This window comes from Adiantum capillus-veneris, chromosome 5, assembly GCF_014529385.1.
Source record: "Adiantum capillus-veneris isolate H3 chromosome 5, ASM1452938v2, whole genome shotgun sequence".
Lineage (NCBI taxonomy): Eukaryota > Viridiplantae > Streptophyta > Polypodiopsida > Polypodiales > Pteridaceae > Adiantum > Adiantum capillus-veneris.
The window spans coordinates 55,428,143-55,500,231 of NC_140935.1; positions in this window are offsets into that span (position 1 = coordinate 55,428,143).

Sequence of the window (72,089 nt, forward strand, 5' to 3'; positions counted from 1 at the left end):
ACCTTGGCTAAGGTATAAAAGCCAATTTTTGAAAGTTTTTTTTAAGTTTTGGATAATAGAAACACATCATGAGCCAATGGTGCTCACTTCTCTCCTTCTCGTGCTTCCTGCTCCCTTCTCGATTGTCATATTGCAATCGCGTCTGTTGCATTGCAACCGCAGGTAAGAGCTCTACGCATTGATGTAAGCATTTCACGGTATTTCATACCTTTTGGCATCGCCGACCCGTGGCCTAATTTCATCATAAGTAGTAATTTAGACTTCAAAAGTCAAAACTAAGTATAGGCGAGGTATTGGGGCATCATTGCTAAGCATTTAGATGCATTCTGGGTCGAAAACGACTAGGTAAAAAACTCATTGCTATTAATAATCGTGATTTTTGCACTTGAACTAAGGTGAGATTTTATACCATAAGCATGTGTGCTTAGGTCTCATAAACATGTCCTAGAAGTTTCATGACATTTGGATGTTGTTTGATGCTATAACGAATGCAATTTGTTTGTCGATGAGCGATTAGCTTTTGGTGATTTCAATCATTTGAGTGTAGCTTGAGTTAGATGCGAGTTGTTTGTTGTTTTGACAAACTCTTGTAGCCTCTATGTACTAGTCGTGTCGGCTTCATCCCATGGATTGACAACTATATTCGTGGTTCTCGCTATGTCTGCAATAAGATAGGAGTGAGGTTAGACACCCGTCCCGCATTTGGCGCCACAGCCGGGGATCGAATAGACCTAAACTAGGGAAAAACACGAGCATCTTGTGAAGCTATCATTTAACTTCCTCTAGGATCTCTTAGAATCAAAACTTTCTTTTTAGAGCTGCATAGCTTAAGGTTTCCGTCTTTTGCTGTGTAGAGATAGCTTGAAAGTAAGTCGTACTTACTAAGTACCTTTAGGATTGTAGGATTGTAGAACTAGATTAGGATTTTGAGAATGATTGAGGGACGAGACAAGTCTTAAGATCAAGGCTCAGAAAACCATAAAAAACAAGAAAATGAGTGTTTGAGGACACTTTCCACAACCCCATTGCAGTAGAACCTAGGAGTAGGGTAAGTAGAATCAAAGGTGGAATTCAGAATATTGCTCTATCCAAAAGAATCAATTGTGAGTTGTTACGTGAAGTTGCAGAATTTCAGGTCTACGGCTAGAAATAGCACCAAAAGACTGTCAACCACTCAATCCGACTAGAGAGTATGCTTTAAAAGTTGTAAGAACCAGTGGGTAAGCTCAAGGACACATTGAGGTAAAAATTCCAAGAGTTTGCAAAAACTTAAATTATTTACTTTTTCATGACATTTTAGGCCAAATTAAGTTTTGACTTTACTCAGAGGCTTAAAATAGCTCATGAAAAGATTGTCCAAGAAAAAATGTTCATTTTAGGCTTAAATTTAAAAAATCGCGATTATTTACTTTCAGCTCAAAACTGACCAAGGTTGAGACCTGAGACTCTATGAATGTGTACTGAAAGGACGGTGGTAATGCGTGTGCTACCACCCAAACGTGCTATCTTATAGCTTCCCTCTAGCGTACACACTATCCCGTCGTGCGGGTGGCCTTGCCCATAGGACCCATGAACGTAGGAAAATGTTTCTTAAGTGTGGAGACATTCTCCCATTGTAGAACCTTCTTCAGGTCTATCTAGCCATTTTACTGACACCTGTTGTTTGACATGATGTCTGGTGCAAAGCTCATGAGAATCCAAAATCTTTTCGGGCTCATGAAGAATGCTTGGCGGGGCGATAAGGTCAACCAACACACCTGTGTCAATGAAATTATCATTCTGTCCTAGCTGTTTTTGTAAACGGCTAACATGAAAAACAGGATGAACTTGTGAGTGCTCTGGAAGAGCTAACTTATAGGCCACTTGACCTATATGTTTGAGAATGGTAAACGGTCCACAAGAGCATGGTGAAAGTTTAGCAACTTTTCCCATCTTCAGACTTTCTGAATTCTCTGGAACTTTGAGAAAAACCTTGTCTCCTTCTTCGAAAGTAGCAAGACGATGATGCTCATCTGCATACTTCTTATATCGATCTTGAGCTTGCTCAACATTTTGTCGAGCAACTCGAAGCATGTCAAAATGGTCTTGGAGAATATCCTTCGCTTGTTGTATCTTCTCCTTAGCCAACCCCACCGCAATAGGTGATCTAGATTGAAATCCATACAAAAGCATAAATGGACTAAACCCTGTAGTCACATGATTTGAACTATTATAAGAAAATTCCAATATAGGTAAGTAGTCTTACCAATTGGTTTGCTTCTTTCTAACGTACGCTTGTAGCATATCCTCTAGTACTTGATTAAATCTTTCTGTTTGACCATCCATTTCAGGATGATCAGCCGTACTTAGATTAAGTTTAGTTTCCAACTTTTGGAACACAGCTCTCCAGAAGTGATTATCGAACTTTCGATCTTTGTCACTAATGATACTAGCTGGAAGACAGTAGAGTTTATATATATGCTCTACAAATAGCCATGCTAGTTTCAGTGTCTTAACTGTAGTCTTAGTGAGAATGAATCGACCCATCTTTGTAAGACGGTCTACAATTACCCAAATTGCATCATGTCCACGATTTGTAGTAGGTAGTCCTACTACAAAATCCATAGAGATACTCTCCCACTTACTTTGGGGAAGCTCTAAAGGATGTAAAATGTCACCTACCTTGAGGCGCTTTGCCTTATTGGCAGTTTAGTACGTACTCTTGAACATCATGATGTAATCCTGGCCAATAAAATTGCCATTGAACTAAGGCATATGTCTTACGAATACCTAAATGACCAACACTTGGACTATCATGACCTCAAATAAGATTTGGCGCCTAGTGTTTGAGTCCTTTGGCACACATACTCTACGTTTGTGGAGTAAGTAGCCATCATCAATGGAAAAATTCTTCCATCGCTTAAGCTCTTCCTGAGTAGGGGGTGGAGCTCTGTGTGTTGGAGTTTCTATCTAAACGTGCAGAGACATGTTGATCTGGCTGTTCAGAGACATGTGAGTGTGAGGGATACCTTTTTAAAACTACATTCCACACTTTAGCATATGATTGATTGTGTGCACACTTGCCACGTAATGACTCCAAAAATCCACTCTTTAGTTCCGTGGAAGCAAGTGAATTAATATGAGGCATCAGACTCATTGCATCCACTACTACATTATATCACCCCTTGCGATATTGTAGCTTACAATCATAATCTTGAAGGATTTCTTCCCATCTAGCTTTACGGCCCTTCAAGTTTGTTTGAGTAGTAAACCATTTGATACTTTCATGGTCAAAAACTACTTCAAACGTGGCACCATATAAATAGTGTCGCCACTTTTGTAAAGCGTGAATTATGGCATATAGATCTTGCTCATAAACATAATATTTTTGTTGAGCTCTATCTAACTTCTTACTTTCAAAGGCTATAGGTCTTCCCTCCTAGAGAAGTACTGCACCAATGGCTTTATCACTAACATTAGTATCTACCACAAACGGCTTAAGTGGGTCGATATTGCTAGGATGGGAGTAGTGGCTATAGCTACCTTGAGCTGTTCGAAACTGCATTTTTGGGCTTCTTCCCAAGAAAAGGTCTCACCTTTTTCTTTAAGTTGATTCGTCATAGGAACAATGATTCTAGCATAGTCACGGATATACTGTCAATAAAATCCAACCATGTCTAAAAATATTTGAAGCTCCTCAACCGTGTTGGGATGTGGCTATCGAAGAATTGCAGCGACCTTGTCAGTGTCCATCTTGATGCCAGAATAAGAGATCACATGACCAAAGTAATTTATCTCTGTTTTAAAGAAATCGCAATTGCTTTGCTTAGCATCTAGCACGTGAGCTTGTCGCTGTTCAAACACTAATCGTAAGTATTCTATGTGTTCATCTTCAGTCTTACTGTAAATGAGAATGTCATCAAGGAAAACCACAACAAATTTTCCAAGATAGGGACGTAAGAAACTATCTATGAGTGTCGTAAATGTAGCTAGAGCATTGGTTAGACCAAAAGGCATAACCAAAAATTCAAAATGCCCGAACTGTGTTCTAAAGATAGTTTTGGAGATATCTTGCATTAGGATACATACCTGGTGGTAACCTGAACGGAGATCTATCTTTGTATAGTATCTTGCCCCGTGGAGTTGATGAAACAACTCATCCACTCGAGGCAAAGGATACTTGTTCTTGATGGTTATTGCATTTAATCCACGATAATCTGTACACATGCGCATAGTACCATCTTTCTTTTTTACCAATAGAATTGGTGATGCCCAAGGCAAAGTGCTAGGTCTAATGAAACCACGAGCAAGGTAGTCAGCCAAATGACTCTCAACCTCCTTGGATTCATTAGCACTCATACGATAAGGTGATTTACTCACTGGTTTAGTGCTTGGCAAGACATCTATGCCATGCTGCACATCACGTGTAGGGGGTAAACCCGGTGGTAAATCACTTGAGAACACATCACTATACTCCGTGAGTAAGTGAGTCAGCTTTTGCCGTGCAAAAGGAGAAAGTAAACTAGAGTTATGCAGGGATGGAGAATCTTGTAATTCCTGTAATGTTTGTTTTACAACAGTTGCATGTTGCTCAATAGAATTAAAATTGAGAGCACTTTTCTCGTTAGATTTGTTAACACTTTGTTTATCATTAGAATGCATTGCACTTTGCATACCATTACTAGACTTCATTGCACTTTGCTCTTGAGAATTTACAAGACTTGGAGACAAGCAGTAACACAAAAATACTTCATCTATTAAATCTGCTTTCTACAAAATAGAAATCTCGGTTGTACATATAAGAGATGCAAATGGTATATTTTTCTCACCAAGAAAAAGCACATGTTTACCATTGGCCATAAAGGATAAGGAGTTGTGTTCATAACTAGTGTGAAATGTGTTTCCTAAACCATGCAACCACTCCCATCCTAAAAATATATTAGCACGGTTCATGCTCATGAATTGGAAGTCAAGGGTCAGCGTATGATCTTGAACAATAAGCTCAACCCCATGAACTACCGTGTCCCATACTTCTTTATCATTCCCAAATATCTGCTCCACCACATACTTGTGAGAGCAGGGAGTGTGTGTAAGCTTCAATTCCTTAACTAGCTTATAGTTCAAGAAGTTATGAGTTACACCATCATCCACTAAAATACGAACACATTGTCCGTTAACAGTGCCATGCATGCAAACCAAATCATGGGGGCCAAAGGTGGACTCCCACATTGAAGGAGGTACACAACACTTGTGCTTTTCTTCCATATGAAGAACCTCTATAACAAAATATTTAGGAGATGAATCTAATGTGAGGTATTGCACCGTGTGCATGGCCTTTTCTTTGCCTTGCAAAAGAGGACAGTCTTTCTTGTTATGTTGGTCCAAAAGACATCTAAAACACAAATTTTGTTTCTTTGCACGCTCAAAATCAGCAGTGCTGAGAGACCCACGTGGAGTATCTCATGATTGCTTAGGCTTATTAGCCTCTTGTGGATGTGGAGAGGTGGATTGTCTCTTATTCCTCTTGGAACGTGTGGGAGATCTACCTCGCCATTGGCTCTTAGCCACATTGCTCTTAGAAAAAGTATTCTTAGAGTAGAGAACATTTCCTTTCCTCTCTTGGTCATCATCATATCTTTGGGCATGACTGATGGCTTCTTCCAAAGTTTTTCGATGTTGGGTCTTGACATGAAGACGATTTTTTTGTCAAGACCCCTATTAAAACCCTGTACCTTTTGGAATTCATCTAGACCTTCTAGTTTTAATATGATTTCCCGTTACTTCGAAAGGTACTGTGTGAGAGAGAGGCCAGATATGCGGCATGGATCCCATGCTAACCAATTCTTATCTTCTTCATTGGAGTCCAAAAAATCTTTAGAGAAAGAAGCTTGAAATGCAGCCCAAGACGGAGGACGAGCATCAATTGGAAATGTCATCCACCACTTATGGGCCTTGCCTTTAAGAGACAAACTTGTTTCCATAGCCGTCTTTATATCCGGGGTGTGTCTCAATTTATGAATATCACTCTATCTGTGTAAGAACTTATTAATCGCATCCTTGTTGCGATCATGCTCTTCCCCGTGAAACTCAGGAATGGTGATATTCTTAAGTAATGCATTGCTACCTTCTGCATCTTCTGCAGTACTTGTCTCTTGGACTCCTTGAGTCCTGCGAGATTGGGTCCCTTGAACCATGCCACTTGTGGCTCCTTGAGTTGTCTGTGAATTCATAAATTTAACAAGTAACTCGGTAAGATTGGTAACATTTACATTGAGTACAGAGAGATTGATTTCAAGTACGCTCTGGCGATGCTCCAAAGTCTTGAAAGAATCCATATCTATAAGCCCATGATCTCCTAGATCATCATCATCATGCATATTAGTGTCAGTAGCACCCATGGTGCCCTGATTTTAATCTATGTGCTCAAAATCAAACATGTATGTAGGTGGGATATCCTCACTCGCCATGGTAAACACACACTAATGCAAAGAGAGAAAAAAAACAACAACTCGTACCTTGATAAATTTAAGTCTTTGTGTTTTGTATGCTCCGCAATCTGCGTTGCATGTGAACCATGCCTTGCGGAAATTTGAGCACTTCACTTGTCGTTCCTTGTAAGAACACCTTTGTTGATTCTTCACAAAAACCCATCGTTTTTGTGAAAGCTTTTGTTCACTTTAAAGCTACCTACTTGAAAAAAAAAGATTTTTTGGAGGAAAACTTGCCTTCCTGCAAGTGAAGTTACTTCCTTGAAGTTTAAAGCTTTCCCTCTCCTTCTAGTTTCTTCCTTGAAGTTTAAAGCTTTCCCTCTCCTGCTAGTTTTCCTTTCAACACAAGTAGGCTATATTTCCTTGCTATAGACAACAAGGGTCAATAGCTTGATGGTAAAGTGTTGCCCTCTTACCCTCATGGGGTGGGTTCAACCCTCCTTCATGCAAGAGTTAAGCGGGCCTTCTTACGTGCGCACCCAATGGTGCCAACGGAAGCCTTTGGAGCCTCTGTGCTGTCGAGTTGCCAATCCAGTTTGCCTTGGTCGCCCGCTGTCGAGGGCGGACACGGTCGGCTGTCGTTGTCTATTTACGCGCTGCGCACATGAAAGCGTGCCTATCTTCTTTTGCTGCACAATGGAGGCGTCGTTGTCTGCGGAAGGTGGGAGAGAAGCAAAGCTTCGCATGCACATGCAACCTGCTTTTCGCCTCGTCACAAAAATAGCTCGAATACCATTGAAAGGACGGTGGTAATGCGTGTGCTAGTCTCCACCCAACCGTGCTATTTTATAGCCTCTCCCTAGCTTACACACTATCCGGCCGTGCCGATGGCCTTACCCATAGGACCCACTTCCTTACATGTACAAACATCTTTTGTAAAGGTCCATAGAATTTGGATCACCAAATTTACCAAAATTTGGGTAAAAACTAAATTTTGTACTGACTTTCGAGAACTTGAGTGTAAATTGAGAAAATTTTGTTCAAACTCAATGAAACTTGACTTATAGGCTTTTATTGATGTGATAGACAAGTGTACATGCTCAGTTGAACCAAAAGATGCAAAAATTTGTTAGAAGTAAATAATCGCGATTATTTACTTTTGTCCCATTTTTCAACTTTTTTGGCCAAGTCAGCATACCACTAGCTTTAGCATTTTGTATTAAGCCCAGAAACCAAAATTTGGTAAGATTTGGATCATTGGATTGAATTTGTGGCCAAAATTACAAATTCAGTCTGCAAATACAAAATTGATGACCATTTGAACAAAAATTATCCAAACTTGATGAAATTTGGCTAGGGGGCTTAAGTTAAGCTGCTTAACAAATCTGTGTCAAGATTGTTGCAAAAAAGTGCACAAAAATATCAGGAGTAAATAATCACGATTATTTAGATTTGTTACCAAATTTGATATTCTTGCACATTTGAGTATACCACAAGGTCAAGCATATCAAGTAGACCGCACAAATCAATTTTAGTGAAATTTGGATCACAAAAGTGAGACTTAAGTTACATTCTTGAAAACTGAGTCTGTAGACACAAAACAGTTGATAACTTGAACAAGTTTTGTCCAAACTTAGTGAAACTTGTCGAGAGACCTTAACAAGTTGCATACTTGAAAAATCAAGCCAAAAAGTGCAAAAAACTGAGAAAAGTAAATAATCGTGATTATTTACTACTGATACACAGAGACATACTTTTTGACTTTTGAACTTGTACAATGTTAGACCAACATAATACAAGGCCACCAGGCAATTTTGGATTCAATCGGATCCAAATTAGTACATGTTCAATCAGTTTCCAGATTGCAAATTAGTCCTTGGAATTATTACAAAAGTAGAATCTAAAAGTCTCAATCGCTGACTCACTTAGCTCGATTTGAAGTGATACACATAGACCAGTCAGAATAGTTAGCAAGAATTGTAGTCCTTGTGGAAGAATAGCTGACTTGATCAAAATTGATACAAGAATCAGGTTGCAGACAAGGAATTTAAAGCTTGACAGAAGTGCAATCAAGTCAAGTGGAGAAGTTGATAACTAGTCAATCCGATGGTAAGTACTCTATCCAGGGCTTCACAAGTGTATATGAACCTTAGATCTAGTTGTATACTAGCGAATCAAGACATATTTGGAGAGACCGCTAGTAGAGTATCCACCAAAGAAAGTGTGAATCAAGGCAATCACTTGCGCACTACCTTGGAAGAAGTCTCAGACACTTTTTCATAATCAACGTCTGAAATGTCTTTCTATTCAACTCATTCAGAAACCGGAATGACAATGCGTTATAAGCATATACTCTCGTTTTATAAGACTAATCGCCATGGAGCTCAGGTTTACCTGGATCCTAATGAAGAGTATGCCATTTGCATTGATGACCATGACATAGAGTTTGAAGAGGAAATCAAGGAAAATAAACAAGGAAAAATGTACAACGATAAAAACGAAACTCAGTATCTACAATTCAAAAACCTTGACGTGATAGAAAAATGGGGGTTAGAAGTCAATACCATAATTTCACATATGGAAGAAAAAGAAGGACCACCAACTTTAGAATTCAAAGGATACAATCAAGTTGTTTTGAAGCCTTTGAAATGGCTTAGTACAGGTAATCCTAGGATCAGAGTCTATTGTTGAGAGGATAGAAACGTCAAAGATCTCCTATGGACTTCTCATTCCAAATCAGAACAGCTAACGCCAATAAAGATCATATATCTATTCAAAATCAAAGACAAGGGATCATCAGATCTACCGACCTACCTGTTTAGGGATTGTTATAACAATAAATTTGTTATGATGACTCCTGAGGAGGTGGAACATACCAAATGTCAAGGGTACTCCATAAGGGATTGGATATTGGGCCAAGGACCAGAAACTATTCCAAGAGAAGAACTCCGCAAGAGATCTTTTGAGAGTAATGTTAAAAAGCCAGAAACCACCTCATCACAAAGAAAACTGAGTGACACTAAAGCCAGTCTAGGGCTACATGAGTCACTATTTCTAAAAGACTGGTTTGAAGGACTCAAAACAGGACCAACTGCTAGGAGACCGGGAGTTGAACCAAATAGACGTGTCAAACCAACTTATTTTCGGAAATGGGTCAAAAAATACACTGGATCTAGGGATCCATCTGACCCACTTAGCAAGCTTTAAGCAAGTGCTAAGATCAAAAAGCATATTTGATTTCCATACTCAATTCGAGGGATTTGGAATGACATTAGAAGGAAAAGCACTGATATGGTTTCAAAACATTCCACCAAGGTCAATCATGGACTTAAACACATTAGCTCAAGGATTTGTAGCTGCATGTTCCAAAACGAGGATCAAACATAATATGGTAGCTAAAATCTATAGATTCAAACAGAAACAAGGTGAGTCTGCTAGGGATTATGCAGCTAGAATGAAACAATATATTGCAACATGCCCAGAGCTAGAGATACCTACATAAGAAAGACTAGTATCATTGTTTCTAGAGGGATTTCTAAACAAAGAACTTCATGCTATACTATATAGCAGGAAGCATACGACCCTAGAAGAGCGTGTGTCAGATGCTATTGACTTAGGAGATAATTGTGATATTTTTAACGAAGAAGATTTCCCTAAAGATAACCAAAGTGAGAAAACAACATTCACCAAACCAACACAAGTGGCAACAATTGTTGCAGCACCGCTTTCAGCCATAGAAGACATGCTCAAAAGGATGAATGTCATGATGAATAACATGCAAAAAGCACCTATGAGGGGACCACGGCAAGGGATTCCTCAACAGGGACAACCAATTGGGCCACAACAATGGTGTGCAATTAAGGGAAAATGGACCAGGCAACTATGAGACCAATGAGTGCTATTGTCGACCAAAGTATGATGGGAATGTTCAATACATGCCTATGAGGCCACAAAGACAACCCATGTATATATATCATCTTAATATGGCCCCAGCTCAAAGACCGTCGATGGGTATGGAAAGACCTCAACCCATGCTGTGTCAACAACCTCCATATCCTGGACATAATGTAGTGCCTATAAAGTACATGCATCCAGAGGGAACTGTAGATGAACAAGCACTAGTGCATGTTACACCTTATGCTGAGCCTAGTCCATCTACAGTAATGGTAGAAGGAGATTGGTATAATTCACATCCACCACCAATGGAAGAACGTTTGAATTATACTACACCAGAGCTTGCACTGATGTACTATGTAGCTAATCAAGGTGTTAGACCTCCTATGGTAAGACCCGTGATTAAGCCAAGAACTGGAAATTGTCATAATTGTGGTGTAGATGATCATTGGAATAATGAATGCCCAGAGCCTGACAAGAACCTCAAGCCAGTCGAAGCTTATTGCATACAATGTTGCAAAAATGGAGGAAACTTCCCTAAAAATTGTCCAAAAAATCCTCTAAACAAGGGTAAAACAGTAGTGAACATAGTCCAAGTGATACCTAGTAGCTCATTCAAGAGTGAACCGATTGTTCCAATCAAGGTAGTCACTAGAGCCCAGGCTAAGAAAAGAAACATAACTCCTTTGATGATTCGGACAATACTAAAATTTCCTCTCAAAAGACCAAGAGAAGTAAAAACAAAAGGTATGAGATGAGGAAATAGAAAATTCAAGGAGAAAGCAAAGAAACTATTCCAAGAAAAGGTGAAAGAAACTGGAAGTGAAATCTAGAGGATCAATTTTGGTGATTTTTTTTTTTGAGCCAATCAATGTAGCCTTGGAAGCTTACCAAGTGGGACTTCAAGCAAGCCAAAACATAGAAAACAAATGGAAAAACTATCCTTCTCCAGACATGGAAGCAACTAAGTTTGAAGCTTATCAAAATTTGGTAAGAATTACTCAAGAGATGCTGGAAAAACAAAAACCCAAGCTCGAGAGTACGACGAAACCTGCAGAGCTTGTGGTAGGAACTAGTAAAGAAAAATCCAAAGTGGATGGTAGAACCCCACCTTGAAACAAAAGAGCCAGAACTTATAGTGCCGAACAACAAAGATGTCTTAGATGGAATTCCATTCGTAGAAGAAGACTAGCCAGAACACTTATGGGAAAAAGTTGAAGAGATTAATGATGGGAGCCTAACTTTGAAGTCAGCTCCTATAGAGGAAGTTTGGTTAGACAACCTACCTCCTGATATGGACATGGATGTACGATCCTTGTATGGGGATTGCGAATCTGAAGCTTCAGGAATGTCTAAACCATTGCCTTTGAAAACATTACCCTCTTACTTGGGAGATAACGAAGATGAATCCATAGTGTGTAAAACCACTCAAATAAAGAGAGCGGAACATACCCTAGAGGTAGACAACATCCATTCAGTCATGTCTACAACCATTCAATGCACTCTTACTTTAGGGGAATTGTTACAAATTAGACTATATTTATGGAATGATCTACAGAAAACTCTAGAGAAGGTGGGGATAACGGGGCTAATCGCAAAATTTTGGGAAAATTAAAACACAAATTGGATAACAAAGAGGTTCGATCTGTTCCAATGAACAAAGTCGGAAAATACTACGAAGGGGAAGAAGAAAACACAACCGTTCCAGTGAGATATAATGATATAGAAACCATGGCAATACTGGATAGTGGGGCAGGCATAGCCATAGCCAACAGGTGTATTTTGAGAGATTTCAATTTAGAGTTTTTGTTAAAAAATTAGGTCTTTTTTTGTTGTGAGCTAAGTAGAGATCAATGAATCAACATAGATAGTTTCAATAAAAAACAAGGTTTTCTAAGAGGAGTGTTTCTTTTCATGGAGATTTCTCCTATAGAGGTTCTTGCAAACAAACTAAAGAATTTTGACTTTTTTGTTTTCCATTAATTCCATTATCTTGCTTATAAGAGACTTCAACATGAAGCCTTGACTTTGGGGAGGAGAGGCATGCATAGACATTTCCATGAAACAACATTCATTCATTTGATTTTTTCTCAAAGGAGGCCAGAAACAAATTGTGTAGCTGAATATTTTTTATTGAAATGTAAAAAAAAAATTAAACACCAAGGGCCCCAAGCTGAAAGTTTGGATCAATCAATAAGCTACATCATTGGAATTAATGATAGTTCGGTATTCTTAAATATGAAAGGCAATGCAAATTTACAAAATTGAGGACCCTGGAGTTAGTTATAATTGATAGGCTGGAAAATTGACGCCAACTTTGTATTCTCAAATATTAGAGAAAATATTCAGGCTATGTAAGACCCACTAGTTCATGTGAGATGGACACCCTCTTGATATGTAAAGCAGAGACCGTTCTCTATGTTTTGATGTAGACGTTAATGAATCACGTATCTTATTTCCACGTTGAACAGAGAAATCTTTAATTTACTTATAGCAAGAAAAATTAAAAATCTTGCTTATCATCATTTTTTTTGGGGGCATGGATTGACCTTTAATTCACAAATCAAAGTAAAATGAAACTCCAATCAGAGATATTTTTATTGGTCTTTAGTAACTATACCTTTTTTATTTTAAAAATTAAAAATAGAACCCTTATGAGTCGCTTGGAGATTAACAAGAAAATTAATGAGAACACAATTGCTATCAGGAAGCACAAAATTCTTTTTAAAAAAAATGCAATACCTCATTAATCAACCTATTGGTATCTACACTCTCTAGCATCTCTTGTGTGGTGTATGTGGCACCAAATCATAGACTTTTCTTGTACTCTCTTTTTGATGGCATAAATTCATGCTTTAGTTCTGCATTTGTTTTCACAATTCAAATGTTCAAGAAATCATAGGGTGGGATTTTAAATCTTAGATTTACAGCTAATTTCAAGATAATGACAATGTTTGCCACCACCTGCATAATGTTGTACTTGACAACATTGTAGGTCACCAAGTGTTACCTTCGATTGGGTATAATAAAAAGGTTGTAGGGTAGAGAAGAATAAAAACTTTTTATGTTTTACATACCACATCCACTTCCAAAAAATAGAGGGTTGGGAAAGACCAGAATCGATAGAGAAGGGGGGTAACGAGCGTTCCCACTCAAGAAGAGCGTCCGCCCCCATGGCTATGCTACTTGCTTCTCTGTCTGCTACCAACACACCCTACATGTGAAGACTAGCCTAGAGCCTTCTTGCTCATGGAGGGTGATCCATTTTCTCAACCCTAGCATGAGAGCTCTAGACACAAACATACAATGACATTAAGAAGGTAAGAAGGATATCTATACAATAGTTGATTGAAGACCTATAGTTAGAGGGAAATTTAATTAGCTCAACCTACCACACTTGGCCGATAGAAAGTGTTATTTTAGTTTTCAATTCTTGCTAAGCCACACTCACAAAACTATTCCAAGATACCTTCTGTTGAACATCTGAAGTAGTGGTTGAGATAGACCCTGAAAAATTAGTTTATGGATTTATTTTTTGTTGACTCTTTTCATTCTCTCTCACTATAGTGAAACCAAGTCGTAGGAGCATCCACAAGATCTATTTTGATGTGTGTGTGTGCGTAAGAGCACTAAGAAGGTGGAGTGATTAAGGGCAGGCAAGTGTGAAAGGACACTCATTAACTTGCCACTATTGACAGCTGTTGGATGCTGTAGTAATCAGCAGGGCTAGAAAAATACAATTTCTCTAACCTAGGGAAAGAAGTGCAAATCTCTCGTTTGTTAGGTCAAACTTTGAAGAGTTTTTCGTATTTACTTTCACCAAGGCAAGCTCAAATTCGAACTGGGATTTTACAATTTGGGCTAGTTAAAATACATTGCACTTGATTTTGCTTTAACACTGTCTAAGTGATGGGCCACAAAGCGGGGCCATATTGCAAAGGTGTTGATCGTTGTAGCGGCGACCCCCGCTCAGTACGGTAAACTCATTTTAGCAAATACCTTGATCCCTCCAAAAACCTCCTCAATGGCACTATCCACCACCAGCTCGGCAGCTTGCCTGCCATCCGCTTCCTCAAACTTGTTTGGAACCGCAACTCTAGCACTACTCCGCTCGACGAGCTCGGCAACTTGTCAGCCACTCTTGAAAGCCTTAATTACCTCGCCGGCCCTCAGCTCTCTGGCCACTTCTTGGCGGAGCTTGATCACCTCAACCCCCTCTTCCTCCGTCATCAAATCATTCCTCAGGTCAATCATGGGCTGATCTTTGACATTTGAAACCCGTTTTACGTGTAATTTCAATGCAAGCCAATAAACTCAAGAGCACGGAGACCGTTCGCACCCACTGATGGTCTGGATGCTTTACAATAATGCAATATTTTTGACGTCCCAAATTGTGCTGATACCAATGAGCGTTTACCTAAGTAGGACATAAGAGCTCGTAGACCGTCCGTGTGCACGCGGACGAACTACGAGCTCCACTTTTGAAATGACGTTTCCAAAGGTGTAAAAATTGATGTACGTCGTCATCGGCAACAACAATGATAGGAGAAAAATATTTATTTGACCTTCTAAAATACCTTGAAAACAGAAAACACTACAAATTTGACTTATTTCTTTAACTTGTTATAACTATTTTGTTCACATTTTAGCTCCAAAAATCTATTACAGCTCTGAAGCAAACGTAGTCAAAGTTCTATCGAGTGCTAGAATTTCAAGATGAGAGAGAGAGAGAGAGAGAGAGAGAGAGAGAGAATATGAAATTTTAACATCTTAGAGCTATTAACTGTGTCTTGTTCTCAATCCCAAAGATCTCAAAGATCTATTTGATGTGTCTTCTACTCCGAGAGTGCAATTTTCTCTTAGATTGCAATGTTTGCAAGGTATGCCAAACGTGGCAAGGGTTTGAAATATGCTTTCTTTTGAAAGTGTAGCATTGTGTAAGTTATTCATTTTTGTAAACTTTTAAAGTCGTTTTCCAACATTGATCTTGATGTCCTTGTTGTTTTTTGAATGCAATCACATATGCTTGCATCTTGAAGAGATGGAGTGTTACACTTGATTTTGACATGGGCAAACAAATTCATGATGAGGTTACAAGTGTGAGGGTCTTGCAAATGAAATTTTCTCTTCGTATAAGAAGATTCATGATGAGAGAGTTAATGTTGTTGAAATAAGCATCATCCTTGGCAGTGCAACGGTTAACATGTATTCTACGTGCTTTTAAAATCATAGAAAGTTCTTGACAAGATCCATCTGTGGGATTATGTCTTTTTTCATGCAAAATTGTAAAATATACCTGACAAGGGAAGTGCCAAAAAGCTATGGGCTTTGTTTTGCAAATCAAAAGCAAGGATTTCTTTCTAGATGAATCCTCTTGGACTAGGCGATAGAAGGATGTGCTAGCAAGGTTGGTAAAGAAGATTTTGGTCTCTTTAATGGAGTGCAATAGAAGGATATCTCCCCAAATATCGTCATTTTTGTCTCATAGCATGTAATCACTTAGGTCTAATGGATCAAAGATAAATGTATGTTAATAACATTATCCTTGGATGGTCGATCGTTTTGACTTTTTGATAGAGCTTGGTTTCCTCTTGTAGATTCTTGTTTAAGCCAGGATATCATGATCTAGAAATGTCTTTGAGTGTGTACTATGAGTAGCTGTATTATGTAGAAAGGTTTTCCTTTGAGTGTATATTATATAGTAGTACTAGTTCACAATATTGTGTGTCGGAATAAGGTAGCTAGGATGTAGCATTCAATGATGTCGAAAAATATTTTTTGATTTATAAGATCTTGAACTCAATTTCCATATCCTAGCAAAGATATTTCCAAAATTGCATTTTGACTTACGAACCTTTGGGTCTGCTAATTCTAGTACGATTATGGTTTGTAAGCATATTTAAAATTTTGTGAACGGTGTTGGTTGGTGCTGTTAGAATGAGTGTGTCGATGCCAAATTTTTAATATCGAGCTATTGTTTTGTTGGATTTTTACAAATGTTTTGTTGGATGTTCAATGTCTACTTTGCCTTTGATGATTCATCCCAAGATTGGCTCTGATATGCAACATTACAATATGAAGTAGAAGATTCAAAGAGATGGAGGGAAATACTTTTTGAGGTTAAATTTAGTATTAAAGTTCCATGGAATCATTCTCTCTCTCTCTCTCTCTCTCTCTCTCTCTCTCTCTCTCTCTCTCTCTCTCTCTCTTTGTTTAGGAGCATTCTCATGTACAATGATCTTATTCAAGCATGCAATTAAAAAAGATCTAAATTTGTGAAAAAGGCTCTAAATTGACAGCTCACAAATTTATTATCCCCATAGCCAAGAAAGCAGTATGGGAATCATGGGGACAACCAGTTATTAGACAAACTTGAATGAAATTGTAATTGGCTGATGGACACATTCAAAGACCCTTAGGACTGCTTCAAAAAGTGATAGTTAATTCTTGTGGGATTGAATATCAACACACTTTTGCCATAGTAGACTTTGGAAAGAAACTCAATTACAAAATCATATTGGTAAGACCTTTCATGCGATAAGTACAACTCATCTAGGATTGGGGAAACAATTATCTGTACTTGAAGCAAGTGGGATCAATAACAAGGGTTAATCTAAAAGATCACATTTATAGAGATGACATGAAAACGCCCATACAAGAATTTGACTCAGTCTCTTCGGCTGAAACTAAGCTTCCATCTTGGTTGAACAAAGATACACCTATTTGAATGTGAGGATCTTAAAACGAGAAGAATGTATCTTAGAAAGGATACGTCAACCCTTTGTAGAGCATTTGTTTGATCCATTTGAGTGGACTCAAATTTAAGCGACAATGCATGTATGTGTAAATACGTCTATGCCTACTCAATTTTGTAATGAGGATGGCTATGACATAATTCCCATACAAATGATCTCAACCCTTCTCATTGAAGACAAAATCAATAATCCAAGGACTTGATGAAAGCTCAGCAAAATGTTTTAGACCTCTACTATGATGCAACAGATGAGTTAGAAGAACACTCAACTACCTCAAATGATTCGGGATCAGAAAAAAGAACATGTGAGAGATAAACTACTTAGGAAATGAGGGCAGGAAAATTTTTTTGACTTTCCAAACCGAAAACTGAAAAGACAAAAATGGTATAGAAGAAAAAGAGACACGAGAAACCTGAAAGCTAGACCTATGCCATCAGTCTCCAATAGGACACAATTTTTTATGCAGATAGAGGCTCATGATTATGTCAAGGACAAAATCACTAGTAGATTTGGTAGATATCCTTTAAACAAAAAACATGGAAAGTTGAAAACATTGAGAGAAACAAGAAAGGAAACGCAAGCAAAACCTAAATACCAGGACAACGATTCAACCATGACACGAGTTGAACGAAGAAAGAAATATCAAGAGTTGAGAAAAGCTCTAAAGGAGATATATACGATTGAAATGGAAACCACTGAGGAGTATGATAAAGATGTAATGAGTACTCCATCCCATTACAAGAAATATACTCTCCAAGACCGAAAAATCATGGTCGAACAACCTGTCAGGGAACTACAAAAACAGGGAGAGTCCTACGCCGAGGACCTGAAAACGCAAAAAAGATAGATCTAGTCGAACCAGGAGAAGAGCCTAGACCTGTCTACATTGCAGTTGACCTAACAGAAGAAAAAGAAGAGATTTTGTTAAACTTACTAAAAGAATAACAAGATATCTTTTCTTGTTCTTATAAGGATCTCAAGGGTGTTGATCCAGAAATCTGTCAACATACCATTCCCATGAGATATGATGCAAAACCAAGTAGATAGAGGCCATATACATATAATGGAACATTTTCCAACAAGATCAAAGAAGAGATTGAAAAGCTAAAGGAAGCTGAATTCGTTTATGAAATTGAACACACAGATTGGGTGTCTTCAATTGTGGTCGTCCCCAAGAAAAATGGAAAATTATGAGTGTGTGTCAATATCAAGAAAGTGAATGTAGCTACCATTAGAGACAACTTTCCTCTTCCAATCACTGAGAATGTTTTAGAACGAGTTGTAAGAAAAGAAGCTTACAGCTTTTTAGATGGATTTTTGGGATACAATTAAATTTTGGTTGATCCCAGAGATGAACATAAAACTGCCTTTGCAACTGAATGGGGTATTTTTTTCCTATCGTGTTACGCCTTTTGGGTTAACTAATGCTCCCACCACCTTTCAAAGATTAATGAGCCATGATTTTTAAAAATATCTTTGTAATTTCTTGGAAGTATATATGGATGATCTATGTGTACATTCATCAATCCAGATTGATCATTTTGAACACCTCGAAAAGGTATTCAAAAAATGTAGACTTTATAGGATTTACTTAAATTCTAAAAAGTTCACATTTATAAATAGACAAGGAAAAATTCTTGGACATATAGTGTCTAAAAATGGCATAGCTACTGATATGGATAAAATTCATGTTATTGCTGATTTGCCTAGACCGACAATAGTCAAAGGGGTTCAAGCCTTCATGGGACATTATAAATATTAAAGATGATTCATTTACATGTACGCTATAAATGAAAAACCCATGTATACCTTGATTACACTCTTTGAATAGATTGATGAGTGTGAAGAATCCTTCATGACGCTTAAGCAAGCTCTCACTTCAGCTCCAATATTGAAAGCACCATATTGGAATAAGGTATTTCGCATACATATAGATGCTTCCAAATTTGCTATCGGGTGTATCCTAGCTCAACCAAGAGATGGAAAAATTGATTTTCCTATTTCTTATGCTAGCCAACAGTTGAATATGGTAGAGAAAAGCTACACCACCATCGAAAGGGAAGGACTAGGAAGAATGATCTATGCCGTGAAAAAGTATAGAAACTACCTATTAGCTAACAAATTTGTGTTCTTTGTGGACCATGAAGCCTTATTTTACTTGGTCAACAAGCCATGCAACACAGGAAGAATAGTGAGATGGTTCATCATTCTTTTGAAATTTGATTTTAATGTAGTTATGAAATAGGGTACCACTCATCAAAGAGAAGATCATTTGTCAAGGATTGTTTCAGGAGAACCACCTAAGGGAGTAGACAATGATGTACCAGATGCATATCTATTCTCGGTTGAAATCATACCTCGATGGTTGGAAAATATAATATCCTTGATGACCATAGCTCAAGTGGATTTGCAAATACCACTTCCTATTACAATCAAATTAATTGAGAAATTGACTATGTATCAGTTACTACCTGAAAGCTTGTACAAAAGAAATCAAGATGGAATATTGCTTTTATGCATTAATCTTGAGGAGAAAACCTGTTTGGCGAACGAAGCAACAAGCGACCGTTTCCAGGAGGATCATATTTTTCTAAGAAACCATTGTAAAATTCTTTTGTAAGGAAGCATCTCTAATCCGGGAATATGTCAAAGGATGTATGATTATTCTTATGGGAGCAATTGTATATTAGAGAGCCAGTTAGAAGTTTAGGAGCTTATGGCCGGACAAGCCATTTGTAAAGACCTAATGTATAAAGGTCATTTTTTGTAAGTTTGAAGATAATCTTTTGAATGGAGAACTGAGAAGACAGCGTACTTTTGAGAGCTCCTTCTTGTTCAAACTTGTAATCTTCGCCATTGGGGCTACGGTAATCCAAATTCAGATTTGATTATTGCATTGTGTTTCTCTCATCTTGCTCTTTCATTCAAGTGTAATCATTCAAGATTCGGTGTAGGTTTTCAACTACGAGTTTGAGGCCTTAAATTGCTGTTTTGAGTGTCTATATGCGTGTTTTATGTTGTTTTGACCCTAGGAGGGGCTTTAGGGACCCTAAAACGACCCATTAGGATCACTTGTTCGCTGTTTTTGCTGACTTTGGGATGAACGATTGTGATCGTTGTACCTCTCCAGAATGTTGTGACAGTGATAGGAAATGTTCATGATAATCCCATGTAGCTTCCCTTCAAGTTTCGTGCGATTCCGATATGATTTGTATGGTAAACGGGCGTGATGATTGAAGAATGGTGTAGGAGGACATAGGCAGATTACTTGGCGGTAATGCGTTTGATTTACTTGTAGAGTGTAGTTGCATCTCTTCGAGTTCACTTCATTAGGATTCACACCCTAGTGAGTTTCCATGCCTCATCCGAGTCGCTTCCCCTGTATTGATAAATATGTTGATGCTTGAGAGCTCTGCTATGGACGTCCGTCGCGGCGACCCGCAAACATTGGCGCCGTTGCCGGGGAATGCACCTTAGGTGATGAGTGACCGAGTGCGCAATTAGACTCCTTAAACAAGATCAATCCACAAATCCATTTTACACCTCAGTTAGGTTGCTAGACAAGGGTTTAGAGCTTAGTGGAGTCTAGAGCTAGTGGCCCGGCTAGATCCTCTCTTAGGAGATTTAGGGAGCTATGAGTGACTGTGTTAAAGCATTTTACTCTTCAATTTCTCTAATTCGATTGAGTATTTAAATGTCACCCGAAATCCGTCACGTTTGTTTTGTTTGATTCATTTCCTTATGTTTTTTCAGTTCTGTACTTAGGAGTAGGATAAGCAAATCTCATTCCAGTCAGATTTGGGGCAAAATTCAGAGCCGAGAAACCAGAAAACCATAACTTTGGCCAAAAAAGCCATAAGACTCTACAATTCTGAAAATCTGACAAAACAGGATTGATATTGATTCAAATCACAAAGTGGTAGCACAAAACACTAGGAAACACTTGTCAAAGGGAGCAGACAAAATTTCATCAGATTTGGCCCAGATACTACGATCGCGATCGGTGTACCTCAGTGTCAGATTTGTACAAGATTTGACATGTGCCTTCCTGTTAAGATTCTAAATAACCTTGTCTAAAGCAACCACACCCAATAACATCAAAAATCAAGGAAATCAGGCCACTTGGGTAAAACTAGCCTGACAGACCCAAAAAGTGCAAAATCTTGGCTTTTGGTGATCCAAATGCAAAAAGACTTTGGGGATAGCCTTAAAACATCAGTGTTTACAAGCATGCCAAATTTGGTCTAAGTTGGGCTCAAAAGTACGATCGCGATTAGTGTACCTAAGTGCCATATTTTGACCAGATTTTATCTGTGGGATCCCCAGGTGTATACAAACATAAAAGTCTAAAGGATCTAGAGCCAGAAACCTCAAAATACCTATCAAACCATCTGAATATAGATCCAAGTCAAAAATTGCTAAACTGGCTTAAAAATTGACTTTTAGTAGACCAAAACACATCAAAACTGGGAAGGAACCATACAGGGGGATAGCCTGTACACAGGACAACCCCAAGTATCTCTCAAATCCCAAATCAAACATCAAAATCTAGTCAAACTGATAAATTTGGGAAAACAGGCACTTCCAACCAAGAAATGGTAAAAACTTGACTTTTTTGAGTCCAAATACAAAAGTGTCTGGCAAGTAGTCTTAAAATAGCCTAGTGAACAAGCTGGTGAATTTTCATATGATTTGGGCTCAGAAGTACGATCGCGATGGGTGTACCTCTGGCCCAGATCTAACTCATTTTTGACCTGTTCATAGACCTAGACTATTTAAGATACCACGAGTTGTCAAAACTCAAATTAGACATACTGTCAATAATCTGCAAGCAAAATTGTGTTGAGATCATTTTGAAGTGTTGAATCTGCTGACAGTTGGAATTACAGTAATCTCATAGCCATCCAGTGTATTCATTTGCAGAGACCGATCAAGTAACAGTCCATGCAGTCGTAGGAATTGGAAGATCTTTCCATCTCCAGGTAAGAGGTTTGGATTCAATCAGTAAATCCCACTTTCTTCATGTTTTTGAGATCGGGAAAACAAATCAACACCAGACACCTAAATTTAGCGGATCAAACAAGTGTTGCATCAACAGAGGAGAGTGTAAACCAAGGGATAGTACGACCGTTAGAGCCGATCCTTGAAGAAGGCATCTCCGATACTTCTTCAGAGAGATCTTCCGAGTATTTCACAGAACACTTGGGACAAATAAAACTAAACGGAAGAGAAAACCTGGCAGCAGGATCATCGGACTGTTGGAGCTATATATGGCTCACTCTACTCAACTTGGTCTCACCTATATATTTGTATCTTGTCCTCAATATGAATCAGTCTTTGGGAGCGTATATGGTGTGTCTCTTGTCTCGTCTCTCTCTCTTTCTCTCTACATCTCAACATGATATCAGAGCAGTAACGATCATGCGCCGATTCAATTCATGGTGACAAAACAGTATGTGTATGCGATTTGCATGTAAGATTCAAAAATTGCTACAAATTTTATTTTTGAGCATTGATTCTTGTTAATTGTGGTTGTTTTGTGTTAAGAAGAATATGATTAGTGTTTTGTGTGACGTTTATTGCTAATCAATCTAATCGTTGATTACGTTTTCTTGTTGATGACACCCTGAACTTCATCTCAATTTTTCTTGCTGTTCTGCTCAAAATTTGGAGAAACGGGAAAAGCGCAATGGAGCGTAGCGCAATGGCACCTTTCATCCAAAACTTGTTCGTCTCCTCGAGCTCTTCGATTTGAGTTCTAGTTTTGCGTCAATCGGAGTTCGCAGCAGAAAGTTATGCTGTTTTTTCTGCAATTGAGCTTGACGCAGCTTTCTTCATCCTACTTCTTCGTGAAGCGTCCGCGATCGTTTTTCTTATTTTGGCGTTAACTTTTTCGAGAAGATTTAGCTTTTTGCTATTCATATTGTGGTCGTCGATTTTGCGTCTCACGCCACTCTATTTTGAGGACTCTTTTATTATTAACGTCTCCTTTACCCTGCCCTTTTTGGGTGACGTCTCTCACATCTTTGGAAGTTCCTTGAGCATCCTTCTTACGTTTATCGTTGACAGAACGCAGTCCTCATATCTCTCTCATTCTCAATTGCGGCCTTCACCATATATGGTGTGCAAATTCTGCGATCTTATATTATATGTCTTCTCGCAACAAGATATGGCTGTGAATATTCTCGTCAACGGCTTTCCTTCTGGCCAGCGTTCTGTTCCTCCTTTCCAAGGTCAAGGCTTTCCAGGCTGGAAAGCAAAGATGTTGTTAATTCTTGAAGGCGATGAACTCTCCGATGTTGTTCTTGGAAATCGTGTTTGTCCGCCTCAGCCTGTTGATACGGATAATGATAACGTGCTTATCACTGAAGGACCTATATTTGAAGATTGGAATGTTGCCCATACGGATTGGCAACGACGTGATAAAGCAGCTCGTCGGTATATTCTTTCTGCTCTTACTGATTCCCTTTTGCTTGATATGTACGAACTGCCTACTTCCCACAGCGTATGGAAGTACCTTATTGCAAACTTTCAGAAGAAATCTGTCACAGAAATACTTTATTTGAGAGGGTTACTTAACAAGTTACAATATGAAGTTGGTACTGCCATGACGGGACATATTGAATCTTTCAAATCTATTATTAATCAACTTGCTGCTGCTGGTGATCCTGTTCCACAAAAGCAACTGATTACACTTCTCCTTGATACGGTGAAGGACTCTTCTTATGATAACATTGTTACTATTCTCTCTAATAAAGATGGTCTTGATTTCGACCAAGCCTGCATGTCTTTAATTGAATACTCTCAACGTCAAGAAGGTCGTAATCCTAGTCATGATACAACTATGATTGCACACGAGGAGACTGAGTCACAACAGATGGAACGAGCTTTTTATGCTCAAAGGCGTCCATTTCAATGAGGAAACAGCAGAGGTGGCCGTCGCGGTAATATTTTCTCTCGTCTCAAATTTTCTAATAAGCAATGTTCTTACTGCAACAGAAATGGCCATACTGAAGATGATTGTTGGGCACGTCAATATGATGAAGAACACAATATTACCACAAAACAACCACGTTTATCTAGAGACTCTTCTTCTTCTTGTTGTGAATATTGTGGACGATCTGATCATCCCACTCATATGTGCTATAAGCGTCGATTCGACACAGATCGGAATAGAGCATATGCTACTGAACATCGAAACAACATTGTACCAAAAACAAGCTGCGTCCTATGTTCAGTTGCTCCAGACAGAATACTTCATGTACGCGATGGATCACTTTTTATTGTCAATTCTGGTGCTACAGAAAATATGACATATCAGTCTAAGTGGCTCCATAACTATCATCCACTGCCAGTTCAACGTGTTGTTTATCTTGCTGATGATACTACTTGTCAAGTAAAGGGTATTGGAGACTTATATCTTGGTACCTTATCTTCTTCCACTCGAATTTTGCGAGGAGTATTACATGTACCAGATCTTCAACGTAATCTTCTTTCAGTTGCTAGACTTGTTGATCTTGGTCTGTTTGTTGGATTTGATCATACCAAATGCCGAATTGAGAAAGATGGACAGACTATATCCACTGCTCCTCGAAATGGTAATTTGTTTGAAGTCTCTCTTAACGATGCTGTAGCAAATGTTGTCACTGCTCCAGGTGATCATGATTGCAAAGTATGGCATCACCGTTTTGTTCATGCTGATTTCTCAAAACTCCTTGATCTTCAACGTCGTGATCTTGTTCATGGCATGGATCTTAAAGCCCATCCTCATATGGGAATTTGTGAATTTTTTGCTCTTGGGAAACACAATCGCAAACCCTTTCCTCTTTCAAATACAACTCATTCTCATGACATATTGGATCTTGTTCATACTGATATATGTGGACCTCTACCTTCTTCGAGATCACAATATCGCTACTTCATTACTTTCATTGATGATTTCTCAAGGTATACAACTGTATTTCTACTTAAACAAAAATCTGAAGCCTTATCTGTTTTCAAACAATTCCACAAGGCTGCGGAACTTCAAATTGGTTGTCGCCTTAAGAAGCTTCGTAGTGACAATGGAGGCGAATGTGTTTCTCGAGAGTTTGTGAGTTACTGTGCTGACAGTGGAATTCATCATGAACACACTATTCCATATTCACCTCAACAGAACGGTGTTGCTGAACGAAAGAATCGCACTATTCTCAATGCTGTAAGATGTATGCTGATTCATTCTGGCTTATCTTGTGTTTTTTGGGCTGAAGCTACTTTGAGAGCAGTATTTATTCAGAATCATCTTCCTACTACTGCACCCTCTGGTAAGATACCCATCACAGCATGGACAGGTGACATTCCTTCTGTATCTCATTTTCGAACCTTTGGATGTATTGCTTATATTCATGTTCCCAAAGAAACACGAACAAAGCTTGATGCTCCTGGTCTTAAAGTTATTTTTATTGGATATTCTGACACATCTAAAGGCTACAAATTCTATGACCCTTCCTCCAAGAAAGTAATTGTGAATCGTGATGCTACTTTTAACGAACAGCTTATGGGAGTCTCATGGTCCATGGATGATTCTGATGATACTAAATCATTGCTTCAAGCTTTTCCATTTCTTTCAGAAGATGAAACTCTTCCTATAGAGCAACTTTCCTCTTCACAACCATCCATTCCGAATGTCGCCAATGATGATATTGATATTTTTGTTGATCTGCCTATTGATTTTGAACATGGCTCATGTCATGTTTATGATGACGATATTGCTGATAATGCTTTTTCTACTTACGAAGATCTCATTACTTATGATGAAGCTATCTCTTCACCACAAAAGGATCAATGGCAAGAGGCTATGGAAGCAGAGTACGATTCTCTTATCTCTAAAGGTACATGGATACTAACTGAATTACCTCCTGGTCGTACAACTATTAAATGTAAGTGGGTGTATAAGACAAAATTAAAAGCAGATGGATCTTTTGACAAGTTCAAGGCGCGTTTAGTTGCAAAAGGTTATTCCCAAGTAGTTGGTGTTGATTATCAAGAGACTTTTTCACCAGTTGTTCGCATTACAAGTGTTCGAGTTTTATTGGCATTTGCTGTTCAATTTGATTTAGAAGCTCATCAAATGGATGTGCGAACTGCTTTTCTTAATGGTGACTTGGAAGAGGAAATTTATATGGAACAACCATAAGGGTTTGTTATTCCAGGTGAAGAAGACCTTGTTGCTCAACTCCATAAGGCACTATATGGTCTCAAACAAGCTTCGTGAGCCTGGTATACAAAATTTGATCTTTTTCTCACCTCTAAAGGATTCATCTCTTGCTCGTCAGACCCCAACTTATACATAAAACGCCAAGGTAGCAGTTTTGTGATTCTTGCTCTTTATGTGGATGATACCATCCTTGTTTCCAATGATTTGGGATTTCTTTAGCAAGTGAAAAAGTTATTGTCTTCTGCATTTGATATGGTGGATCTTGGAGAGATTCACTCGTGTCTTGGCATTCAAATCCAACGGAACCGTACAAAAGGTATTTTATTCCTTCGACAATCAAAGTTTATTGCAGATACTATTCAAAAATTTGGTATGGAATCTGCACATTTAGCCAACACACCTTGTCTTGCAAGCTCTACGAAGAACACTTCTGACAATGGCGGTCAACTTGTTACAAATCAACCTTATGCTAACTTGATTGGATGTCTTCAGTTTGTTGGCATGAACACTCGTCCTGATATTTTGTTTGCTGCTAATTATCTTGGACAACATCTTGCATGTCCTTCTCTTAAGCATTGGTCTCCTGCAAAGCGTGTGTTGAAATACTTGAAAGGCACTACAGATTTTGGTTTAGTCTATCGACGACAACTCACATCGGATTCTATGCAATCTCTTTCTCTTTTGGGTTACACAGATGCAGACTGGGCAAGCTCACATTTATCTATGTGATCTACTAGTGGAAATTGCTTCTTTATAAATGGTTGTCTTGTTTCTTGGACTAGCAAGAAACAACGTTGTGTTGCAGTTTCTACGACTGAGTCAGAATATGTTGCGGCATCACTTGCAGCTCGTGAGTTGATTTGGCTTCGACAAATGCTGGTTGATATTGGTCACTCTCCTCTTTCTAGCACACCCTTGCGGTGTGACAACCAAAGTGCTATTAGTCTTGCAAAAGACTATGTTCAACATAATAAGTCAAAGCACATTGCTGTCCATTATCATTATGTCAGGTATGAAGTACGCAAAGGAACCATTATGGTTGAACACTGTCCAAGTGACCAGATGATTGCAGACATTTTGACCAAAGGCCTCAACGAGTCACGTTTCATCCTCTTGCGCTCGGAGCTTGGAGTTGCTTCGACCTCACTCTTTCTAGATTAGCTTCTTTGCTATTGTAATAGCTTTGTACATATGACATTGTAATCTTTTAGGTACCATGCACTATGCACACTCCACATTTGCACATTGTGATCTCTAAGTCACTTGAATATTTGTACATAGATGCACAATTCAGTTTCACATCATCATCGCTGGTTCATATTTTCACATTGTATAGGGGCTTGGGTTTTTCCCTTGAACTCCCCAAGGGTTTTTTCATCCAAAGCTAGAGACCTTTCTTTGAGTGGGGGTGTTGGAGCTATATATGGCTCACTCTATTCAACTTGGTCTCACCTATATATTTGTATCTTGTCCTCAATATGAATCAGTCTTTGGGAGTGTATATGGTGTGTCTCTTGTCTCGTCTCTCTCTCTTTCTCTCTACATCTCAACACGGACCACTCGGCCACACTAAAGCTATTGTTCATCAAGTATCAATATGACAACAAGCAAGGTGCCAAGATTTACAAAGATGGTATGGACTGCTACTGTGTGAAATTAGAAGATAGACCAAGTGAGTTTAGGGAATTAATGCCTGTGAGCTATAGCGGTGACAGGTACCTAGATGACGAGGGTATCATGTACTTGGTAGTCCTAAAACCTAACATTGTAGACAAGTGGGGATTGATGGGCACAAACGCCAAAGTAGACGAGGAACATGAGGAAAAGACACCAACAATGAGCTTACCTAATGTGAGATTAAGGCGAGAAAATGAAACGTTGAGAATCAACACGGATAATGTCTACTTGGGGTTATACAAGTATAATAATGGAGAGCAAGATCTCTATTATAGATGCGAGGAACCCTACGTCGGGGAGATGACTGAGCGGAAAAGACTTTATGGCTTCACCTACACAGAGGGAGCGGAAACGAAGATTGCAGCATACGACAAGTATGGAAGACATTATGGAGCAATCGATAAAAAAGAATTGGAAGGATATACATACTTTGGGGGACCACTTCATCAGTATTATGTCACTCCAAGCCCACTAAGACCAGCACCTACAACTGTCATGCCAGAATCGTTGACCACAGGTGGAGGGAGGACTCATGTAGCTGATTCTTTCAGTCGACCTCATTATTCGATGCCAAGCCCCATGGGAACATTACATTCTAGAGAATCAATGGCTATGAATCGAGGTAGTGCAGTACCTATCTCTACACATACGGCTGTAGGTCCGACATTTGTAGCCACCCCACCACATTTGCCTCCTAGTAGTAGATTTGGGGCAGAGGAGCCAATGAGACCAACCTTCGACCTCCATGATGCACGAGAACGATTAATTTGAGACACGGGAGCAATGAGATTAACCGCAGACCATAGACGGATCATGCCATCCCAAGTAGTGAAGTGCATGCCGAAGAAGTATAGCGGATCGGGGGATCCATATGCCCATGTATCGCTCTTCAAGCAAGTCTTAAGAGCAGAACAGATCACTAATTTCCATACTCAATACAAGGGATTCGGGCTGACCTTGGAAGGGACGGCCTTAACATGGTTTCAACCTTTAAACCCTGAAAGTTGTCCGAATATTGAACATGTATTGCATGAGTTCGCGGAAGAATTCTCAAAACGGGGTATAAAGCATAATAATGTATCGCACATATACGCTTTTAAACAAAGGGAGAATGAAAAAGTGAAGGAAGCAACCTTGAGATTCAAGCAATACGTTGAGAGGTGCCCGAGGAGAGCATTACCGCAGGATGAGAGATTGTATGTGCTCTTTGTTGAAGGACTTAAGAACGAAACCTTGAAAAAGGACCTTCACTTGAAAGCTTGTAGCACGTTTCAACAGCTTACAAGGGAAGCATTATATCTTGTCGATAACTGCAAAGCGTTGTCAGGAGTTTTTTTGAGCAAGGGATTGCGCATATGTACATACACAGGCATGGTGCATCGAATAAAGGATTACCCAATTTCCATAGCCAGGTGGTTACGTGGGGCCCACATGTGTACAGGTAGGACAGCATGTACATAGTGCAGCGATTTTCACTATTATCAATACTAGTGTGTTTTTTCTACAATAAGGAGGAGTTGGTAGCGCGTAAAACTTCTCGAGGAAGCTATCCGCGGGCCGACGACGTGAGGTCAGCAGGTGCGTCAGATGGCATCTAGTGGCGTCAGGAGGGCAAACGAGGTCAATATTTGCACGCAGATGAGGACGGACACAACGTGGGTATTTTCTTGTCAGAGTTATGCAAAAAGTTCATCATTAGGACCACTTTTTGGGGCCACTTCACGTGGTGGCGAGATGCATTATTGGAAAAAAGCTGAGTGCCAGGTGTGCAAATGATGCAAAAAGGTGACAACTATGCACTGCGAGGTCAGTTTTTGGCCTGTTCGGGGTCCGTTTGAGGTCATCTAAAAGGCCAAGGGTGCCCAAATAATAAATCTAAGTGTGGGAACTGAATAAAAAGAGAGAAAACCAGAAAAAACGTGGAGAAGAGAGGAGGAACAGCCGCAAGTGTGTTTTTGCTCATTTTGGAACCTGTTTTGGCCGTAAACTGCTCATCCGAGGTCGGATTTGAGCACTTTGACATTGTAGACTGGGGTTTTGGGCCGTTCCGGACGCGATGGCGCTGTCCATTTTACCAAATTCCTCACTCTTTTCCTGCTTTTTTTCTGTGTAAGTTTCTCCTATGAGCGAAGTTTCTGCTCTAGTTTGTGATTGTATCTGGTCTCTTTTACCCATATTGTGTGAGCTGTTTGCCCCATTGGTGTTGGCCCAAGCTCATTTGTATCTAAACATCAGAAATTCTCCTCTTTTGAGCTGAGTTTTTTGGGTGTGTGTGTGTGTGTGTGTGTCTATGTGGAGTGGGCAAGTGGATAGTCTCTCTCCTCTCACTCCAGAGGTGTGTTCCCTGTCTCGGCCAGGTGTGTTGTCTAAGCCGAGTGGTGCCCCATAGTGTGTGTGTGTATCTTCCCAAGAGTGTGTGTCAAGTCATTATAGAGGCGCTGTGTGTGTTTTCATCCCGCTCACATTCTTTTGGCGCCCCCACGGAGGATCTTCTTCGAGTACCTTCTGCTTCGAGCTTCGAGCTTCGAGCTTCGGGATTACAGGTTGCAGGTTGCAGATTACAGGTTAGAGGTTACAGGTTACAGGGACAGGTACAGGTAGAGGTGATTCACACAGGTACAGGTAGTTGGAGTTCAGTGTTACACTAACAATGGGATTCAGTGGCAGTTGCCGTGGGTATGCATCATTTGGTGCCTGTTTGAGCGCATTGTCTATTGGATTGTACGTTACTTGTGGAAACTGCCATTGTACGCATTTGTGGAGCCATACTTGGTTGTATTTGGCAGTCCCAGCCATTTCTGAGACTTGGTCTGGAAGATAGTCATTTCTGAGACTTGACTATACGCGATTTGCATTATCCTTCGTGTGCGGGTCGATAGCATGAGTTTTTTATTGAGCTGTGGGATTCTCAAATGTAGAGATCCTTTCGGTGATACAGGTAGCTGTAGCACCCTTTTTGTGACCTCGCCATAGGCTATGTACTAGTGAGTCCTACTTGATGCTCGGAATCTATTGTTGACAGTTTATGCATACATAGATAGTCTATATTTTGGGTTCCTACTGCTCTACTTCTGGGGAAACTCTGTCAAAATTTTCCCAAGTTATGATGGCTGGTTTTTTGGTATTTTGAGCCATTTATGCTGTTATGCTGTTGAAATTTTGGCAAAATCAGAGGATAAGTCAGGTGTGCCTTCTTGGGAGCTTCATGGTTCACTTTAATGGATGATCAAAATGGCCCTCTATTCACTCCTTTTCATTTAACTCAAAGAATTCAGATTAATGTTCATGTGCCAGGAAGATCTTTTTCCAGCAGCGCATAGTCTTTATGTTTGGGCGAAGAAGATTGAGAGAGATCTTGGAATTTCCTTTGCCTGTTGTCATTCCGATGATTAGCTATGAAAACTCATTTGATGTGCATGTGTTTGTCCTTATCTAAAGTTGAGCTCCATTGAAGTTTCTGGGGATTGGGTAGTGAAAAGTTTTGGGTTCTTGCACGTGTGTTCGAAGGGGTTCTCAAAGCATCATAATTTGGGTAGCCATGGCTTTCTCTTATCCAGAGTTTCATAGAAGAAGTGACGAAGATGTGGAAGAAATTTTGGAAAAGATGGAGGTTGCTTGCATTAGCAACCAGATTCATGACCCTGCGCAGATGTTACGCCTTCTCCAAATTTGTTTGAAGAGTGATGCACGAGTTTGGTCTAAAGCATTTGAAGAGGAGTTGCGTGTGGCTGATCCACCTGTAAGGTTGAGTTGGGACAATCTACGACATGGGTTGGAAGTGGAGTTTGTGAAGATAGAAGATCCTGACAAGGTGTGGCAAGAAGTACAGGCTTTGGTGCAAAAGGAAGGTGAGCTAGTAGATGCGTACATACGTAAGTTTTCATTGGCATGGGAGCGAATGTGCAAGGCTTTAGCCCCACAGGTACCCTCGCCTGACATGATGAAGAAGGACAGGTTCTTAGCTGGTCTTTGGGAGAATATACGTTGGAGAGTGGAGCTAAAGAAGCCTAGGACATATGAAGATGCACTAGAGGTAGCAAGGAACAAAGAGTGGAAGCTGAGGAAAATGAGCCAGTTAGGGGTGGAGTCTTTGCCCATGAGGTCTGAATTTCAGCCTATGGACTCTTTACAAGGTCGTATGTCAGGGGTTCATCATGAACCAATGGTTCCTGTTACTACTCAGGTTATGCCAGCAGTGGTCACTACAGTAGTGCAAGATGATGGGCTAAGGCAAGACATGAGGCAAATGGTAGATTTGATGAAGAATCTCAGCCTAAACATGCTAGGTCAAGTGGGAAATAATCGAGGTCGAGGGAGGTTTGCAAATCAGCCAGGAGGTGAAGAAAGGCCTAGGAATGGTGTTGGACAAAGCAATGGTAGGTTTTGGAGGCAGACGCCCACATGTTATAATTGTGGAGAGTTGGGTCACATCAGCCCGCAATGTGATAAGCCACCAAGGATGGAGGGAGACATGTATCCATTGCCAAGACAGGTGCTAACTAGGTCAAATGATTATGACATCGAAATTAAGGGAGACGAAGAAACCAGTGGACTGACCTAGGAGGAAAAGGGAAAGACAAAAGTGCTAAGTGTAGTCACCTTGGAGAAGGCATCAAAGCTAGAGGATACATTAGTGATGCCTATTGGGAAGAGGACCACAGAGGAAAAGGAAGGAAGAAGTGCCCCAGGTCCTAGTAAGAAGAAAGGAAAGAGCCATGAAGGCGAGGATGTCAAGGCCAAGAGGAAAAGGAGAGCTCGTCGAAAGTTTCATGTTTCAGATTTTCCACTAGGGGATGGGCAATTAAGCTATGACTTGAAGGAGGATCTGACGAGCAGGAAGGCAGATGTTACTTTTGGGCAGCTTATAGAGATGGTGCCTAAGCTAAAGTGACAGTGGAAGAGGATGGTTAACCCAATGGAGAAAGAGCCAGAGAGAGGTTCAGTAAAGGTGTTGGCAATGGACGAGCTACCAGACATTTGTCCAATAGTAGATGTGTGGCATAAAAGGAAAAAAATTGGGACAAGGTTATGTGGATGGCGGAGCCCAAATATGCGTCATAACACACTCATGCGTTGAGAAGATGGGTCTCACAGTGGCTGGGGTGTCAGGGTTTCGGATGAGATTGGCAAACCATCAAAAAGTAAAATGCTTGGGTGTTGTAAAGAGCTTAGAAGTGGAGGCATATGATGCAAAGGCAGTGGTTGATTTTCATGTGATGCCAGCAGGGTTGGGAGCATATCCTATTATACTGGGAAGACCATGGTTACGTGCAGTGGGAGCTGTTCAAGATTGGCGACATGGTACGATTAGCCTCTATGGAAAGACAGGTACCAAGAAGCTTTATAATATGGACACAAGGAAACGATTAGAGGAGCTTTATGAAGATGAGGATGAGTCTAGTGATGAAGAATCTTCCACGGTGACAGATGAGGACAGTGATAGCAATACCAGCAGTGATGAGGATGCTGATGTTGCATTTCTTTTGATGGATAAAGAAATCCAGGAGTGTGGTTTAGTCGCATTTGCGAATGAAGTTGAAGATGAAAGTGAAGGGCCTTATGAAGTGATTGAAGGGCTGATGCAAACCAAGGTTGAGTTGTCAAAGAAGCAGGAATTAATGACGCAAATGATTAGTGGAGACCTCTCAGCTATGGAGAAGGATATATTTTTGCATATGCTGGCTAGTTTTCCTGATTTGTTCATTACTTCATATGAAGAGATCAGAGGGTTCAAGGGTGAAGAGATGCATATAGAGCTGAAAGAAGGTGCTAAGCCAGTGCGGCAAAGGCTAAGAAGGATGGGTCAAGAGCAAATGGAAGCCTTGCGGGTAGAGGTGGACAAGTTATTGAAGGCAAGGTTCATAGTTCCAGTGGAGACCACAGAATGGGTGAGTCCAATTGTAGTCAGTCCAAAGAAGGATGGGAAGTGGAGAATTTGTGTTGATTTTAAACCCTTAAACACAGCCACTAAGAAGAACCCATATCCTCTTCCATTCATCGATCAGATCTTGGATTCAGTGGTAGGTTATGAGAGATACAATGTGTGTGATGGTTTTTCAAGCTATTTTCAATTGAAGATTGCTCTTAAAGACCGCACAAAGACAACTTTTATTACGCCATGGGGCTGCTATTGCTACACAGTATTGCCATTTGGGTTGTCAAATGGACCTTCCTTCTATCAAGAGAGAGCAAATTGGGTGTTGGAACCATTCATTGGTAGTTGTGTTAAAGCTTTTATGGATGACTTCTGTGTCTATAGCAGTAGGGCTGATCACCATGAGAAGCTGCAGATGGTATTGGCTCGATATGATGAATGTGGAGGACAACTAAATCCAAAGAAGTGTCATCTAGCACAGCCAAGGGTGAAGTTATTGGGCCACATGGTGTCAGAAAATGGCATTCAGGCTGATCCAGACAAGGTTAAGTCTATTATTCTTCTTCCATCACCTACGAGTACGAAGCAATTGGCAACCTTTATACACAAAGTGAAGTACATGGCAAGGTTTATTCCATTGTCTTCGCAGCTTCTTTATCCATTACAGCAAGTGGCAAAGCATGATCCATTGCAATGGGATGACAAGTGTGAAGAAGTGTTTCAAGAGGTGAAAGAGATGTTAGGGGGTTTGTCAGCCATGCAGGCTCCTGATTGGGAGAAAGTTTTTTATGTAAATCCATCAGTAGGGGATGATGCCATTGGAGCTATGCTATTGCAAAAGGGAAAGGGCAGGCATTATATGAGGCTAGTGTATTGTGCAAGCCGAGTGAAGTTGGTAGCGGAGAGAAAGTTATCGGAAGTAGAGCTAGTGATGGCCAGTGTAATATTTGCTTGTCGACGATTTCATCATTACTTGCTACCACGGCCTTTTGTTTTCTTGACGAGTTATGCCTTTTTGCCACAGTTAATTAATGGTACTAACATGTCAAATGTGGTGAAGAAATGGGTAATTGAGCTTCAAGAGTTTGAGTTCTCTTTTCTAGTGGAAGATAGCACAAGGGCTACCCTAGCTGATTTGTTGACCTACAAGGAGAATCCCCTTATTGTTAAGGAAGAGGTGGTGAGAAAGGTAGTTGAAGAAGTGCCACAGATCAGCAATGCACATGTGTTGTTCTTTGATGGTTCATACATAAAGATCCACGATGCAGCTTCAGGGGGTATAGCACTTTATGATCCAAAGGGGAAGCTAGTATGCAAGAGAGGGTTCAAATTGGATGCGCATAGTAACAATGAGGCTGAATATGCTACATTGGAAGCCGGATTACACATTTGTTTGAAGCATGGGGTTCGAAGGTTGAGCATAAAAGGTGATGCCTTATTAGTGGTGAAGCAAGTGCTGGGTGTGTGGAAGAGCAAGAACACCTCATTGAAGGAAATGTGCTTCAGAATTAAAGGCTGTTAAAAAATTTCGAAGCATGGATCATCAGACACATTGAACGTGCTCTAAATGGAGAGGCACATGAAGCAGCTCAAGGCATGATTGGGGAGCTATTTGTGTTGAGGACCACTTTACCTCTTTATCATGGCCGGGAAAGTTTGGCTCAAGAAGAGGAGTTTTTGCTAACAGGAATCATTCCAAAGGAGATCCAGAAGTCTAAGAAGTATGGCTTTGTGCGTAGAGCATACAGGTACAAATTGATTGGTAATGTCTTATACATGAAAGGGGCTGATCTCGTGTTGAGACATGTACCTTGGCGGGAGGAGCTTTAGAGAGTGTTGGAAGAGAATCATGAAGGCGCATGTGGTGGCCATTTTGCTCTAAAGATCACCTTGCATAAGATTTTGCAAGAGGGGTATGCATGGCCTAGTTTGCACAAGGATGTTCACCATTGGTGTAGGTCTTGCAATAGGTGTCAAGCGTTTGGGAAGAGAGTGTTGAAGCCAGAGCTACGAAAAACCATTATGGCGTTTGATGTGTTTGAAAAGTGGGGGATTGATGCAATAGGCCAGTTACCTATCACAAGCAGGGGCAAAAGCTATATTTTGACGGCAGTGGACTATCTTTCTAGATGGGCAGAGGCTATAGCAGTAAAACAGATCACTGCAAAGGATGTGGCAAAATTTGTGTATGATGAAATATGTTGCAAGTTTGGGGTGCCATTAGAGCTACTTTGAGATAAGGGGCCAGGATTTAGAGCTAAACTGCTAGACTTCTTATGCACAAAGATGAAGATTAGGCATCAGCATACCACTCCTTATTACCCACAGTGTAATGGCTTAAATGAAAGATTCAATGGTGAGTTGGTACAAATTCTTTCTAAAGTGACAGAGCACCAAGGAAAGAATTGGGATTTGGAATTGCCTAGTGCATTATGGGCTTACCGTACTTCGGTGAAGACAGGTAGAGGATTTACTCCATTTCATTTGGTGTATGGAAAGGAAGCACTATTGCCTGTGGAGGTAGAGTTGCCTGCGGTCAAGATGTTAGAGAAGTTGCTTGGGCCGCCTAGTGATGCATTCAAAGAGAGGCTCTTGCAGTTACAAGAGGTCCAGTTGGATAGGATGAGCGCATTGGAGCATTATGGGCAGATGCAGGATAAGGCTTTGGCAAAGATAAATGAAAAGGTCAAAAGTAAGGGTATCAAGAAGCATGACTTGGTTTTGCGCTACAACAGTAAGCTGGACAACACCTTCCAAAAGAAGTTTCAAATTAAGTGGGAAGGCCCTTTCAAGGTAGTGGAGTGTTTTCCAAATGGCACATATCAGCTGGCTAACCTGGATGGTGTTCTACATAAGTAAATGGATTGCGTCTTAAATTGTATCATGCTAGATTGATGATGGTGGAGCAAGATGAGCTGTCTGTGGAGCAAGCAATGTTGGTGAAGGATGAGGAGACCTGTGATGCGGCGAGTCTCATATCTCTCTTTGCTGCTGCTGATCATGAATGATCTAGCAGGCTAGGGGATGGGCAAATTATGTCAGGAGTTTTTTTGAGCAAGGGATTGCGCATATGTACATACACAGGCATGGTGCATCGAATAAAGGATTACCCAATTTCCATAGCCAGGTGGTTACGTGGGGCCCACATGTGTACAGGTAGGACAGCATGTACATAGTGCAGCGATTTTCACTATTATCAATACTAGTGTGTTTTTTCTACAATAAGGAGGAGTTGGTAGCGCGTAAAACTTCTCGAGAAAGCTATCCGCGGGCCGACGACGTGAGGTCAACAGGTGCGTCAGATGGCATCTAGTGGCGTCAGGAGGGCAAACGAGGTCAATATTTGCACGCGGATGAGGACGGACACAACGTGGGTGTTTTCTTGTGAGAGTTATGCAGAAAGGTCATCATTAGGACCACTTTTTGGGGCCGCTTCACGTGGTGGCGAGATGCATTATTGAAAAAAAGCTGAGTGCCAGGTGTGCAAATGATGCAAAAAGGTGACAACTATGCACTGCGAGGTCAGTTTTTGGCCTGTTCGGGGTCCGTTTAAGGTCATCTAAAAGGCCAACGGTGCCCAACTAATAAATCTAAGTGTGGGAACTGAAAAAACAGAGAGAAAACCAGAAAAAACGTGGAGAAGAGAGGAGGAACAGCCGCAAGTGTGTTTTTGCTCATTTTGGAGCCTGTTTTGGCCGTAAACTGTTCATTCGAGGTCGGATTTGAGCACTTTGACATTGTAGATTGGGGTTTTGGGCCGTTCCGGACGCGATGGCGCTGTCCATTTTGCCAAATTCCTCACTCTTTTCCCTGTGTAAGTTTCTCCTATGAGCGAAGTTTCTGCTCTAGTTTGTGATTGTATCTGGTCTCTTTTGCCCATATTATGTGAGCTGTTTGCCCCATTGGTGTTGGCCCAAGCTCATTTGTATCTAAACATCAGAAATTCTCCTCTTTTGAGCTGAGTTTTTTGGGTGTGTGTGTGTGTGTGTGTGTGTGTTTGTGTGGAGTGGGCAAGTGGATAGTCTCTCTCCTCTCACTCTAGAGGTGTGTTCCCTGTCTTGGCCAGGTGTGTTGTCTAAGCCGAGTGGTGCCCCATAGTGTGTGTGTGTATCTTCCCAAGAGTGTGTGTCGGGTCGTTATAGAGGCGCTGTGTGTGTTTTCATCCCGCTCATAGCATATGGGGAAGTGTCAGAGGATACTGATTCAGTAACCAGTGGCTCTTCTTCGATTAAAAGCGAACCCTCTACCAAGAAAGATGCCCAAGCATCCTTGATGCCGACAGTTGATCAATTAATAGAGGAGGTAACGAAGAGAATGCAGCAACATATGAGATCAAGTCCGGTGATGAGACAGTCTCAGACGAGGAAGTGTGACATATGTGGGGGGGATCATCCAACGCCGTGGTACCCACAACAGCCAAAAGCACCAGTTGCGAATGGACGAGTACTGAAATGGTGCACCATAGAACAAAAATGGACGAATCATAGCACGGAAGAGTGTTTTTATAACAAAAACTATGTGAGGGAAAGACCGTATGGACCTTCAGCAAGACCATCCCAACCACCTCCTCCAAGATATCAAGTTGGACCAAATATGAAGTTGGTAGCAGGAGCAGACAGACCTCAACCTGTGTTGGGTCAACAACCTCCATTACCACAAGAAAATAGGGCAATGATTAGGTATGCTCAACCTTGTGAAGCATCACGAGGAAGAAATAGGACACTTCAAGTTTCTTATTATGAGGAACCGAATGAGCCTTACGCAACAGAACCTGAATCACAAATGTACGCAGATGAAGCCTATCAACCGTGGGAAAATAGCGAGGGTATGGCACCACCAACGTATGTAGCGCAACCTTTGAGAGATCAATATTTGATAGACGAAAGAATGTTACTGTTCATTGCGAACCAAAATTACAAACCAAGAGGATATCCTAATAGAGCAGGACAACCTATGGGACCACCTCCTCAAAATCAACCACCAATTGGACAGTGCTATAGCTGTGGAAGTACGGATCATTGGGAGCGTAACTGCCCATTCAAAGGCAAAAGAGTGAAAATTTTTGGGTTTTGTGACAGATGTGGTGTGAATCACATATTGCCAGATTGCCCAAAAAATTCGGACAACAAGGGAAAAGCTACTATGAATATTGTGGGGGTGATACCAAGTGCAAGCAGCGGATCGAAAACCGATCCTATGATCCAGATCAATGCGATAACCAGAGCCCAAGCCAACGACTTAGGGAAAAACGAGCCTTTGGAGGAAAAGGTCGAGTTGTCGATACCCACAAAAAACGATTGTTTATTCGTGAGAACCCAGCAAAAATCCTGGAAGGCGAAACGAGACAGGATGAAAACAAGAAGATTGAACAGCCAAATTGCCACGCAAAACGAATTGCATGAAACAAAGGAGCAACTCAAACAAGAGAGAGAGTAAAACTGTTGAGGTTAACAACAAGCTGAGGAAAGCGTCCTCAGGGGGATCAATCTTGGTTGTGATACCAAGTGCAAGCAGCGGATCGAAAACCGATCCTATGATCCAGATCAATGCGATAACCAGAGCCCAAGCCAAGGACTTAGGAAAAACGAGCCTTTGGAGGAAAAGGTCGAGTTGCCGATACCCACAGAAAACGAGAGTTTATTCGTGAGAACCCAGCGAAAATCCTGGAAGGCGAAATGAGACAGGATGAAAACAAGAAGATTGAACATCCAAATTGCCACGCAAAATGAATTGCATGAAACAAAGGAGCAATTCAAACAAGAGAGAGAGAGTAAAACTGCTGAGGTTAACAACAAGACGAGGAAAGCGTCCTCAGGGGGATCAGTCTTGGTTGACAAAGTGCTAGAGCCGTTAGATGCTCTATTACAAGCATACGAAGCAAGGCTAAAAACAAATCAAACTTTAGAGCAAAGATGGTTAACTTATCCTCAACCAGAAGTGGAAACAAAGCGTTTGGAAATGTGTAAACACCTCAGTGAAACAGCCCAGGCGTTGATGGAACCTAAGATTGGTAGAGCCCCAGAACAAGAAGTGTTGATTCACAAAGAGCGAGAAAAACTAAAAATCGATGAACCAAAACAAGTAAACGAACCCAGGTCTGAAACGATATTGTGACTGGATCATCGAGTGGTGCCGAACATGACTGATGACGCTAAGTCAATGATGATAATGCCAATTCCAGAAGTTGAAGAACAATGGCCATAACACTTATGGGAAACCATTAGAAACAAAAAGAATGGGAGCACGACGTTACAGTCTACTCCAATTCTTGAGATTAACCTGGATAACGGATTTTATCCAGCCGATATACAATCGCTGTATGGATGAACGCGAATTGTACCTAAACCAAGCTCATGTACAAACAACGGGGATTCACAATGGGCATGCACATATGTATCAGAGATTGATGAGAATGGGTGTGTATTGGCCAAAAATACGACATAGTGTTCATATGCATGTCAAATCTTGCGTTAAATGGACGCTTCAAAAGCCAATAGAGAACGCGACTCTATTCAGATTATCTATAGTACCCTGATGGAGTAACTACATTGTTGAATACCTCACCACCAGGATAATGCCTGAAGGGATGAGTCGATCACGAATCAAAGCAATCATGAAAGAGGCAGAAAACTATGTACTGATTGAGGACACTCTTTACAAGAGGGGAAAAGACAATCAATTGAGAATGTGCGCGAATGAAGAGGAATACATTCCTATCTTAGAGCAAGCACACGGTGGACAAGCTGGTGGACATTTCTCAGCTGACAAAACGGCCAAAGAAATTCTTATTGCAGGCATATGGTGGCCTACACTATTCATGGACGCTGAAGATTTTGTGAAATGATGTGACGATTGCCAGAAAACAAAAATTCCTAGAGCACGAGATGATATGCCCTTAAGGCCAATGATGGCGGCAAGAGCGTTTGCGAAATGGGGAATAGATTTTGTAGGACCGATAGCGCCTTCGGGATATAAAACGCACGCTCAATACATTATTGTGGCAACAGATTATCTAACAAAATGGATAGAAGCTAAAGCGACAACCAGAAATGATGCAAAAACGATAGCACAGTTTTTGTATGAGAACATTTTCACCAGATATGGCTTACCAATTGAGCTAGTGAGCGATAGAGGAACTCACTTCATCAATGAGGTGATCGAATTCCTATTGAATGAATTCATGGTAATTCACAGGAAATCCACTCCCTATCACCCACAAGCGAACGGCCAAGCAGAAAGTACGAATAAAATTTTGGTGACAATTCTCACCAAAATTGTCGGCGAATCGAGAGCTGACTGGGATCAAAAGTTGCATTCAGCTTTATGGGCATATAGAGTAGCTTACAAAACGTCAATTGGAATGACTCCGTTCAACATGGTTTATGGAATTCAAGCGATTTTTCCACTTGAATTCCTTATCTCCACGCTTCGGGTCGCTAAACAATTAGAATGGACGGGCCATGAATTATCCAATCAGATAGATGTCCTAGAAAAACTGGATGAAACTAGATTGAGAGCCGTTGCATCAATCTACGCGCAAAAACGAAACATGAAATCATTCTTTGATCAGCATGTTATCAGCAAGGAATTTGCTACTGAGGATTACGTCTTAATGTATACTCTGAAACAACATTCCCGGAAACTCAAAAAGCGAGGAAATGGACCCTATGTGATTCATGACATATCATCTAGCGGTGCCATTAAACTCGTGACATTAGAGGGAGAGGAAACGCCTAACTGGATTAGTGGTTGCAGACTAAAGAAATACAACATACCACTCACCACAGAGATGCTTGCCAAAATACACGCTGCGAAGGAGCGCAAGAAAAAAGCAAAGGAAACAAAAGCTCAAGCGCAGGAGGAGGCCAAAGTCAGGATTTTAAAACGAAAACAAACCTTACAACAACAAAGACTTCCTCAACCAGTAGACACGGCTCAAATTCCTTTGTCTATAATTCAAACTAATGAGCAATGGGAAACAGGAATCGATGTTCGCATCAATATCAGACTCCCACATGGCAGATATCAACGAGCATTGATTGACACAGGAGCAAGAGTAAATGCGGTCAACTTCTCCACTTACAGGATGCTTATAGATGAGCCCCTCATGGAATCCACACGTGAGCTACAAGCCCCAAACGGTGCAACAATGTCAACATTGGGGATAGTAAACTTACCAATCAATCTTGATGGAAATAGTTGTCCTCATCAATTTTTCGTAATGAAAGACAGAGAAATCAGAGAATCAATATGCTTGGGAGTTCCATGAATGAGAGCATACAATGCTGTCACATTGAATGGTCAGAACATTGGTTAAGGTACACACATGACTCTAACGTGTACATGACTCCAGTCACCAAAACAGATCACTCGTGGCCGAGCATCCCCATCGACAAAAAGCTACTGGCTAATCATCCAAAAACACCACAAAAGGTTATTCGAAAAGTATGGATAAAGAAAAGATTGCTGACCAACAAATCGAGCAAGATATGGCTACCTAAGGACAAACTCCAGAAGGCAGCAACATCAACTCAAAGACCTTCAGAAGTTACTCCAAAGTGGAAATGGCAACCAAAAACTAAAGATTCGGCGACAAAGCTCGAAAGCAAACCCAAAGCTCAAAACAAGAAGCCTGAACCTCAAAAATGGCACTGGAAACCTATCAAAACTAAAGCAGAATCTGTAAAGATGCAATAAACTGCATACAAATGGGTTCCAAAAATAGTTGCCATCTCAACACCCACAATCAAGGAAAGAGCAATTTGACTGCAAGCTCTTCTGTTCCATAAACAGCTACCCTCACCATCAAAAGCCACTGAAAACTACATTCAGTTCCCGCATCTTGCACAGCACATTGTTACCCAACGCATTGTCTCAAACATCAGAATAGGGCCACATTACACGGCCATGCATAGACACAGATTCCAAAACCCATGCACATGCACCCAACCTTCGTTCGGGACGACTCAGACAAGGAAGGGGGGAGTAATTGATGAATCTAGCAATAGTCAGGGCCATTAAGGGGTCCAACGTGTATATATATACATAATGTGTGTGTTTTTCATTATTTAGAGTTCAATCTCGAACATATTCGATCAAAACCTCGCAATTTTAGCGATTTTGTATCATCCGACCAGCATAATAATGAGCTGTAATGAAAAAATCCGGAGCATTGGGATGCATCAAATGGCCATACGACGCCGGAACAACAAGCGGTTTGATCCACAGGTGGTATATGCACGTATGTCGCACGTGTCAATGCAAGGAACTTGCCGATACACCGTGTGCGAGCCACAAATGGCTCCAAGCACACAACAATCCTAAACTAGTAAGCTCAAAGAAGGCGATGGTGTGTCACTCACCGCTCTACGCTTGCTTCGTGGAGGATTCCTCACCACGAAGAAGAAGGAGCCGCCGCTTCGCCGCGCTCAACCGCTTCGCCGCTGCCGTCGTGCCTTCGTAATGCTCGATCGCCCACACACACTCTCTCTCTCTCTCACACACACACACACATACACACACACACACACACACACACATACACACACACACACACACACACACAAGGAGGTGAAGAAGAAGAAGATGGAGATGGAGATGGATGGAGCAAGAGCACTCTTCTATTGCACAAATGAGAGAATGAGTGAATTTTAGGTTTAGTTGACTTTTATATGAGCTCGTCCCATTCACACTTGGGCGTCCATGCTTAGCCAACTAATCCCTTGAATGTTCCAATTAGAGTGCGCCTCTCATCGGTGATCACTCTTACCCTTTCCTATTGGACCCACAAGCCCGGTACCTGACTCTACCAAATAAATAATACAATGTCTGCCGTAGGTTACAATGTGCGTCGTAGGTGATAGGGTGTCCGTGAGCCGTGAGGGTTAACATGCCCCCCTTCCTAATGTAGATTCCTTCCTCGGAAGCTATTGAGTTGAAGCTTGTTATGTCCATGTTGTAGAGCATCTGGATTTGAATCTGCAAGGCAAGGTCACTGTTTCAGCAAGAGGAATTATATGGCCATAAATCATGAGGGGAATGTAAAGTACATGTGGAAATGAGTAAATGCAAGATTTATGAAATGTTAGACTGCCATTAAGGACAAATAAATCGCACTTTGAGTAAATTAATGAATCAAGAGTTTTGGGCTTATGTGTGAGTCTATCAATTAGTTAGCTATGACTAAGGTTAAAACAACTACTCTAGTACTAGCTAAGCTAAGAAGATTATCTAAATGCAAGATTCCCTAATTGTGCTTTTCACCTTTGATTAGCCAACTAGCTCTCACAACTGCAAACAAAAGCTTGAAATGTTAACTGTAAGCTCGATGGAAGTCTTTTAAATGTCATTCATTTTTTTCTTTTTCTCTTTTTTACTTTGGTTCACAATCATTTGACGTGTGTGCTTATTTTGTATGTCCGGGGCTTTTTGCTTCTCGAAGAAAAGCGCCCACACTGGGAACCTCTAGGGATCTAGTACCATAGACAATACATGTGAGTGAAGTACCAAATCAAGCCAGGATTTCTCTTCCAGCATTAGATTTTTCATTTGTGGCACTTATGTTTTTTGCTTCCATTTTCTTTGTATTCTCACTGGTGTTTTTGTTGTTTAAGTGAGCAAGCTTCTCTATGCCTTAAACATTCCTAAGGTCTCAAATACTCAGATAATTTTATGAGCTAGGCCTAGTGGTCAAGTAAATGAGTTAACCTAAAGTCACGGTCTCCTAATCTCAAGGCTCATCCATAAGATTAAACTCTAGTTCCATCAACTTAAGAAAAGACAAATTTATACATCTATAATGGCAGATAACAAACATAACTGTTGCACTCAAACAAACCATGAAAGATCATTATTAGCAATTATACATATCCACCAACATGAATCATGGAAAGTAGTACACCTGGAGGTATGGAGTTTCTCATTTTGCCGGAGCAGATGTCCTCAGCCATGTGGATGGAGATCCATATAAGTCCTACCTAACACATCCAAAAAACAAGCACTATACCTCTAGGAGGCATGTCAGTGTGAAAAAATTAAAACTCCTAGAAAACAAACTCAAAAAACAATCCAAACTCCTAACCTACCTATCTGTCATCCCATTTAGAATCAAGGAAAGAGGATATTATATAAACCGGGTTGGCCACCCTAAGGCTAGGCCTCTATCCTCATCATCTAAATAAACGAAATCATTTTCCGTGAGGCCATAGTCTTCCTCGGTCTCTATTATTTCTTCTTCATCATCCTCTTGTGCAAGCGTGTTAATCAAGAACCTAGCAATGCGTGGATACTCATCCTCTGCAAAAGAATAAGCATGTGCCACCGGAGAAACATTCACTACTGGGTAGGGATCACTAGTTATCCATAGACGTATCAGCCATTCTAACTCCTCAAAATTTCGCTCACTCGCAAGTCTCTCTACCAAATCCCATTCGCAAGAAAGTACAGGGTAGCAAATTTGAAACACTTGAGAAAAAGAAAAAGGGTACCTTTCATCAAAAATAGATATGCATGCCTCTGGTGAACTAGCCATCTTTGAGAATACAGATAGATTTGGTTAGGTCTTTAAAACATGAGTTGTTTTTGTGTGTGCCATGGCATAACCGCTTCTTGGCCATACACCATCTTGAATGGTGTGCAATTAATGGAAACTTTATACGCAGTACGATAAGCCCATAGAGCTGATGTAAGCTTTAAATCCCAATCTGTGCGATGAGCTTCCACCGTTTTGGTCAAGATAGAGATTAAGGTTTTATTGGTGCTCTCAGCTTGGCCATTTGCTTGTGGATAATAAGGTGTGGACTTATGGTGAGCTATCATGAAGTTAGTAGTGAGTTCCTTGATTACTCCATTTATAAAATGAGTACCATTATCACTCACAATCTCAAAGGGACAACCAAATCTTGTAATAATGTTCTCAAAGAGAAACTTGGCAGTTGACCTTGCATCGGCCTTATGTGTCGCCCTGGCTTCCACCCACTTTGTCACATAGTTAGTGGCAACGATAATATATCAAGATTGAGTGCTACGAGGTGCCGGACTAATTGGGCCTACAAAGTCTAAACCCCATTTTTCAAATGGTTGAGTCACTTTAACAGGATGTAAGGGCATCCTATCCTTTTGTTGTGTGATCTTGTAATGTTGGCATTCATCACATCCTTTTGCAAAAAGTGATGCATCCTTAAATAAGGTTGGCCACCAATAGCCTGATTGAAACACCTTTCTAGCTGTTAGTTCCCCTGAGAAATGTCCTCCGGCTATACCCATGTGGGCTTCTTGCAGTATGTATAAATACTCATCCTCACGGGCACAACGTCTAAGAATATCATCCTTCCCTAGCCTGTAGAGTGTTCCCGCAATGAGAGAGTAAGGTTCACATTCTTTTAACAGTTTTCGAGCTCTGTCTTTACAAAGCTATTTGGGTGGAAAACCATTAACTAGAAAGTTCACAATCTTCTCACTCCATTCAGGTATGGTTTCGACTAGGAATAGAGAAGTATCAGGTAATTCATCATCTACTCCAGTAGGGGCTTCACCATTGGGAATGCGAGACAAATAATCAGCCATGACATGTCTTTTACCAGGTCTCACCACAATGGCAAAATCAAACTCAAGGAGAATTAACAACCATCATGTAATTCTTCCCGTGGAACAAGGTTTATTTACTAGATACAACAAGGCTTGATGATCAACATAGAACACAAACTTGTTGGCCAGAAGGTAGTAGAAAAATTTCTTCACTGCATAAATCATACCTAAACCTTCTCGCTCTATAATGTTGTAGTTTCTTTCGGCATCATTCAACTGACGACTTGCAAAGCTAATGGGGTAGTCCACTTTATGTTCTCCTGGTTGAGCTAGAACACACCCAATAGCAAAGCTCGATGCATCAATATGCACATGAAAAATTACATTCCAATCGGGCACTCGTAGAATAGGAGCGCTAGTCAAGGTCTTTTTCAATGACTCATAAGCATGGTCACACTCCGTAGTCCATTGGAACTCAATAAGAAGCTTGTACAAAGGACGAGCTATCTTGGCAAAGTTTAAAATAAACCGTCGGTAATAACCAACATGGCCCATGAACCTTTGAACTCCTTTATAGTTTTTAGGTGGTGGCAATTCAGCAATGGCTTTAATTTTGCTCTCATCTGTGGAAATCCCATTTTTGGACACTATATGCCCTAAAATGACTCCATGTTTAACCCAAAATTGGCATTTGAAAGGCTTTAAGGAGATGCGATACAATCTACACTTCTTAAACACTTTTCGTAAGCATGATATATGTTCTTTCCGAGAGGAATAAACACAAAGGTCATCTAAGAAATCTTCACAAAACTCCCTCAAATATTCTCTAAAAGCAGTGTTTATTAATCTTTGAAAGCTAGCAGGGGCATTGGTTAAACCAAAAGCCATAACACGAAATGCGAACACTCCAAATTCGGTTATAAAGGCTGTTTTACCTTGGTCCTCCAGCGCAATTGTGATTTGATTGTAGCCAGAGTACCCATCTAAAAAGCTATAAGCTTCCTTCCCTGCAACTCTTTCAAGCACGTGTTCTGAATATGGCAAGGGGTAATGGTCCCTCCTAGTGGCGGCATTGACCTTCTTGAGATCCACACACACTCTGAGTTTCCCATTCTTCTTTGGCACAATCACTATTAGAGACACCCATTCTGAGTGCTCAATAGGGTATATGAATCCGCATTCCACAAGCTTTTCAATCTCTTCTTGAATGATCTTTGCATACTTAGGATTCATTGGGTAGGGTCGTTGCTGAACTGGTTTAGCCATGCTATTCATGGGGATTGTGTGTTGCACCACGGAAGGTGGAACACCTTTCATATCATGATATGTCCAAGCAAATATATCCCAGAATTCCTTGAGAAGTTCTTTAAGTACACACTCCTTAGTCCCTGTCAGATCTTGGGCAATGAAGAAAGGTTTAGATTCTTCTCCTGGGTCTGCTAACTCTATTTCCTTAACTATCGCTGGACCATCATAGACTCCATTGCTACCATCGATAGGTTTTCTTTGAGCCTTTGTATACACAACCTTACGTTCCTTTGTGGTATAGGATTTGAAATGTTCAGGTGCAGGGTGTAAGTCTGTGGGGTCCTGTTGTTCTGTGGACTGTGATTTAACTTCTAATTCCTTTTGTTGTTGAGCTAACTCTCGATTTTCTTGTCTCCTTATGGTACGGCTCAACTTTGGCTTATCAGTAGCCTCTAGTTGTGCGATGTCAATGGGTTGTGGACTACACCACATAACGCTATGAAGGTATTCATCCCAGCTATCTACCAACTTTCGATGAGCAACACATGCCCCTATATAATTAAGCCATTCTGCGGTAGATTTCTTCTCATTTATTCTAGCACGCACATTTGCTCGATATCGTCACCTCTTATATCTCTTACTCTTCTTGTTTAATTCTGGATTACGGTTGATTTCTAGTGAAGACTCACTAGATGAATCACCACTTGTGTCTTCTGCTCCCTTGGATAGATTATCATCTAGGTTACCACTGGGCCCTGAATGGTTTGTCCCCACATTTGCACTAAGATTTAACTCAGATTCTTCGTCCTGAGAGTCAATTTCAACTGATGGTTCTGACCCCAAATCATGTGGGCTATAGTCTTGTGAGGCGCTACCGGTTTCAATGCCAGTCAAACTTTCATCTTGTAGATCATCAAAAGCTATATGCATTGCTTCCAGCATGTGTAAGGGTACAAGTGGTGGTATTTCATCCCCCTCAGGTGTTACCCAGGTCGTCCCCCTATTTCCCCAAGTTTCTATGGTTGCTGCTAGGTGGACCCAATCCACATTGTCCGACTCATTCATCCCAGGTAGTACATCCATATAAGGAGAATCTTCCCCAACATCAGTGTCCGCTTTGCACGTGTAACAATACTGCAATGGGACCGAGTGAACTGTGGTGTCAGATCTATGATCAATTATAAACCTGTTTCCTAGAGGATGTGCTCGACCCGTCACAAGATCCACTCGAATGACAGAATCTTGGAACTGCAAGTAGACATGGTTTTTAGACCAGTCATGCACCATTTTTGCTTCCCTCATGAAAGGACGTTCTAAGATCATCTCCGATGCCATAGTGTGTTTGGAGAAATCCATAACAATAAAGGTAATCCTTATTTTATATCCAAAGACCTTGATCTTGAGATCTTCTAGCATCCCAATAGGTTTAACAATGGACCCATTGGCCATCTTCACTACGATGGTTGTGGTCGCAAGGTGAGGTCTTCCCATAGTTTCCTAGCAATTTTTAGTCACAATGATAACCCTAGCACCACCATCAAGGATTCCCTTCACAGTTAATCCCTTAGTAGTGATTGGTATGGTCGCATTGGATTCATCACCCTCAAAGTATTGTCCCAACTTGTTAACGGGTATTTCTATAACAAGGTTCTCATCTAGGTTGGGTTGTGGATCTATGTGTTCCTCCTCTATTGGCATCTCCCCAGCTCCATCCATCTGTGCAAATTGTGGTAGCCCAAACTTCAGTTCTCCATTGAGGAAGGCTCGAAGAGCTGAGACTAGCTCAGGGTCTGTATATAGTTTGGACATGATGGTGGTTCTAATATTGAAGACATGAAATCCATCAATTTGGCAATATTTAACGGCACCTTTTGGCCTTGAGTCCCTTGACGTGGGGAAGATGGGATCTCCATTTCTTCGATAGGATCAAGTAGTCCCTCTGTAAACATTCTTTCCATAAAAAAGTGAGTACGCCCACTTTCCCATGACTTTAAGTCACTTTCTTCTTGGATGACACTAGGTATGTCGAAGGGTCTATGGACTTGGTGAGGTTGTTGTTGCGTAGGGAACACGGTGTCTGTAATCTGGATCTTCCTAGGTGCTGGTTCTAGATCCCTTTGGGTATCTTTTACCAAACTCCTTAATTTCTTCACTCACTCAATCTCCTCTGTAGGGTTTGGGTAAGTTCCTATCTTCTTTTTGGATACTGGCCATTGTGGCTCATGAAGATCTTCCTTGTTGGTTTCTATGTTAGTGGTCGTTTTGGTCTCCATGGTTTCACCTCAATCAAAATCTTCTTCAGCGTCGTTCATATATACGGGGTCGTCACCAGTCCCTATGTTGGTCTTTGAACTGGGGTCTGACTTCGCTGCTTTGTGCGATCTCTTTCTTCATGTTTTCTTCTTTTTCTGAGATTGGGCAATTGATGTCGTGTCTCTTTACTCAAGAATATAATTTTGTTTTTGGAGCATCAATAGTGTGAGTACGTTTACTGTTACCACAGGTGTACTTTGTGATGGCTCCTCGGTAACTTCAATCAAGTTTAATGGTGTGATCTTCGGTGCATTTGGATTATTTGGACATTGGGCAATCAAATGATCTATGCCACATCGATTACACATGAGTATCGGCATTGTAGACATGCTCGCTTGATTAGTTTGCATTAGTGTGGCATTCTTTTGTAGCCTAATAGGACACTCGGCTACACGATGTGGACCTCCACACTCATAGCATTGAAGAGGTGGTCTCTTAGCAGTGTAATTGATATTTTGGCCTCTTGCCGCAAGAGCAGCTACTTGATATACAGGTTTGACTTGTCCCCAATAGTCCTCCATGTAGTATTGTGGACTTTCTTCAAGCACATCCATCCCATAGGTGATATTAGGATCTTTATCTTCCTCACAGCCTTCCAAACAAGAAATAGATGACTCACAACCCACTTGATTCACAGAAGTGATTCTCGGATGTGGTGGTTGCGGTCCTAGCACTGGAGGTGGTAAGGGCGTTGTTTGAACAACATTTTGGGCCCTAGGGACCATGTGTTGTGCTGTTTGTTCAAGAGGTGGGGCCGACATCAAGGCAGGCACTCAAGGTGTGTCCGTCCATGCTAAGGTTGGTCTATTGGCCATCACACGCTTAAATACTATGCAATCCTTAGCTTGATGACCATACCTCCCACATGCATTGCAGTTCCCATTGAATTTTACTCTAAAAGTAGGGCATTCACTGGTACTATGCGGTCCATAGCATACTGAGCACCATTGCTGCTCCCTTCTTGGATACATATGATTGTTTTGCGGAGCACGATTGTCTCTAAGACTCTCTTGAATAGCCTTGGTGAGATCTTCTAAAGTCATCTCAGATATCTTTGGCTCCTTAGCAATAGGCTTTAGGGTCATTGGCTGATACCCTGATGCTTGCGAGCTAATAGATTTAGGCTCAACAGACACTCTTTCTCCTTGAATCATTAAATTATCCTCCAATTGGATCGCATTGGTGGTGACTACTTCCCAAGTGGTGATACCTCTAATGACTAGGCCATTGTAGATATCCTCATGTCGTAATCCCCTAATGAGTCTATCAAGCAATTGGTTATTGTTGAAGCGCTCATTTGGATTACAACGAGAGTTCAAATGCTTCAAGAGACTTATAAAGTCTCTCACCGACTCTCCTTCCTCTCATTGGGCTTTCTGGAGCTGAGAGGCTACACCCCAAAGCACTCCCTCTCGTATGTATTCTTTTAATAACAGTCTCCTAAGAGTAGGGTAAATCGTTTTTTCTTCCACCCTTAGGGTTCTATACCAATTCCCAGCCTTTCCACTTAAGGTTAGGCTTAAAGCATTGCTCTTATGTAGGTCATTGTGTTCTCCTAGAGAATCGCATATTTGTTCAAACACTTCGATATGCTTTCTCACATCCCCGTCTCCACTAAATTTTTGTGTGAGCTTGGCTATTTGTATTGCCTTACTTCTATGCTCTCTATCAGGCGTGTTACGCATATGCGCTCCTGAGACTACATGTGGAGTAGGTATTGGCATTGGGCTTGGCGCATAGGAAACCCTTGGGTTCCACGTTGGGTACGATGTTGTGCCATGTGGTGGTCCATAGTTCATATGGGTGGCCCTAGGCATAGCAGACTTTGGATGTGACATGCTAATGCTAGCCGGTATAGTCCCATGGAAATAAGAACTTGTGTATTGTGGTTGTGGAGCATAGGTAGTTGAAACAATGGGAGGGGTAGGGACTACATGAGTACGTGGACCCATACGTGCATATGATTGGTACGCACTTGTAGGTACTATTGCAGGCATTGAGCTACCATGTAGCGGTGCTTTACTAACAAACGAGGTCCATGGTGTGTTTCTTGGCATGCCCATCATTGGGGTAGGCATGGTATCCGTGGTGTCATCCAGGCAAAGATGAGCTAGACTTGGAAAAGTAAAGCTATCACTTGTGGGCTCAGATTGCATTGAGACCCCTGGCGAAACAACATATGGGGGATCGATGGGACTCACTAGGGGAGTCTCCATTTGTGATCGAGTGGGTTGTTTCCCTTTGCCCGTGTCTAAAAATCGCATAGGACCCGTCGAAGGTATGTTTATTCCTCGATTTTGCCTCTCGGACTGGATAATCCTATGGATGACATTGGAGATCATGTGTTGTTGTTCCTCTAGACTAGTGGCACTAGATGTGGATTGTACAACTTCTAACCAACCCACATGGTATGTGTAGCCCATGTATAGGTCGGTCAAAGTCTTCGTGTATAGGTCATATTCCCAATTTTCATTGAGAAATACCCCGTCCAAACTTGGTGTACTAGAGGGTTGCCGTGAGGTGAATGCAATGTTGCTTCCCGTGTTTTGACTTTTAGTCACCGCTACCTTAGAGGCGACTTTGGAAGGTGGTAGCTCGGTAGGGCCCTCATTAAATGAGATAGGTAGAATTTCCACGTGGACACTCTGAGGGAGTGTGGGGTCTACAGCAGATGTGAATGGTGATTCTACTTCCCCACCCCCTTCGTTTACTTCACTAGCCGTAGGTTCAGAGCGCGTAGCTCTACTAAAAGTTTCCATCAAACGGCTAAAAACACTAGTTCCAGGTTGTTGGGCCCAGCTAGGTACGGTTTCATTTGTTCCCCAGGGGCTTTGTGTAAGATGCTCTTCCACAATATCGTAGTCAGAGGAAGAGTCGCTAGCCGCTATATTTGGGTCTTGGGTTGCACTACCTTGGGTCCCCGCCGAGGGCATAGAGCCTAGCGTGGAAGGATAGTGAGTACCCCCGTAAATCGAAGCACTAGCTAGTTGTTTGGACTCTAGCACACCACCAGAGCGTAGATACATGTGCTTTGGGTGCCCTACAAGTGTCGGCAAGTACCCTCAAAGGTTACTTGCTTTGTTTTGTGGGTGTTTTTCACCCCGTTTTCTACTTGATTTTTTCTTGTTTTTTGAATGTTTTTATTTGTTTGTTTTTTTTAATTAAAGTTTGTGATAGCTCGAAACGAGCGTATCACTTAGAGGGTCGTTGTGTGCTTTACAACACAATTTTCGAGCATCTGATGTTCCGTTGGTCCTTAAAAAATCGATTTTTAGCTACGTGTGAAGCTAAAATTCGTTTTTTAAAAAGGCGACTGAGGCCTAGGCCTGAGCGTGAGCTTTGGATTGGGTCTGGGATTGGATCTGGGAGATACTCCCGATCCCGGTCCTACCTTTTTTTTTTTTTTTAAAACAAAAAAAAAGGGGGATAAGGCCACCGCGGCCTGCACGAGAGCACACACACACTCTATCTACCTACTTCTAACTAATACACCTACTCTTACACACTAACACACTCTATTAAATCTCACTAATCTACTTCCTACTTACTGTACACAGAAAACTAACTACCTAAATACACAGAGAATAAACACAGAACCTTTGAAATCTCCATTAACAAAGAAAACTAACTACCTTAATACACAGAGAATAAACACAGTACCTTTGAAAACTCCACTAACAAAAAAAACACACAGTATAACACCAAATCCCTCTTCTCAACATACACACACTCCTTCCTTACCTTTCCTACAATAGAAATTGCACAACGGAGAAGCACAGAGTGCTAGTCGAGCTTCATGTATGGCATTCCCCGGCAGGGGCGCCAAAAATGTGCACGTATGTTGCACGTGTCAATGCAAGGAACTTGCCGATACACCATGTGCGATCCACAAATGGCTCCAAGCACACAACAAGTCTAAACTAGTAAGCTCAAAGAAGGCGATGGTGTGTCACTCACTGCTCTACGCTTGCTTCGTGGAGGATTCCTCGCCGCGAAGAAGAAGGAGCCGCCGCTTCCCCGCGCTCAACCGCTTCGCCGCCGCCGTCGTGCCTTGGGCGCCCATGCTTAGCCAACTAATCCCTTGAATGTTCCAGTTAGAGTGCGCCTCTCATCGGCGATCAATCTTACCCTTTTCCTATTGGACATACAAGCCTGGTACCTAACTCTACCAAATAAATAATACAATGTCCGCCGTAGGTTACAACGTCCGTCGTAGGTGATAGGGTGTCCGTGAGTTGTGAGGGTTAACATGGTATGCAGATTATATTGGGATCAAAGGTGAGGAAAATCAGCCCTGTGTCACGAAGATCTCGGGAAGATATAGGCCAGGTAGGCCAAACTCTAGCTCATTGTTCATTTTCACCTTTTGAGAGAGAAGGAGAGAGCTTTTTGACCTAGAGCGAGCTGCCACGTTTCTACCCCATACGGAGGATCGGAGCCAGCATTTTACAGCAGATTTCATAGGTATGTTCCTTATCAAGTAAAGATCAAATCTATTACGCATGCAAGCGCGAATCATTGCACAAACGGGCGAATGGATCAAATCAAAGTCGGATCGGGTCAAAGAGGTCAAGGGCCCTTAGAGGCATCCAAACAAAACTTTTTTCAGGCACAGAACACATCAATGCGCTCCCCACAAGGTCAAGAACAAAGAAATATGGTCAAATTACAATTCGGTGGTGGTACACCGATCGCGATCGGTGTACCTTACTGACAAAAATTGGGGCATGTAAGGTTTCCAGTTTCCGAAACCTTCAAAACTGTACTAAGCTTGAAAAACTTAATGGAAAATGCTATTGCAGGACTCCAAACACTAATTATTTTGGTATTTTTGGATTTATAAGCAGAGCTTTACTATGTCTAGAAATTTTCAGAATCTGATTCCGATAAAAACAGGAACAATTATGGGACCTGGAAAATTACCATGGAAATTTAATTAATAAAAAAATTTGAATGGTTTCATTTTAATCATTAGCAAAAGACTTCTTTACACTAAGGTTCTAGAGTTAAATAGGAAATTCCAAATTTCATCATGGAAAATCTGCAAAAATCAAACAGGCAAATTCTGGAAGGTATGGGGTGAGTATGGAAGCTGTGGAAACTGGCCAGAAGCAGTGATGGCTGAAAAATGCGCCATTTTTAAGCTGGGGGGCTGCTTGGACTAGTGGAAAGCTGCCAAAAGCTGCCAGATGCTCAGAAAAACCTATAAATAGGACCATTCTCTTCATATCTTGACAGACTCGGAGCCTTGCTACTCTCTCTCTCATCTAGAGAGAACACTACGCAGAAATCATTAGAGTTTAATCTCTAATTGATTAACCCTAACGGTAATTAACCTAATCCTTCTTAATTAGCAAGGTTAGATTAAGATAAATTGTTAATAAATCAAAGATTAGGCCTATGCATGCTCCTTAAACCTCTTTAAATTAATTAATCTCTGCTGATTATTTTAATTAAGCTTAGTAATATTAAGCTAATTAATTATCCTATCATATTATGGCTGAAATTAGCCAAATTAACCATGAATTAATGATAAATATATTAATTAAACTTAGATTAAGATGAGGTAATTATCAAAGTTGCATTAGACAGTCATTAAGCTAGGAAAATTATCCTATAATTTTCTGAGTAATTTTCCTAATTAATTATGCAGAATTACTCTGCTTTTTGAGATATTTAAATAGGGGAAATTAGTAAATTGATTTCAGTTGCTATAATATATTTATCAGTGGTTAATTGGGTATTAAGGAACCCTTGATAATTAGGAAAAGCTCAGATAATGAATCTAGCTAGTTAATTATGCAGAATTACTCTATTTTTTGAGATATTTAAATAGGGGAAATTAGTAAATTGATTTCAATTGCTATAATTTATTTATAAGTGGTTAATTGGGTGTTAAGGAACCCGTGATAATTAGAAAAAGCTCAGATAATGAATCTAGCTAATTAATTAGGTAGAATTACTCTATTTTTGGAGCTATTTAAATAGAGGAAATTAGTAAATGGATTTTAATTGCTATAATATATTTATCAGTGGTTAATTGGGTGCTAAGGAACCCGTGATAATTAGAAAAATCTCAGATAATGAATCTAGCTAATTAATTAGGTAGAATTACTCTATTTTTGGAGCTATTTAAATAGGGGAAATTAGTAAATGGATTTCAATTGCTATAATATATTTATCAGTTGTTAATTGGGTGCTAAGGAACCCGTGATAATTAGAAAAAGCTCAGATAATGAATCTAGCTAATTAATTAGGTAGAATTACTCTATTTTTGGAGCTATTTAAATAGGGGAAATTAGTAAATGGATTTCAATTGCTATAATATATTTATCAGTCGTTAATTGGGTGCTAAGGAACCCGTGATAATTAGAAAAAGCTCAGATAATGAATCTAGCTAATTAATTAGGTAGAATTACTCTATTTTTTGAGCTATTTAAATAGGGGAAATTAGTAAATAGATTTAAATTGAATTGAGAACTTTGTAAAAGGTTTATTAGACCTCAAGGAACCTGTGATAATTATTCTATCTCTAGGAAACTAGTTTAATTATATATTCCAGTAAAATTACTCCAATTTTGGGAAAAATAAAAAAGGGAAATATAGTAAAGTAAATAGAAAACCTTTGATATCAATATCAGAGAAGGATAGACCTTGAAAAATCTATTATAATTATCCTAACCTTAGATAAATAGTTTAGGTACATATTTTGGTCAAAAGTAACCAATTTTGTATATAGTGGATAAGAAAACTGAAGAAATAAAATTATCTAAGTACCAAAGAATTAACCGAGGTCCAAAACCCTTATTTTTGGGTAAACAAGTAAAAATAAATGTTATTCAACAAATCCTCTAATGGATTAAGTCTTTTTATAAGGCTGCCGAAATGGCCCCCAAGAGAACCAAGGGAAACCCTATGACGGAAGATGAAGATACTAGTAACAAACGCAACAAAGCCACTAACGACCATGAAGCAGGGCCTAGCCATAGGCCCACAGAGGAGAGTTTACGGGCACCTGGCCCACAGCAGATGGACGACCAGTTCCAGGTGGTTTTCAATTATGCTATTAATAAGCTTTTAGAATTCATTTTAAGTTAAGCATTGCATATGAAGGTTTAAGAAGGAAAACACTGGCTGAAAAAGAAGGGTAACTTCCACGAAACCCACGATCAATGAGTGTAATTAGGAAAGGAATGATTGGGTTATTACTGGTTGAAATAGGAAAGAAATGTTTGACCATCCTTAAAACAACTTGTCTCAAGACACCTCTGATTCCTTGGAAATATTTTTGCTCCAGGTAATGAGTAATGATGGAGATACCATCATGGAGGAGTCAGTTACCTCTGCACGTGTGGAGTCTTTACCTCGTGCTTGTTTATGTTTATGGATAGTACTTTTAAGTTTATCCTAGAGGAACCGCCCGGTTGTATGGGCAACTGGTTTTTGGCGTATGGGCGCCCGGACTTTGGGTGAAGACTTTTTCCACCCCGGTTATATAAATAAGGAATGGGTGCCGTTTTTCACCCTTGTATAGGTGGTCTTGAGACAAGTTAGTACTGGTCAGTGATACCTTAAAATGACAGTACCTTGTCTTAAGTATAAAGATGTCTGTTTTCTGAAAGAATGTCTTCAATGCTATTTTAAAAGGTTGATTTAAGGAAATGCAGTTGAAAAAAAAAATTAAAAAGAAATCATTATTTTAAGTGTGGAAAGAATGTGGTAGTAAGTAAACAACAAAAAAAAAATCATGTGTGAGTGTGGGGTGGTAAGTGGGGATTGACTCGGGTTGTCAATCATGGACGGGTGGACCTGATTAGTTAGGTAACTATCCATTCCCGTGCACTAAAACATGTAGAAACTTCACTTGGATGAGGAATCCACCAGCGGCTGTGCCCTCACATATGTTAGAGGGAAAAAAGCGTTGGCTAAGGAGACCTTAATCTAAAGGATGAAGATTTAGGGCCGAAAATGTTGTTTTGGGTCCCGTTTCCATTGCGAGACAGGACTAGGTCTCTTCTAGGGCTATAAACCTAAACCATTGCCAATGGTAAGGGTGAATTCCTTGGAAATTTTCTTGTTAAAGACTTCGAATTTAGTAGGCCTAGAGACCTGTCAACGGTTCCATCCCGCTTTTGGTGTCGGCGGGTTTGGAGTCCTTACAGGGCAGAACATGCAAAACACCTCCCCTGAGCCTCGCCTACAATCTGCTGGTGTCAAAATCAATTTTGGCCTCCATGGTACGATTGTGATCGGTGCCCCCAGATGCAGGTTTTGCAACTTTTGACTTGGCCCAGGCTTGGAGCTCAGTTAAATGTACACTCTCTTGAGTTTTCAAGGAAAATGCACAAATTTTGCTCATCAAATGGGCCTAATTTGTCAAACACAACCAAAGAGGGAAAATTTGACCTACAACTACAAAAATCCGGTTAAAAATAATGATGGATGGTTTGAAAGGTACACTTGTCCAACTAAGAGTCAAAACAGTTGTAGAAAACCTCGAATGGATCTCAGAATCTCCTACAAGTACAGATATAGTCATTTCAGTCTCGAATGATCACACAAAGATAGAATTGGAGCCGAGCCAATGCCAAAGACCAAAAGGTGACTTAGGGATGCTCAAGTATCACATGGATATCCAAACAATGCCTGAAAAATGCATAAATCTGGAAAACCTCCTAAGATAGGGTATAAAGTGCCTGATAAGGTCAAAATCAGACAATGGAGTAGGCTGATGGTAGCAGAACCTCATGGAAGAAGTGGGAGCTCTAAAACTAACTTCAACTAACTCCAGGATCCAACCAAATTTCATCAGGAAAACCCAATATGGTTAGACTTAGTAAAATATGGTCAAACAGTGAAACATTGCTCTTATTTGTTCATTTTAAGTCCAAACTTGGAAATAAATCATCAAAGGGCTAGGCAGGCATAGGGGTTCATATAAGCAGCTTGTCAATTCACCTTGCACAAGCCGTAGGTCCAAAGGGACAAGCAAAGAAGTCTGAAGAGCGAGACCCACGACCTAGGAGAGTCTTGCAATGTTGGAATTGCGGTGAGTCTGGACATGGGATGTATAGTTGTCCTTGGCCCCGTGGGGAGCCAGGGAGACCTAACTTGAATTACCCAGTGATGAATGCAGGTGAAGGAACTAGTCAGCAACCACGGCTTATACAAAGGCCAAATGGAGCAAGACCACCTCCACAAGGAGTGGAAGGAGTTCCACCTTTGCCAGACCCAAACGTGCATGTGGTAGAGGTGACAAATTCAAGAGAGGTTGACATGGAAGCAAATGGCATTAAGCGTGGCCGAGGGAAAGGTAAGGAGAAAGAAGGAGTTACATCACAAAGTGACCATGGACGAGAAAAGAAGGCAAAGGAGACCAAGGAAGCTAAGAGGACTCGACGTCGTATCAACCTCCAAGACTTTCCTCTTGGACATGGAATGGCTCCATAAAACCTGTTGGAAGACATGAGAGGTAAGGGTCCTGATATCTCATGGCCTCAATTTCTTGCATTATGTCCACAAGTTAGGAGGGATTTAACAAGGGCAGTTAGCACTAGGAGAAAGGTAAAAGAGAGTGTTCCTGTTGTAAAAATTGCACAAGCTGAAATGAATGAGGACATTACACCTATGCTAGATTGTTACATAAAACGGAGATTGGTTAGGAAAGGTCTAGTGGATGGGGGTGCACAAATTTGCATCATGACAAAGGGACTCATGCAAAAACTAGGCATGCACATCCATGAGACACCTGAAATTAAGGTCAAGATGGCAAACAATAGCAAGGCTAGGTGCGTAGGCATTTGTAAAAATGTTTTTGTGGAGGCCTTTGGCATTAAGAAGGCAGTGGATTTCTATGTCATGTCTACCAAAGGAAATGGTTACCCATTTATCCTAGGGAGACCATGGCTAATGAAAATGCGAGCTTTGCAGGATTGGGACAGTGGAAAGCTAATTTGCAGGAACGATAATCATAAGAAGGTTGTCTTTGACATGAAGGAGCAACGCCAAGAGGAGCTCCATGAAGAATCATCTCAAAGTGAGACGGACCGATAACACTTCAGAAGAAGAAAGTAGCGGCAACATTACTGAAGAGGAGTCTTCCATCGAAGTCATGGGGGTAAGGTTTAAGCCAACCAACCAAGAGACCTCTTGTCAAGGTTTGGAGGAGGTAGGTTCCCAAGAGAACCAAAAAGTGGAAGATGAAAGAATGCTAGAAGGTATGCTATCTACAACACTTACAAAGGATGAAAGAGAGGAGTTCAAATGTGTGCTAAGGAAATTTCCTAGGCTTTTTGCTAAAGACTACACCGATGTGCGTGGAGTAGATGCTGCTCAACACAAAATTGAGTTGAATCCAGAGGCCACACCTAAGGCTCAGAAGCTACGAAGGCTAGGAGTCATCAAGGAGCAGGCTTTACTCAAGGAGGTAAGAAAGCTTCTAGCAGCAGGTTTCATTTATCCAGTGGAGAATTCAGAGTGGGTCTCTCCCGTTGTTGTCACTCCTAAAAAGAATGGAAAGTGGAGGGTGTGTGTGGATTACCGTCCACTCAATGAGGCAAAAAAAAGAGATCACTTTCCCCTCCCATTTCAGGATGAGATACTAAATGAGGTAGCTGGTCATGAGAAGTACATTGTGTGTGATGGCTACTCAGGCTACTTTCAAATAGTTATCGCATTGGAAGATCAATTGAAAACAAGTTTTATCACTCCTTGGGGTTGTTATGCTTTTAGAGTCATGCCATTTGGTCTGACAAATGCTCCTGCAACATTCCAACGTTTCATGAACATGGTGTTTCAGGCATTCTTTGGAAAGTCAATTAGGGTGTTCATTGATGATTTCTGCATTTATAGCTCAAAATCATTGCATCTACAAAGGGTAGAAGAAGGTTTAAAGAAGCTCTACGACATGGGAGGTCAACTCGACCCCGACAAGTGCCACATAGGTGAGGATGAAGTGATCTTGCTCGGTCACAAGGTTTCCTATAAAGGCATTGAGGTGGATCCTTCAAAGGCAAAGGGTCTTATTGAGCTCCCATCACCAAAGAGTCTTAAGGAGGTCATCTCTTTCATTCAGAAGGTGAAGTATATGTCATGCTTCATTCACTTAGCCTCAGCGTTGCTTCATCCTTTGCAAAAGTTGACACAACAAGTAGAATTTGCATGGTCTGATGAGCTTGAAGAGTATTTTTGTAACATTAAAGTCATTTTGTCAGAGCTACCAACACTCATGCCTCCTTGTTGGGAGTACACATTCTTTGTTAGCTCTAGTGTTGGAAGGGAAACAATTGGTGCTGTGTTGCTACAACAAGATCCCCACAGTACAAGGATGCGACCCATCTACTTTGCTAGTAGGGTTATGAATGCTTTGGAGAGAGACTACACAGAAGCAGAACTCATGATGCTTTCTCTCATGTTTGCGGTGAGAAAGTTTAGATCCTACCTGCTACCAAAACCTTTTGTAATTCTCACTGCAGAAAATTTGTTCCCTTGGGTGTCATCTCAAATGAATCTTAGTACTAGGATCTCAAAGTGGATTATGGAGTTGCAAGAGTTCCAATACTCTTTCAAGGTAGAACATAGTGTGCGTGCACAATTGGCAGGGATTCTCACTTATAGGGTACATGAGAAGAAAATTAAGGTGCCTCAAGTAAAGACCCTACCATTGCCACCACCAAAAAGTATTCCCAATGCTTTTACCTTGTTCTTTGATGGAGCTTTTCGACAAGCCACAGGGAAATCAAGGGGAGGGCTAGTGTTGCTCAACCCAAGTGGAGAGGTGGTCATGAAAGAGAAGGTCAATCTACCAGGTTCAACTAGCAACAATGAAGCAGAATACGACACACTACTTCATGGTTTGAAGATGTGCATTGGCCAAGGGATTAAACATCTCATGGTAAAGGGAGATACACTTCTCATTGTTAAACAGATTTTAGGCATTTGGGCATGCAAGAATGAAAGCTTAAGGACAAAAGTTCATGCCATTCATAAGATGTTTAATCAGTTTGAAGAAGTGCAACTATATCATATTCCGAGGAAACAAAATGAAGATGCCGATTTACTTGCACAACAAGCAGTTACATGTGTTGAGAGAGAAGTGCAGGTCATCATGGTGGCAGCAGCTGTCAAACAACCGAGATACCAGGGATTGGAGTCATTGGCTCCCATTATTGGCTACATTTTGGAGGGTGAGTTTCCACAAGACTTCACGAAGGCTCAGAAGAGGAGACTCATGAAGAAGGCAAGTTTCTATCTCTTCCTAGAAGGCTCCCTCTATCAAAGAGGGAAGGATCAAGTGTGCAGAAGAGTACCAACTATCGAGGAAATTCTAGCCATTCTAAAAGGTTTGCATAAAGAGGCATGTGGTGGTCATTTTGCCCAAGAATCAACTCTGAAGAAGATTTTGCTTGCGGGGTATGTTTGGCCAAGCTTGCATGTGGATGTTCAACATTGGTGTAAAAGCTGTCACAATTGTCAGATAAATGGAAATAGAAGGTTGGTGCATGGCCCAAGGCAAATAGTGCTTGCAAATGGACCCTTTGAAAAGTGGGGCATTGATGCTATGGGTCCTCTGCCTAGGACAAAAAATGGTAAACTCTACATTCTAGTGGCTGTAGACTATATGACTAGGTGGGTGGAAGCTCAAAGTGTGGCAAGAGTGAATGAGAGGACAGTTAGCAAGTTTGTGTACAATCACATTTGCTGCAGATTTGGCACACCTTTGGAGATTGTTTCTGATAATGGTCCAGGGTTTAGGAAGGGCTTGCTCACAGAAGTTTGTGAAGAGCTTCACATTCTACATCGTCATAGCACACCATACTACCCACAGTCAAATGGTTTGGTGGAGAAGGCTAATGGTGTCATTGCAAGAATCATTAGAAAGATGGTGGAAAACAAGACAAAATTATGGGATGACTTCTTGGATGGTGCCTTGTGGGCATATCGAACCACATATAGGGAATCCACGGAGTTCACACCATTTCACTTGGTCTATGGTCAAGAGGCTTTGCAGCCTATCGAGCTCAACATTCCAACAATGCGACTTCATGGCAAATGAGCACAAGATGATCAAGAGGTATGGATGGATCGACTTCTTACGCTAGTGGAGCTTGAGTGGAAAAGAGAAGCATCATATGAGTGCTACAAGAGGAAAGCCACACAAGCGAAAGAAACGCACGACAAGAAACTGAAGGACAAAGGCATCAAGGAAGGAGAGCTTGTGCTAAGGTATGACAATCGACTTGACAATCGTTTTGATGCCAAATTTGAAACTAGGTGGCAAGGTCCATACATAGTTAAGAAGGCTTTCAATTCTAGTTACTATCAGCTTATGGACTTGAATCGTAAAGAGCACTCCAGGAAGGTAAACGGGTATCGCTTGAAGCCCTATTTGAGTCGCCTTCTACCAAAGGATCTACCAAAGATCTGTCCAAAGGCCGCTGTCTCATGTAAGTATTGTTACATGAAGCATGAGTGTAACTCCAGCCAAAATTCTGAGGGGCCAAACAATGAAGATCTCGTCAAGGACTCTGAAGCACTCTCTTTGGAAAAGATGCTCTATGATGGTACATGAATATACCATCATCCTGGGGGAGGGCTAATGATAGCCATTTTTCGGCTCTCCATAATTGCCATAGTAAGTTACTCCACCCTACCAAATTCACCCAAACGCTATGGCTATCCCTACCATTTCACTGTACATAGGCGTGTGTGAGTTAGGGGGCTTTTCCCATATCTTCTTAAAAACCCTCAGCTAGCTAGTCACTGGGCTAGTTGAGCCAAAAAAATAAAAAAAATAAAAAAATAAAAGTATATTATGGCCTCTTTGTGTGTAAATATTTCATTGTATATATGGCCTAGATATAGGGATTTTTTATAATTATTTTGGTATTTTATTTAAATATTTCTACTTAGGTGTGTGTTTTATTAAACCTATGTACACCTTCTTTCATCCTCTTACACCATAATTATATTTTTTGCCAATATGTACATACTCTAACCTCATATTTTTCCTTTATACAAATCACTCCCACATTTTCACCCTCACCCTCGTGAAAACAAAAAATTGATTTCTACTCATTGGTTACGTTTATTATATTATTTACTTGCATACCTTTTCCTCTTTCACCCAAAATAATTCAAGGAGGGACCATATCATATGATTCCAATATCTTTCCATATCCATAACTCCTCCATATTTTTATTATTATTTTTACTCATTATTCTAACACCATGTGCTCATTGAGCTAAAGTCCATGAATAGTCCATACACTAGTCCCACCATGTATATATTTCTTTATTCACCAATAATCCTCCTCCATGCATGGGTCAAGGGCAAATTGGATGCTTTGTATTATAATATGACAAAGGAGGGGCTCACTCTTGGATGCATTGTACAAATTCAACAAAGGAGGGGGCCACTAAAAGACTTTTGCAGGCATAAAAAATAGGCTTTTTGGTGAGAATTTTGGCACCTATCTCCACTCTGAATTTGGAGCGGTGGTCAAAAAATAAAATGTAGCCCACGCTCTGAATAATCACCTCAAAGTTTTTCATGATTTTTGGAGCTACCAGCGGTGAGCTATGATTTTTTGAGTGGACCCCAGTCTGCCCACTTTTCTCACAAGTAGCTTTTAGTCTTCTCTCACCCTTCCACACACCTACTCACTCTTACACATCCCTCCCTCTCCTTCCCTCACTCAAACCTGCAATTTCCATGGCTTCTCCCACCCTCTTCACCATTACCCTTCTCTCTCATCCCTATAGTTCTTTTATGAACCTCTACATACATACACCCTCTCCATGTCTCTCTCTATTGCTTCTATGTTACAATTTCATTTACCTCTCCTAAAAATATCTAAAATTCAGCATCTTAACCATGATAACTTCTGCAAATTGAGGATTTTTCATCAACAAATCCTCTTTTCATCGTGGTGGTCAACCGTGGCGGCGGCGTAAAGAAGCGAAGAAGAAGAAGAAGACCAGCGGTCATTCTTTCCACAATCTACACAAGGGTGAGTTCAAGCTTCTTCAAAGCTTCACCATCTCAATGATTCTCTTTTAATTCACCCCTCTTCCTTCATCAAATCAACTCATCCTACCTATTGTAAATGTATCACTAACAATTCTAGTGATTATTACTACTAACAACTAACTTCTCTTGTAAAAATGCACCCACACTATCAACATATGGAGTAGGCAACCGCACAAGTAAAACAAATTCACTCACTCCCATGGAAGTTTCTCTCCTTTCACCACATCAATAATTCTCTTACTTGAGCCCACATCCATGTGACTCAAGAGAAAAGAGAGACCCCATTCTCATTTGAAATTCATAAAAATTCATAATCCTTGATCTTTCCTAATAAAATTGATTAGGCTTAATCCTAATCAAGGCTTCTAAAACCTATAAATAGAACCCATTCCTCCTTGTAAAAGACATCACTATACCATTGCACACTAGATTGAGCGTACCACACGCCATTTCTATCTTGATTGTAAAGAGAGAGTAGGCTTTCTATACACCATCACCTTGGTGCATAGAAAAGCTTGAGCTAGTTTGAGTGAGTGCGAGTAGAAGATATTCTTCCTACCATTGTTGTATCTACCCCAACATCAATGAATTGGTAGTTTTGGGTGCAATTCATGTCCAAAGGCTCACGCTTCTCCTCCAATTTGGCTTGGCAAACTCATTCAGCTTCATAAGGTGACTTGCTTCATTGAAGGTTGTTGTTTTGTTACTTGTGATTCATTGGCTATTGTTTGGCTACCATTGTAAGAGGGTGGATAGTGAGAGGGCTCCCATAACCCTAAGACAATGTGCTAGTGATGCTATAACCAAATCTTGTCACTTGATTCCGCAAGCTCTAAGTTCCTTTTTGTGCAAACTATAAAGTTGAAGCTAAGTTGTACACCATCTCTCTCTCTCTCTCTCTCTCTCTCTCTCTCTCTCTCTCTCTCTCTCTCTCTCTCTCTCTCGTGTTTTAGTGTGTGAGAGTGTTCCATTGGTGTTAGGGTTAGTGTAAATTCCTTGCTTGTTTGTGGGTTGCTCTAACGATTCTCCTCTTTTGCGTCCTAGTTCGCTCTTAAACTAAGTGGTGCCCCTTGTGTAGTTGGGATTTGGCTGTGGGTTTGTTGTTTTGGTTTGTGTTGTGTTGTGCCCCAGCCCCATTGAGCAGCACGGAGCCTTGAAGGGTGTCTAGAGGTTGCTCTTCTTGTTGCCCGCCCCGGACCGCCTCAATACATTCTTCTCGTCTTAAGCTTCCATTTTTTGAAGCTCCACACATCCAAATAGGAGTGTATTTGTTTAACCAGGATGGGAGTTTGGTTTCAGCCAAAGAGACTGAATTAAACTCTTGGATGGGTGTTTTCAAGACATCTCTATAAGTGTGATCTTTTAGATTGACTCTTGTTATAGATCCCACTTGCTTCAAGTACAAATAATTGTTTCCCCAATCTTGGATAAGCTGTACTTGTCGCATGAAAGGTCGTCCCAATATGATTTCATAGTTGAGTTTTTTCCCAAAGCCTACTATGGCAAAAGTGTGTTGATATTCAATTCCACAAGAGTTGACTATCACGTTTTCAAGCAGCCCTAATGGTCTCTCAATGTGTCCGTCAGTCAACTACAATTTGATTCGATTTTGTCTAATGGCTGGCTGTCCCCAAGATTCCCATACTGCTTTAGTGGATATGGCTATGCCAGCTCCACTATCCAATATCGCCATGGTTTCAATGTCATTATATTTCAATGGGAGGGTGGTGTTTCCTTCTTTCCCTTCATAATATTCTCCGACCTTGTTCATAGGAACTGATCGAATCTCTTTGTTTTTTATTTCATTTTTCAATTTTCCCAAATTCTTCGAGATTAATCCCGTTATCCCCACCTTCTCTAGGGTTTTTTGTAAATCATTCCACAAGTATGGTTTGAGTTTTAACAGTTCTCCCAAGGTAAGAGTGCATTGGATGGGTGTAGACATGATTGAATGAATGTTGTCTACTTCTAGGGTCTGTTCAGCTCTTTTTACTTGAGTGGTCTTGCACATGATGGATTCATATTCATTATCTCCCAAGTAGCAAGGTAATGTTTTTAATGTCAATGGTTTTGACATTCCTAAAGCTTCCGATCCGCAATCCCCGTACAAGGATTGTAAATCCATGTTTATATAAGAAGGTAGGTTATCCAACCAGACTTCCTCTATAGGAGCTGACTTTAGAGTTAGGCTCCCATCATTGATCTCTCTCACTTTTTTCCATAAGTGGCCTGGCTAGTCTTCCTCTATGAATGGAATTTCGTCTAAGGCATCTTCACTATCCGGCACTATAAGATCTGGTTCATTTGCTTCAAGGTGGGGTTCTGCCACCACATCGGATTTTGCTTTCGTTTCTTCTACCGCAAGCTCTTCAGGTTTTGCAATACTTTCAAGCTTGGGTTTTTGTTTTTCTAGCATTTCTTGTGTGATTCTTACCAAATTTTGATAAGCTTCCAGCTTAGCTGCTTCCATGTCTGGAGATGGATAGTTTTTCCACTTGTTTTCCATGTTTTGGCCTGCTTTAAGTCCTGCTTGGTAGGCTTCCAAGGCGGCATTAATAGGCTCAAAAATTTTATCAACCAGAATGGATCCTCCAGATTTCACGGTTGTCTCCTTGAATTCACTACCAGTTTCTTTCAAGTTGTCTTGAGCTAGCTTCTTTGCTTTCTCTTCGATTTCAACCCGTTGTTTTTGTTTTCTCATCTCATATCTTTTTCTTCTGCTCCTTTTGATTCTTTGAGAAGAAACTTTTGTATTTTCCGAATCATCAGAGGAGTTGTGTTTCTTTTTCTTTGTCTGGGCTCTAGTGATTACCTTGATTGGAACAATCGGTTCACTCTTTGATGAGCTACTAGGCATCACTTGGACTATGTTTACTACATTATTTTCCTTGTTCAAAGGATTTTTAGGACAATCTTCCAGAAAGTGTCCTCCCTTTTTGCAACATTGTATGCAATAGGCTTCAATTGGTTTGAGGTTTTTGTCAGGCTCTGGACATTCATTTTTCCAATGGTCATTAGCACCACAGTTATAACAGTTTCCTATTCTCGGCTTCATCATGGGTCTTCCCATGGGAGGTCTGACACGTTGACTAGCTACATAATACATTGGTGCTAGCTCTGGTGGAACATAAGTCAGGATTTCTTCCATTGGTGGTGGATGTGGATTATACCAATCTCCTTCTACCACTATTGTAGATGGACTAGGCTCTGCATAGGGTGTAATAGGCACTAATGCTTTTTCATCTATGACTCCTTCAAAGTGCATGTACTTTACAGGAACTGCATTATGTCCTGGATACGGAGGTTGTTGTTCCAACACAGGTTGAGGTCTTTCCATACCCATTGGTAGTCTTAAAGCTTGGGCCATATTAGGTTGATATATGGACATGGGTTGTCCTTGTGGCCTCATAGGCACGTATTGAACATTCCCATCATATTTTGGTCTAAGGAGCACTCATGGGTCTCATGGTTGGTCCATTTACCCTCTAATGCACACCATTTTTGTGGCCTAATTGGTTGTCCCTGTGGATGTATCCCTTGTCTTGGTCCTCTCATAGGTGCTTTTTGCATGTTGTTCATCATGTAGTTCATCATTTTATCTTCTATGGCTGAGAGTGGTGCCGCAGCAGTCGTTCCCACTTGTGCTGGTTTTATGGATGATGTTTTCTCGCTTTGATTATCCTTAGAGACATCTTCTTCGTTGAAGATCTCACAATTGTCTCCTAAGTCAATAGCATCAGACACACACGCTTCTAGGGTTGTATGTTTTTTACTATAGAGTATATCATGAAGTTCTTTGTTTAGCAATCCCTCCAGGAACAAAGATACAAGTCGTTTTTCTGTAGTATCTCCATCTCTGGGCATCTGGCAATGTATTATTTCATTTGAGTTGCACAATCTCTAACAGACTCACCATGTTTTTGTTTAAAGCTGTAGATTTGAGCTACCGTATTATGTTTGATCCCTGTTTTTTGGAACAAGTAGCTACAAATCCTTGAGGTAATGTATTCAAGGGGCCATGATTGACCTTGGTGGAATGTTTTGGAACCATGTCAATGCTTTTCCTTCTAATGTCATTCCAGACCTCTCGAATTGAGTATGGAAATCAAATATACGCTCTGCTCTTAGCACTTGCTTAAAGCTTGCTAAGTGGTCGTATGGATCCCCTGATCCACTGTATTTTTTGATCCATTTTTGAAAATCACCTAGTCTGACGCATCTGTTTGGTTCAACTCCAGGTCTTTTGGGAGTTGGTCCTGTTCTAAGTCCTTCAAACCAGTCTGTTGGAAATAGTGAGTCATGTAGCCCTGGACTGGCCTTAGTGTCACCCGGTTTTCTACGTGATGAGGTGATTTTTGGTTTCTTCACATTACTCTCAGATGATCTCTCACGGTGTTCACCCCTTGGAATGGTTTTTTGTCCTTGCCCTAATATCCAATCCTGTATGGAATACCCTTGGTATTTCGTTTGTTCTACCTCCTCAGGAGTCATCTTAACAAAGTTGTTGTTATAACAATCCCTAAACAGGTAGGTTGGTAGGTTTGATGATCTCTTATCTTTGATCTTGAAGATATAGATGATCTTCATGGCCGTTAATTTCTCCTGGTTTGGCATGAGAAGTCCACAAAAGATCTTTTATGTTTCTATCTTCCCAACAATAGACTCCGATCCTAGGATTATCCGTACTAAGTTGTTTCAAAAGCTTCAAGTCTACTTCATCATATCCCTCGAATTCTAAAGTTGGTGGTCCTTCTTTTGTTGACATATCTGGGATTATAGTGTTTACTTCTAAGCCCCATTTGTCTATCACGTCAGGGTTTTCGACCTATAAATACTGAGTTCCGTTTTGATCCATGTACATTTTCCCTTGTTTGTTTGTCCTAACCTCTTCTTCAAGCTCAATACCATGGTCATCAATGCGAATAGCATACTCGTTAGGGTCCAAGTAAACCTGGGCTCCATGACGGTTAGTCTTGTAAAAACATAGTATATGCTTATAGGGCGCCGTCGTTCCGGTTTCCGAGTGAGTGGAGTAAGAAGACATTTTGGATGTTGAATCTGAAAAAGTGTCTGAGACTTCTTTAGGAATTGTGTGCAAGGAATTTCCTTGATTAATACTTTTTGCGGTAGATACTCTACTAGAGGTTTCTCCGAGTATGCCCTGATTTCCTAGTATACGACCAGATCTAAGGTTCATATAGACTTATGAAGCCCTGGATAGAGTACTCGCCTTTGGATTGACTTCTCATCAATTTCTACCTGATTCAATTGCAACTTTCTATCAAGCCACTAATTCCTCATCTGCAACCTAATGCTTGTAAAAATTTGATCAAGTTAGCTATTCTTCTATAAAGACAGTAGAGTTTTTGTTATTCTCGTGATTGATCTCTGTGTATCACTTCAATTTGAGCTATGAGAGTCAAAATTTGACTTTCAAATTTGACTTTAGCAAAAATCAAAGGTCTAATCTGCACCCTGTAAACTGAGTGTACATGTATCAATTTTGTTCTGATTCAACCCAAAATTACCCTGTGGCTATCATTGTAGAAAGTCAAAAGTCAAAATTGATGTCTTTGGATAGCAGAAGTAAATAATCGTGATTATTTACTTTTGTCAGTTTTTTGCACTTTTTTATTGGCTTGGTAAGTATACAACTTGTTAGAGTCCCTGGACAAGTTTAGACAAAATCTGATCAAGTTTATCAACTGTTTGATGTCCGCAGACTCTGATTTTGAGAATCTGGCTTAAGTCTCATTTTTGGAATCCAAATTTCACCAAAATTGATTTGTGAGGTCTACTTGATGTGCTTGACCTTGTGGTATACTCAAATTTGCAAAATCATCAAGTTTTGAAGCAGATATAAATAATCACGATTATTTACTCCAGCTATATTTTTGCAAGTTTTTACCCCAATTGTGACACAGATCTGTTAAGCACCTTAGGTTAAGGTCACTAGACAATTTTCATCAAGTTTGGACAATTTTTGGTCAAATAGTCATAAATTATCCACCAATAGACTAACTTTGCAATTTTAGTCACAAATTTCACTCCAGTGCTCCAAATCTTACCAAATTTGTTTTGTGGGCTTATTACAACATGGTGAAACTAGTGGTATGCTGATTTGGTCAAAAAAGTTAAAAAATTAGGTAGATGTAAATAATCGTGATTATTTACTTTTGATAAATTTTTATAGATTTTTGGTCAACTGAGCATGTACACATGTTTATCACATCAACATAAGCCTATGAATCAAATTTCAACAAGTTTGGATAAATTTTTCCCCAATTTATACTCAAGATTCAAAAAGTCATTACAAACTTTAGTTTTTATCCAGTTTTTTGTCAGTTTAGTGATCCAAATCTCTTGGGCCTTTACAAAAGTTGTTCGTACATATGCAATGAGTCAATGGTATAAACCTTGGTCAATTTAGAGTAGAAAGTTAATGATCGTGATTATTAACTTTAGGCTTGAAATGAGCACTTTTTCGCAATTTTCTCAAAGACAATCTTTATATGAACTATTTTAATCCTATGAATCAAGTCAAAACTTAATTTGGCCTAAAATGTCAAGAAAAAGTAAATAATTTGAGTTTTGACCAACTCTTGAAATTTTTACCTCGAAGTGTCTTTGAGCTTACCAACTGGTTCAGACAACTCTTAGGCTTACTCTCCAGTCGGATTGAGTGGATTCGAGTCTTTTCAAGCTATTTTTAGCCGTAAACCAGAAATTTTTCAACATCCAATAACAACTCACACTTGATTCTTTGAGAGAGAGCAATGTTCTGAATTCCATCTCAGATCCTACTTACCGTACTCCTAGATTCTCGTGCAATGGGGTTGTGGAAAGTGTCTATAAACACTCATTTTCTTGTGTTTTTTTATGTTTTTCAGAGCCTTGATCTTAAGACTTGTCTTGTCTACCAATCACTCGTAAATTTCTAATCTAAACCTACAATCCTATAGTCCTAAAGGTACTTGCCAAGTAAGATTAATTCCAAGCTACCTGTACACAGCAAAAGACGACAATCTTAAGCTATGCGGTTTCTAAAAGAAAGTTTTGAACTCTAGGAGAACCTAGAGGAGGTTAATGGACAACTACACAAGACACTCGTGTTTGTCCCTAGTTTAGGTCTCTTCGATCCTCGACAGCGGCGCCAAATGTGGGACGC